This window comes from Pholcus phalangioides, unplaced genomic scaffold (genome assembly GCF_987345545.1).
Source record: "Pholcus phalangioides strain wild (caught in Gottingen) unplaced genomic scaffold, Ppha-v1.0 ptg000001l_1, whole genome shotgun sequence".
NCBI classification, from domain to species: Eukaryota; Metazoa; Arthropoda; class Arachnida; order Araneae; family Pholcidae; genus Pholcus; species Pholcus phalangioides.
Genome location: NW_028301594.1, coordinates 6,253,159 through 6,325,247, shown reverse-complemented (window position 1 = coordinate 6,325,247; position 72,089 = coordinate 6,253,159). Strand labels below are relative to the sequence as shown.

General features: G+C 36.3%; 2 protein-coding genes across 3 annotated transcripts; both read right to left on the bottom strand.

Moving 5' to 3' along the window:
- Window positions 1-27,503: 27,503 nt before the first annotated feature.
- LOC149089759 (cathepsin L-like peptidase) lies at window positions 27,504-33,507 on the bottom strand. Its single transcript, XM_089244542.1, has 9 exons — window positions 33,297-33,507; window positions 32,752-32,844; window positions 31,906-32,055; window positions 31,558-31,710; window positions 30,869-30,992; window positions 30,129-30,229; window positions 29,500-29,660; window positions 29,238-29,348; window positions 27,504-27,708 (listed from the first exon to the last, which is right to left on the bottom strand). Exons 2-9 carry the CDS (start codon window positions 32,842-32,844, stop codon window positions 27,609-27,611), a joined length of 993 nt encoding a protein of 330 aa, XP_089100668.1. The 5' UTR covers window positions 33,297-33,507; the 3' UTR covers window positions 27,504-27,608.
- A 5,264-nt stretch (window positions 33,508-38,771) lies between these two features.
- Window positions 38,772-50,408, bottom strand: LOC149089758 (cathepsin L-like peptidase). Of its 2 annotated transcripts, none has more exons than XM_089244654.1 (9): window positions 50,337-50,408; window positions 49,778-49,870; window positions 48,941-49,090; window positions 48,611-48,763; window positions 41,966-42,089; window positions 41,448-41,545; window positions 40,820-40,980; window positions 40,556-40,666; window positions 38,772-38,970 (listed from the first exon to the last, which is right to left on the bottom strand). In XM_089244654.1, the coding sequence occupies exons 2-9, from the start codon at window positions 49,868-49,870 to the stop codon at window positions 38,871-38,873; spliced, it is 990 nt and encodes a 329-aa protein (XP_089100780.1). In that variant the 5' UTR covers window positions 50,337-50,408; the 3' UTR covers window positions 38,772-38,870. The 2 variants fall into 2 exon arrangements, with proteins under 2 accessions (XP_089100780.1, XP_089100862.1); XM_089244736.1 differs by lacking the exon at window positions 50,337-50,408 and adding an exon at window positions 50,074-50,101.
- Window positions 50,409-72,089: the final 21,681 nt, after the last annotated feature.

The following is a 72,089-nucleotide window of genomic DNA, read 5'->3' as shown; positions in this document are numbered from 1 at the left end:
TTGGACCGCCGCTGGAGGTTGAGCAACCCTGCTCTGAACTATGATATAAGTATTAAGAGCAAATCACACCTTTTCATGTTAATTAGTTGATTTGTTATTAATTTTTAAAATGCGTCCATGGCTTACTTCTCTTCCACCCTGTAAATCTGTTACTGCTATAACCTGAAACCGGCGAGTATGCGAAGTGTTTCGCGAACTTGAATTTTGTTGTAAATTGACCTGGACAATGTCCAAATTTCGGGCTATGGCCAGCCAGTTCGAAGCTTCTCAGATCCCTGTCGTAGTGGTCGGAGATCCCAAAGTTCGATAACAAAAGACGTGACTCGGGGTCATCGCTATGTTGGCATCTCAAGCGTATGCCCCAACATGTGGGACACTAGGACTTTAAGCACTGATCGCCAAGTTTATTTACTAATTTTTTTTGTCGTATTTTTTCGGCCAAAGTTCGAATTGCATAAAGGATTCTGACTTTGCCACCTTTGACAAGCCATTTCACAAAGTGTAGTTTGACCTTTGAAGACCGGCTACACCCCGCTTCCCATCTCAGAGAGACATATCGAATCGTCCCCGAAGGATAGGTGTATACGGATAGTTATATTATAAACAACAAAACATTGTCGCCTCAGACGAAGGCAACAAAAGTAAAATACATATAAAAACAATCGTCAATCTGAAATTATATAACAGATAATTAAAATCGCAACAACAAACGCCATTGAGCAATCAAAATTATAAACAAGATTATACGATGATAGCATATAGTCCTTCCCATAAAGAAATTTAGAATCGCAACTGGATCAGCTTCGCGAAATGGCCGGACATCGCTGGTTAAAGCTGGACGTGCTGATGTTATAGTCCGTTAGGAGCCAAATCCGTTTTTTTTTTAATCGCCAACGTGTGATACATGTCTATAACATATGGCAGTTATATCGGATTAGCTCCATGTGACGAGAGAGAAAAAAAGAAAAATTTGAGAGAATAAGCGATACAAATAATTATATAAACTTATAGTAATTTTTCTGCCGAATTTTGGAGAAAAAAGTGATTACCGCATCGGGACTGCGGTTTGATGGGTTGCCATATATAATGTGGGCGTAATTATCACGAGAAAATACGCCAAATGGCGATGACCCAGAATCATGCCAATCCTTTACTGAATTTGGCCAGGAATCACCGGCCACTTCGCGAACTATCCGGCCCCGTCATGAATTGACCAATTTCAGGCTTTGCCAGTAACATATAACCCACATCGGTCATTCATATCAAAATATGCAAATATTTTTGTTGTTTTTCAACGTATAATTCGTGTGGAAATTACGATGAAAATATCGATCACAATTATTTTAAACGACCATAACAAAATCAATTACCTCCCACAAAAAAATAAATAAATATGATGACGTTTTTTCTTTCGAAATAATAATTTTCATTTACAATCATTAGACGCAAATGATCTTCAAGAGCGTTGAGTTAACCTTCCATTAGTTGCGACGGAATGCAATAGAATTCGAATAAAAATCGCCAAATATGATTTCACAAACACTTCCTCATTTTTGGAATTTAAGAGGGATGAAGACTATTATTAGGTACACTTAAAATGAAACGGATTTCTCATATCGGTGATGAGACAACGCCATATGTCTTTTTAAAGGCTTAAAGCTCGATATTTTGTACATTTAAACAAAAGAAACTAAGCTGAATAGAGAGGAAACCTTTTTAAACACCGCTTCCGTATGTTTGTTTGTTTTGCCGTTCAAAAGAACGAACCATTTGATTTTTCGCTATCGATTTCCGATATAACGTTAATTTCTTTCCTTTTTTTTTGATCGAGAGAAAAAAAGGCGATTCTTATTGGTTTTAGGAGAAGAGGGAAGGCAGTGAGAGGAGATGGAGAGAGGTTTTTTACTTTGAAAAATTCTTTAGAAGTGATCAACTTTAAACGCGTGATCGATATTATACGTTGAAGGAAAAAAGATGTGTTGCTACGAAGTATATACTTTGAACTCGTCTCGTGAGAAAATACTTTGTCTTGCTGCTTGGTGAGAATCATCTAGAATAGATGGATCAGGAAAGGCATTCAATTTCGGGAATAATGTTTTAAAACACCTAGGAAATACAGGGTGTCCCTCAAATTCGTAAATAGTTAATTATTTATAAAAATTGAAATATGTATTGGAATATATAGGGTGATTATAATTGAAGTTCCCATACTCTGAGTAGTTTTCCTCAAAAACTAATCATTCCAATACAGCCAAATTTTCGGGATATTTTAATGAGACCGTAGGAGAGAGATTTATGCAATAAAACATACTTTAATTTTTGACCTCCAGGTGAAAAGTCTGCGCTTATTTATTGTATTTCCGTTTTTCACTTCATCCATATAGCGTATATACCAAGTTCCAATGGAATACATCCATCAAATCAGGCGCTACATAGGTCTGAGCAGTGTCAGAATATTCAAACTGCTCAGACCGATATACGCCCGTCAGAATCATTATTTTGACATCATCTCTCCCTCCCCATTTATTAACTGGATATAATTCCGAAATGCTAGGTAATGTCACAGCGGAGTTTCATTTTTTAGGTGATAATTTCTCATGTTTTATTTAATTTTTAGCATCAACAGTGTTACAGAGCAACAATTTTAGAACCAAGAAATATATATGATAAAATTTTGAATGCGTAGTTTTTTACGCCAAATCACCATATTGTGCCGAAAGTGTCATTTTGGAAAATCACTTTGTTATTTTCTAACGATACATTTGTATATCTCCGGAGGTTATATTATTTCAGAACTTAAGTTCGTAAATCATGACATGTGCAGGTTTTGATGCTTTTCAATCGTATTCATTGTAATTTCAAGCTGTGTAAAATTCTATTTATCATGTAGGTTTGTCCATAATATTCGATAGGTTAAATTTATGGGTAGGTATGCTACATTCACTGCGCAAGTGTGAGTATCAGATAAGCATTAAGGAAAAGAATTTATATCTGCAAAATGTGTCTTTTAATTCCCTTGAAACATTTTTAATTTCTGATTTATTATTTTAATTCAGTTAAAGTGTACGAAATGTATTTTCTGGACGAAGTATATCCATTTTTTTTATTCCATTTTCAACTAAAAGTTTGCTTGGTTGAATAACTTTTTTTAAATCAATAAGTTTTCGAGAAAATGCCTGTTAATTTGTTGGGATATGTACGTTGAGGACTGCATTGTCGTTGACCTGCCTGCTGGAAACATGGACAAGAGGTTGACTTTTTGAAAAACATTAAGTTTTTAATGTTTTCCGTTTGAGATATACCACTGCACACTAAACCACACGTGCAACTCGTCCATATTCCTCTGCGAAACATCTAACGAACTTTTGAGATATACCAGGAATAATTTTTTTTTTCTTTCAATAATGTGTGTGTGTGTGTGTGTTTTGGTTCAAACTATATATTAAAATTTTCTGCTTTCAAAATTTATCATGTTGGCCTCAGCAAACATCGGTAAAGCTTAGCATCGTCATATTACCCTCATTTACCTTACACAAAATTACTTTGCTCACGAGTTGTTTGTGTCACGGTAAATGTGATAAATTCGGTTATAAAACATAACAACCGGTAATTATGCATAATAGCCGACGAAAACGACCGGTTATTATGCGCAATAACCGATAAAATATCCGGTTATTGTGCACAATAACCGATTTTTCATCATTTACCGTAATATATATATACAGTGAATTAAAACACCCTGTATACTTCTCCCGTTGATTTCCAAATATGTTTTTCTCTAAATTAAGTTCTTTAACGATATTTCCATTTTAGAAAACAGTAAGCATCAATACATAAGAATTCCCTACAAATGTACTGTATATATCCGAAGATGTACTCAAATTTTACGAGACGCTTATCTCACACCTTCATTTCATGCTTCAGTTGCGGACATGCATTATTCGTCGTGAAATGTTCATTTTATTGATTTTCGTCACTTTTCAAAGTTTTCTCTTGGTACATGGCGTCTCTTAAAACGCATAACTCATCAATATACGACGTGTCTTCGGATAGTACGAAAGGAATGAAAACTCTATGATCGATTTTAATCTAAGGCCAGGAAGACACTAAAAATTAAAAAGAAAATATTTTCTGAAACTTCAAAAAATGCAATCAATTAGCGCATTTACATTTCAGCGAATGTAATCAATAAATAGGTTTTTGGTGGTTGTTTTTTTTTCAAGTTGTTTGAAAGATCTTTTACTAAACTTTTATAGTGTAATATCTCGGCTTAAAACCAAAATGAAATACAGTCGAATCCCGTTTTAACGAATACCGTTGTAGCGAAAATCTCGTTTTAATGAATACTTTTCTAATTCCCCCAAATAAATTACATAGGAACTATGCTAGGTAACCAGGAATTCCTTTATAACGAAATTTCGTTTTAACGAAGTGATTTCTCCGGTCTCTTGGCGTTCGTTATAACGGGATTCGACTGTATGATAAGCAAGGAACAGTGAAATTGCTGTGATGGTTTCTGTTCTGAAGATTTATATAAATGTGATATATAAAAATTCTCAAGAGTGACCCCAAATAAAAAAAAGAAAAAACTATTGGTCTAATATAAAATTAAAAAAATATATTCCGCAATAGCTTATAATCCCCATGTGAAGTTCCATTTAACAATAGGAAATCTTGCGACATGGAAAGGGTGTTTGTTACGTTTTTGTACAAAAAATTCGATTTCTCTACTCTCACATGTTCACCATCCATAAAATGTTTAAAAAATATTTCTCACACACAAATCAATTTGTTATACTAACGGCCGTATTCACCAAAAATTACAGTTTAAACTGCAATTGCAGGCGAAAGGATTGAGGATCGAAACGGATTGTTTAAATTGAGGATTTTAACCAGTCCGTGTCGATCGCTAATCCCTTCAACCTCTGATTGCAGTTTAAACTCTGTCATTAAATACGGTCATAAATTATTTAATTTTAATTATTCTTTACAAATTAATTTCTTATTAATAATTTTTATTTCTATTTCATTTTATCAAAAAAAAAGAAGAGAGAAAAAGTTGCAGATAATACAGAGTGAGACATCCCGATGTAATTTTAACGCATAATCCGCGGATTACGCTCACAAAAAATATGGTACCATAGGAAATTCATCCCGTAATATCTGAAGAAGCATTTACAGAGATATCGAATAATAGAAATTCCTGCTTTTTGCGATTTTTATGAGACAAGAATGAAAATAATAATAATAATGATATTGGCTAGGATCAAATCTAAATATAAAAATCAAAAAATTCAATCACCGATGATTGAGATAATTCATCCTTCAAAAGTCTCGGAAAGAATTCCTTTTCATATATTAAATGAATTCGCGAGTTCTGCTAATTGACTTGATAGAAAGTTATCTAAAAATTTCAAGTTACACAAAAGTTGATGCACCATCACTACTGATTTCAATTAATGTTCGCACTGGAACTTACTTTTACTGATCATTTTATACATTTTACTTCTAATTTAGAATCAACCACATACACGCAAATAGAATTTTAATTTCTTTCTGGCAATCAGTGCCGTCTTAACGCGTGAGGCCCACCAAGAGAAGATGCGCCTCACAAAAATAATTTATAGTTGAAATTTTTGAGGAGTAGGCATGTAAATTTGCCTGCTAGGGCCTCAGAAAAATTACTTGGCCTATGGACTCATGGTGCTCTTATTGACCAGCACCTCCTAGAGATAGAAGCACTGTTTACCATAAACGTCATTCAGACTACCTAGCAAGTTTGCCACATCTTGAAACACAGCATCCTATTTCGTTTCTTCTTATTTTGGCGTAGAATCTTCTTGATTGGCTCAAAAATACCGCATAGTGATTGGATGTGGGGCATAGAAATCGCTAATTCTGAGCCCGATCATTTCTTTTCCTCACAACGATGATACTGCCACGAGTAGGGAATTTTTTTCCCCTGAATATTCTGAGGGAAAATGGACTACTTACTGACGTCACAAGCACAGTGTGGAGATCTTCTATCTCTAGGAGGTGCTGCTTAAGACGACCCTGTGGGTACTCGTCCTCTCAGGTGTCAAACACCTCGTGTACATCCTAATTTCGTAATAGTTACTTACCAACAATATTCACATTTTGGTAAAGGCAGTTTTCATTTTATATCGGTATATCTATAATTAATATTTACACTTTCTACACTGACACAGCAATCTTAACATTACTTAATCTAAGAATGAATCGCATTTGCTGTTATATTTATTTATTCATTCAAACTAAAGAACGGGTATTTGTTCAACTTTTGTATCACCGTATAAATAAGCTGAACAAAATATAAAACGAGAGAAGTAGAGTATATCCGGAAACTTATCAAACGCTTCAACGAATTCGAATTCAACCCACGAGTCGGTACGTTACTGATACGGTATGAACTGTACTCGTAAATATACCGTATGTATAGAAAAGATCCGATGGAGATGAATCCTTTGAGAGTAATTTGGAGGAATCCAATAAGAAAGGAATAGAAATATTTTTGCAACCATCTAGTAGAATATTTATTGAAGAAATTCCCCTACACTAGCTATTGGTAAATCATGATATCGTGAAATATTAACCTGAGCTGATGCGAGTCCAATTGCTCGTTTCGTGTTGAAATACTTGAAAAAAATACTTATATATTCCATAAAATAATAATACATCCCTTGTTATAATTGATTTTTTTAGTAAAATGGAGCTAAATTTATTCCACTGATTTTGAAGGTAGAGGTTACCGCACCAAATCTGACGTGTATGTTGTTTCATGTCCAGCTCAGGACTAGGTAACGTTGAATCTTTTTTTCGGCATTGATGAGAAGTCGACCCTGTGGGCGCAAAGTAGCCCCGAGTTACGGTACACTTGTTTCTGGCCCGCAAGGGGTAGCCGCATCGCATGTTTGGCCCACACACACTGGAAAGGTGCACCCTGGGCTACTACTAAATCAAACGTGCAACTCGTAACTATTCTTCTAAGAAATATGTAATGATTTGGTGGGGGTCGGAATTTGCCGTGTATGTGTTGATAATTAACGTGACGTTTGTTTCTGAGTAATCTCTGTTATGTATCCAATAGGTTCGCCACTTGGCTTCCGAATTCGGAAACAAATGACTCTTCAGATTATTTTGCCTGTTGTGTTATGCGTGAATTTTAAATGCAGTAGGCTTGATTGCTCTATGTGAGGAGAGGTTTTTTTTTCTTTTTTTTTAACGGAAGATCTGCTCGCACATGCGTCCAACGCGCCACCCAGAACACTGACGTGTCGCCTGATTGTAAGCTATCAATGAAAATTATGTCTGTTCTTTATTCAGCTACGTAATTATCAAACAAATTTAACTTGAAAATAAATTGAAGTTTTAAAAATAAAGAAATATTTATTTAAAAAAGTATTTTTCACGTAAGAATCCTCGATGCTGACACCATCGAAGTCTTTGATAATTTTCATATTGACATGTACATGTAAGTCTAACTGACATGTACATTGTACATGTCAGTTAGACTTACAGTTTGAAATGTAGATGACGCATAAACACATAACTACAAAATATCTAGCTTAAAGCTTTTTTTTTCTGTAATGGAAAAATCCTCTATCAGTTGGTGAAAGAACCATACAGCTCCAAGCAATAGCTATAGAGTATAAAAGAAGAAGTATTGTTCCCTAGGGTCTCATACGGTTCAAAAAACAAGACAACTCCTGGAACTGTCTTGTTTCTACACCATTGTTTCAACGTTTGGTCTATTGGTGACAGCGCTTTTCGTGTTGCATCAGGTAGCCGTTGGTGTCCGGTGATGTTCATGATGATGCTTTCTGAAAGCATTTTTAAGTGAATCAATGAACAGTGTAAAAGTAACTGTTGTTTTTATGCGATTTTTTGGTAAATAGCTTTTTAAAAAATGGAAAAAAAATCATAAATATTTTAAAATCTTTCTCTGGATTTTTTTGTGTAAACTTATTACAAGTTTCTTTTTTAAACATACAGTTTTAATGTGTTAACAAAGAGTTTTTAGGTGTGTACCAAGATTTATTGGTAAGCCTCTGGCAACAAACTTCCAGTGTTGGGTGGAAAAAACAAGACAGCTCCATTCTTTCTTTCTCAATATTAAAAACAAACAAACAAAACAAAAAACAAGGCAAGATTGTGAGGAGGTAAAACCGGTCTGCGATATAGAGGAAGGTATCGTTAATTTTCTACCAGAAAACTTCAGTTTCTAAAAAAGTTTTAGAAAACATTAAGCAGTATTTTTTAAAGTGTTTTTTGTCTGCCCTTAAAAATTTAGAAAACTGGAGCTGTCTGGTTCTTTCACCCACGTCTTCACATGCTCTTGTTTTGCTAGAGAAACGGACAACCGACGTGAAATTTCTGGTACATTATTCGTTCGAATTTCCTCATCGAAATGTTTACGAGGAGCAATGCGTGTGGTGCAGTGATGACTAATCCCACACGGTGAATATAAAGATGTCTCCAAACATTTTTGGTAAGATGCTGAAATTAGTCTTAGGCCGAGATTACACCATAAAAGTTTACAAAAAACAACATATTTTACCAAACTTGAAAAAAAAAAAACCTTTTCAAGTTTTGTAAAAAAATTTTTTATCAAACTTTCATACGCAACACGTTGCCCCAAGACAACAGCCTTCCACTTCAGAGAGCCAGCAAAAATCTAAGAATACCTTGGCTGGAGCGCATCCTGAAGCGGAACGATTCAAAAAGTAAAATACGTAGACTGGTCCGCTTCTCGGAGCAACATCCTTAAGACATCAGAACCATTGCCCCGGAACCAGAACCTAATAGAGAGCGACTCATGAATGTTAGGTGATATACTAGAATAAAACGCCAAGTGTGCACCCAGATAGCGTCCTCGTACGTCTGTTTAGAGTAGGAGGAGCGCGATTGGAACATCCTTAATGCAGACTGATTCAGTTACCAATAGGAGGCGGTAAATGAAACCAGATTCATCACAATCTACTCAATGGAAATCCCTAGAAAGAAGCTGTTCAAATTATATGAGAGAACTATCGAGATTTATTCCCACACACACAATTATGAAGAATAATGTGATTTAGCTACTGCGCTATCATCATTTTTGCGATCATCTATTTCTACAATGTTTTGCATTCATGAACTATACACCTGCGCATGCATATATATTTCGTTCAAGCTGCAATAAATGGTTAGGTTTCCCGAGGCTCCAGGGCGCATGAAAAAATGAAATACACTGTCCATAAAAAATATTTATACACGGTTGTCTTATCTAAGTATGAGGATAGCTTCTCGATTTAAATCCTACTATGATATTGTCATTCTTTTTATACTAATTTACTGTTTTAAGTGAGAGATTTCTCGTTATAGTGTCTGTGGTACACGCAGTTTGTATTATTATTATTATTATTATTATTTTTTTTTTTTTTTTTTTTTTTTGTGATTCTTGATTCTTGTGTTAATCAGTGATAAACGAATATGAATTCTAGTGCTACTGCAACGTGCGAGCACAATTCTCGCAGTAATTTGTCTTTGGTGAATACTTTATCCTTTGGGGGATTAACAGTGCCGTCGGAGACATGGAGAAGGACGGTTGATAGCTTCGAGAAAGAGTTTTTAAATTTCTCCATGGTGAGCACGATATATTTAACCACAGAAAAGATGTTCTTAAGGAGCTGAAAGAATGACTTACGAAAGACTTCCCTGATATATGCCCACAAGCAATCCTCATTTGATCTAGCATAAAGACTTCTATCGGAACTGAAAGTTTGAATCGGAATAAAAAAATGTTATTCGGTAAAAGATAAAAAGTAATAAGTGGATAAAATCCGGGAAATATAATTGGTAACTGATTTTAATGCATCTTGATAATTTCTCTCTCTCTCTCGTTATCAAAATAATAATAATAACTTCAAACATTTTATATATATTCCGATTTTTTTATTAAATATTTTCGTCCTATATTTTTGTACAGTTGTATTAATGGTAATGATGTTAAAGGATTCTAAAAAAAGTTGCACCTAATTCAAATGAAAACAAAAACACAATAAAGAATTATTAGAAAGTTCAAAATATATTCGAAATTATAATATATTATAATAAATATGTCTTGAGTTGGCTTTCAATCAACCTAATAAAAGTTAACGTACGTGATTCAAGGCACGGACATCCCGATGCTCTCCCCTCCCCTGCGTAAGCTTCTTATTGAGAGTCAAAATTGTATAAAGACCATCTTGTACAATTATATTCACGTCTGGTGTAGCAAAAATGAACACTCGGGTAATCAAATTACAAACCTTTTTATATTTATGGAAATAGTAATAACCACACATGGAATACGTGGTACAGACTCCAGCGCCTCATGAGACATACAGTCTACATTATGTGGCCCTGGTCACTACCAAACATTTTGACACTCGATTTAAATCTGTTGTAAATTTATTTCAATGACGATAGATCTTTATCATGTTACTCCTGTACGGAATAAGTTTAGAATTTTTGCTCTTACAATGCGTAAGAGCTCTAAATATATTCAATCTCTTTTCGTAATGATCAATTCCAGTTCCGTACTAAATTGTTTTGACATCTTAAAGCGAATATTCACCATGTGACGGCGAAATAAAATGTTTAACTTTCACCTCCAAGAAGTGACAAATCTTATTAGACTCCAATGTGGTGTTAGTTAACGTTCAACAACTAATTCACGGGATATCAATGATCTAAATATCGACTTCTAAACATTTTCAAGAAACCAAAGATTAAAAATAACTTGTTATAGCTAAATTATAGTGCTATCAATCACTGCTGAGGCTGCAAGCTGAGTAATTAAATTGAGATTAGTGTCATAAAAACAGCCATCCTATTCAATTATCATGCATCATCTTCTCTAGTGTACGTATCCATGTGGGATCTAATTCGATTAATGACTCGTTAACACGAACTAATGAAGTTAAACTTGACACACATCGATAAGGGAATATAGGTTGAAAAAAACGGGACAAAACGGGCCCTTGTGAGATAATAAGATTCTTTGTGAAGGTTGTGTAAGCGCAATTAATTCGGCTTAGGAATATATCGATTTCCTAGATTAGATGCATCCGTGGTATGTTTGCGAACGTACTCCGAAAACACTCATAAATTCAACATCCGCGGAGATGATGATGACGGCAAACATATACTGACCATCGGGCTAAATTGGTTTAGTTGAAATTAGTTTATTGACCGGGCACTTTAACGTGTTTCTCATTACCCCTGCCTCTTGACTGGATTCGAAAACGTATGGATGCACGATGAATGGCATTTGCGAATTGCGATCAGACATGAAATCGGGATCGATTCGTGGCTTAAAATTAGTTGTTGAATATTTCGAAGAAATCCATTTGATAAATATGGATATTAATTATGAGGAAAGCAGCAAACAAGAAATCCATGAAATTGCAATTTCAGATGTACCGTAAACACGGGGTTACTTTGGCCCACTTTTATAAAACTTTATATTCAATCTAATGCTAGAAAATGACAATGAAAAATATTGAGACTCAAGGTAGATTTTAGATAATTCAAGCCTTTGTCTAAAACACAGTGATATAAAAAAATTCACTTTCTATATAATTTTATTTTATTTTGAGCGGAAGTGTAGCCCATACGTTAGAGTAACTTTGTCCCACATCAAATATCCCTTTTTTAAAATACTGTAAAGCATGGTGCAACCTGGATAACGTAAAGTCTACCACTACTTAACCGTACATGCACCTTGTACACATTCTCTACGGAATTTTAAATAAAAATAATTGCGCAAATTCTACCACGAGTCATCTGCCTCTTTTGAGGTAACGGAAGTAAGGTGCTTTGCATCAGTCCGGGGTTATGAGCGGTTCTGTCTGTTTATCTACCACAAGTCATTATACCGCTTAATCTTTGTTCCGTGAAGCATAATAACCTTGATGGTCTTTGCACCAGGAAAAACAAACTCCAATATCCGAAGGTATATACATATACACCTCGGAATAGGTGATAGCTCATATCGCTGCAAATCTGTCGGGAAAAATATATGATATTTGCGTTTTGGTGACGTTCCCTTATGTTCATTCTCTAAAATCGTCCACCACCGCATTTGCTATTACGATTCGACTGCACATTCTATAATCAAAAAATTCTTTTTTTTAGGAGTTATATCACCTCTAAAAGTTTGTTCCATGAATTTAGAATCACCCTGTGTTACATGCAAGAAACTCGAATGAACCCATTCCATCATCTATCGAATATAAAGCTGTTAATTCTTTTTTTTTAATTAGCGAGTGGTTTTCGATTAATGTAACGCATGAAAAAAAAATGATATGATATTAGTTAATACTTCCAAAGCTATAATATTAGTATCCTGGATGAGGGTAGGATGGGGGCCACGAGATATAGTCCAAAGGAAGCCATAGGCTAAAACAGGTTTAGAAGCACTGCAGCACTATTAATTACATGGGATACGGAAAGACATCTTCGAACTGGGACTTTTGCTGCTATCTATCAAATAAAACTGTTATAATTTTTGATTGAAATTGATGATTGGTTTTCGATCAATGTATTTTGGAAATAATATATATCAGTCAGTATTTTATAACTAATAATAATAGTTAAATTTTTCTTCTAAATTTTAATAATTGATATTTGTGAATGGTAAAATAAGATGAGTATAACGTCCTTTTAAATTAATAGAAATCGAAGAAAAATTAGACGTGACGGGTAGAGGTTTCTCCTTACCTTCTATGGCCACAACCAATGTGATCAAACCTACATCATAATCGAAAGTATGGAAGAGTATATAGACAGAGACACCAAAAATAGTGACAACTCACAAAATAAAGTTTTAGTCCATCCAACAGTGGCAACTCATTCCTCTGCTCAAAATATTGAACAATTCTCGAATCTATTAGAACCATTCTTGAGGGAACTGGGTCTATCCAGGGATAAAATTCAATTCCTACTGCAATTTTTGATCATTATAGTCTCACACTCCAACAATTAGCACGCCAAGACTTGCCAGCAGCAAACCGCTGCGTGTTTTGGCATGGAATGCCAGAAGTCTGAGAAGTGACCTTAGAGAGTTTGGGCAGGCACTCTACGACATGGAAATTGATGTAGCCCTCTTATGCGAAACATGAATGATGCCTTCACACACCACTAACATATTTAACTACATCTGCCTCAGAAAAGATAGACTTAACCAAAGAGGGGGAGTTGGAGTAGCAGGCTTCATCAAAATCGATATGCCATTTAAAGAACTTGATAAACCCCTCTGACTCCATGGAAAAAACTGGCTGTTACCATCTTTATTAACAGGCATCCAATATTTCTATGTGCAATATACAAGTCACCTAGAAATAGACTTGACCTGAATCTACTTAACTTTCTGATCAACACCACCAATCAAATTCTACTGGATGGGGACTGGTCCAATAGTCCTGCCTTCTGCAGTGACAGATAAAATTCCTGTGGTAAAATTCTGGAAAGATGGTGTAGAAACAAATGCCTAAAAATTCACTCCAGCTCCACACCAACGCAGTACACCGGATGTACTGGACTATGGTTTATCTAAAAACTTTCTGAATAACGTTGATTTAGAATCGTTCATCGGTCCAATCACATAATCCAATCATATTCGCTACTAATCTAACAAGGTTTCAAGATGTTGCTGGGCTGCAAGCCTTGCCAAATCTAACATGTAAAAAGAAGTAATAGAAAAATAAGTATTATCCGAGATTGTACTAATTGGTACAATGCACGATCAGTCACGTGCATTTAACCACAATGTTACTCCATGCAATAGAGTTGATCAATAAATTTGAGAGCAAGATAAAAGTACAAAAATATTATAATATATATACATAGATTATACAGCTTAGTAATTCAGACTCTAACGTACTGACTATGGCACGTGCATTACGTTTTGAGGCCTGAGAAATTTTAGTCTTTGACGAGGGTTGTAGTCGACCAGCTCTCTCAGATGCACGTATTCTGAGTTCCTCATTCTTTCAAAGTGATCCTCTGAGATTTGTTGGATGTAGCTGAGGATGGTTGGAATATTCAGGTCATATATCAATATTATTACTTTTAAAATATAAACTACTGTAATATCATATCATATTGTCTTTTTCCATGCAATACATCGGTCAAAAACCAGTTCCTTATTTCAACTGAAAAATTGTAACAGTTTTATTTGGTGGTGGTTCCATGTTCCAGTTCGTTAATGTTTCTCTACATGTAATACTGTATAATGCTGTGTAATTGTTTTCGATATTTTATAGATAAATTTTATTTTTACCCGTTTATTGATTATGGAAAATAGTAACTACCAAATACACTATTTTCTTATGATGAATAAATAAGTTTACAAGATATAGACGTTTATATTCTGGGAATACTTCCATGTATACTGTTTTCTGCTGCGCAGAAAAAATCCCTCATATTGTATGAAACAGGGTGTTATTTTCTCATTCCGCACAAGATATCGAAATTCTGTTAGTAGGGAAACAGTTCTGTGTAGGTGAAATAAGAGACAACGTAGAACGATACGATGAAACTCTCCGCGAACTGTACGAAATACAGATGACTGGATACCAAGTGAAGATAATTGGAAAGAAATGTCACATTCCTCTGTATATGCGGACAGATCCCAGTAGATATTCAGCTTGCTTACGAGGTTAAAATCGTTGATCTACGACTTAACGAAGATATTCAACCAGAAGAAAAGTTCTCGCAAATAGATATCATAGAAAACAAAATCACGGGATGGACAGATCACCAGGCAGAAGATATTGTACCAGTACAAATACTTCTCCAGAATATTCCGGAAACCCGTGGAAGAATAATATACACTGATGGGTCCAAAACAACGTAGGGAGTGGGAGCAGCTTGCAGCATATTCAGCGACAACGACGAGAGAGATAACTGGATCTCAAAACTTCACGATCGGAATGCAGTACTCCAAGCTGAAATGCTGGCCATCGAGAAAGCTGTAGAAGTGGCAACAATATTTTTTGATAGTACCATAATAAAAACAGACAGCCTGTCCTCTTTGAAAGCTCTCAAAGACCCACTCACAACAGATCCAATGGCCCGTGAAGTCCGTAAGCTACTTATTCAAAACAGCAAAATACATCTGTGCTGGATTGAATGGATTGAATATCATAACAAACATACAGGAAATCCACCATTAAACTACAGAGGACAGGAATTTTCTTTCCCAAGAAAAGTACCAGCGCCACCTACCGGCTGTTTTTTAGTTATTTTTTTGCCGTCAAAAGAATTCTCGTGACCTAGCGATGCTAACCCTGCAAACCGTTTTTATTTCAGTTGTTTTTTCGGTTTTTATTCATTTTTAAAGTTTCGACGAACTTTTTGCCCGCCCTGTATTTACTTGCACTTATTTATCCACTCGCGCTCTGCCTTCAATATTATTTCGATGTGTAAAGATTTTCGAGAGTGAAAACACCGTCGTAATAAATTTGCGATAAAAAAAAATGCCGTTCCTGCAGTTATGCCTAGCCCCAGTCTTGTGCGTCAGATAGTAGGTGCTGCCATCTATCTGTCAAACTACCAGTCCTTGCATCTAGTTTCGAAATAAATGTCTTTTTTTGCCGTTTTCGGTCCGCAACTCGCATTCGCACCTCGAAATCAGTTATTATCAGTACTGCTTCAAAGTTGAACGAGTAGGAGTATTAACCATGGGTAGTATTTCAGAATGGAAAAACGGTCTATCCCATATACTAGTAGAGATAGAAAACTTTCATTTTCACTTCCAGAAAATGATCTTCTCCTTTTTCCTCGTGGAAGAAAGTCTTCGGCAAACAATTTACCCTCAAATTCCGAGATTGCAATCTCACAGCAAAAGGGGGGTCTCGATAGATTTCTCTTCTTTAGAGCTTAAAAGAGTTTGCGATATTCAATATCGCTCTTTTCCTCTCTTTCCAAAGGGCTCTTTTCACTAAAATGAATAACAAGAGTAGAGGGAGAGATATATATCGGTAGAAATTTATATATATATATCCCGGAAAATTCAATGTAAATTCTGAAATAGGATGCAAATTCGAACTCCGATATCCACATCCGATTCGCCCTCCATCGAACAATGAGATTCCGTCATAGAAATATAAAGAAAATATCCAATATTACAGCATAGAAACAGACGTATATTAAATTATATTTACTGAACGTTTCAAGATATTTAATGTATCAACTGTTTCAAAAAATTTGGGGAGCATTGGCATTATTGTTTTCCTATCAAGGGGAAAACGCACAAAACGAACTGGAAATTTAAATTTTTCAAATTGGACAAGGTACGAAATAGAGCAACAAATTAAGGTAATACTAGTGCAGACTTGCCAACTCTCTCCGGATTAGGTAGGTGAGGGGGTAGGGGGTCCAGATGTTTTTTCCGCCTGCTCTGCGGAATTATTGGATATTTCTCCCGATTTTAGCGAAGAATTTGATTTTTCTCTCGATTTTAGCGGAAAAATTACGAGCGTACGTCATTTTCGGCATACGGTTTGGGGGGATAAAATGCGTTCAGATCCAGGGAGGGGCGATTTATTGTTTATGCTCCTTAGATCGTCCCGTATTTTACGGGACAGACCGATTTATCCATTGTTATTCGCGGTGCGTATGAAGGGCTCTCGATCCACCCCCCTCCAGCTCCTAGATCCGTGCCTATTCTAGGTGTCATAAAAATTGAAAACAAAATACATACCGTTGATGGAATCTTATGGTCTTGGTTCATATATTTCATATCAAAGTTGTTGCTTTTTCAAGAAGAAATGCATACGTCTTGCATTTTTATATTCTGCTAGAGGCGGTATTCACACCGACATGTTTCAAAGAATAGTCACAATTGTTTGATAAGAGATCGACACGGATTGGTTAAATTCAGGTTTTTAACCAATCTATATTGATCTCTTATCCAAAAATTGTGACTACAGTTTAAACCACGTCGGCCCTGAGAGGCGTACGCGGACCTACCTCGGGGGAGGGGAAGCACTTTTCTTCGTGGAGGGGACGACTCACGTTTCACTCAATATATTTTTTCCAAATTTCGTTCACAATTTTTTACTCTTTTTTTTTTTATCTAGTCTATGGGAGGTTAGGGAGGGGAGGGGGGTGGCTCCCACCTTTGGATTTCGCGATTCCTAAAGTTGGCGCGTCTGCTAGTAAATATTATGTTACGGTAAATGTGATAAATCAGTTATTATGCACACTTACCCATCGTCTTGGTAAGTTTGATGAATATTTACCACTTTTCAAGAGTAGCATTATGACTTTACAACTTATAAGTTTATAAGGCCGGGATTGCACTATAAACGTTTCATAAAAGTACTTTTATAAACTTGAAAAATGCTACCAATAAGATTATTGGTTACATTCTAGAAAATGCAACCGATGATCTTACTGGCAGAATTTTTCAAATTTTACAAAAGGAACACTGTGTTCCTTTGTTCTGAACGGGACTGCGCAACAGTCTTCTAACTCAGCAGCAGCTCGTAAACGAAATTTAGCCTCCAGATGGCGGCAGAGTACGAAACAACGAACCTTTCAGTTAATTAAACTAAGTACAGACGGATCCCGCATATAATGACAACAAGTTTTACGATCGTACTCCGATATAATGATACAATTTTAAACTTTTGAAATAGTAAGAAATTAATCAGATACAGTCAAATTATATGCTCGAATCTGAAGCTACGATACGATTAGTGTGACCATATTTTATTGAAAAAAAGTGCAGTGCTGGAAATTGCAAATCGGAATCACAAACACGGGTCCAGCTAATTCTCACCTAAAAGGTTGTCAGTGAAATGGCTACTTATTGCTTATGGATATTCCTTGGCGGTACATACGATGCTATAGCAAATCTGCGATGAGTTAAAGTGTGGTTCACAAAAAAAGAAGTTGAACGTGGCACATTGGGGTGATGGATATTTATATTTATCAATAACCATATGCAAACAATCATCGTCTCCAATTTAAGTTGAGATTGTAGATAAAAATAAGCATGAAAACTTGAGAAAAACTTGACATTGTCATAAGAAACAAAAGGAATTGAAGGAGAAATTGCGGGAATTCCCGTATTAGTGCTTTTTTCTCCCCGCTTAGGTGCATTTCTCGATCAGGCGTTGCATATGCGTAGGGCTTTGACACCATGTCTGGCCGCTGATGCTTGGGTTCATTTGACCTCGAGAAGTGTCAAGTGATTATTAAGTAAATGCATAAATCGTTCGATGTATCATTTTCTTCAAATTAGGTAAGAAATACAGCGGAACCCGCTTACGACGTCCCAAATTAGAAAGTTCCCCGCTTACAACGACTTTTTTCCGTGGTTCCTACTTTCACGAGTGCACGTAAGTAAGTGAGTGAGTCAGTGATTGAATGAGCCGGTGACCAAGTGAGTGAGCGATTCAGCAAGTCTCTGATGAACGTTTCCGATTAAGTGAGCGATTGACCGTATAAGAGATTCACTTACTCATTCACTTGCTCACACACTAACTGTCTTTGCTCATCCACTCACTCACTCTGTCACTTTGTCGATGAATTGTCTGTCAGTGAATTTTCCCAGCGGTAAATTTTCCTTTCGATAAATTGCATGACGTTGAATAGCTGTCGGTGAGTTTTCTGGCGGAGAATTTTATTGTTGGCGATAAATTTTCCGCACACCCGGTTGTTCCGCACAGAACTTCACCTGACAGTTCTTAGCTTGAAGTGAAAAAGTTTCTATCAACGTGCGATAGCCTCTACTTATACAGCCTCTGTACTGATAGCCTCTACCTACAGAACAGCGACCAGATAGCCTCTACTTATAATCCTATGTACATTTTCGTTGAACTGAAATAAATGTGTCACATAAAGGCAAAACTTTTGACTCACCTGATTCGAAGTGGCTCAAGTATTCAAAAGATCTCTATTGATACTCCATAATCGATTAAGTTATATCGGTAACTTATAATTTTTGCTTCAGAACACTTTTAGTGATAGATGGCGATTCCAGTTCATGTGGATGCCGTCAAAATTGATCGAAAAACGATCAGTCATTAGGGTAGGAAAGAACACCGATATATGATCTCAGCAAGTGGGGAAGAATCAATCGGTACTCGAGGCGGTCAATGCTGATTGCGGCTCCGTTTTCCGAAGGTTTATTATCAGTTTGGCCGATGTGTATGTCTCTTTTTCCTAATGGCGTCTGTTCTTATCCGATCGGCAAAGTGTGAGAGAATCAATAATCGATATCCTTGTTCTCGGGGTGCCTTTTTGGCTCTAATACATTTTCTAGTAATTAGAATTTCGGAGAGAGACGTTTAGAAGACTTTTAGAGCATTGGAAGCATCGCAAGATCTTGAGGAAAGAGGCGTTGGTAGGTTTTCTTTATCGGCAGTATATACAGCGTGCGGTTAAAAATGTAGAGCCATTCAGAATTGGAGCCGCTAGGGGTGAGCGACAGGTGCGGTCATACTGGGTCCCCACGTTTATGGGGAGCCTCGCAGTCGTGGCAATTCTTTACCCACCTTCATTTCCCGCAATTGGGAATTTTAGCAATAATTGGCAATATTACTCACCTTTGACATCGTGTTTGCCAATGACTGGCAGTTTTTTAGTGACATTAGCAACTATTGGCCATTTAATTTGTGTACCTTTGTCATACTTATTCACTGTAATTTACTGTAATTTCCTGTATATTTCGCGAGGAAATACGGGCAGGCTATTTATAAAAGCATATTTTTAGGTTTTATGGCACATTTTTACTGGGATTTTCAGAAATTTAGCGAATTGTTTAAGACACATATGAGAAAAAATGTCATTATATATATATATATATATAAACAATTATTATTTAATTTGTCACTTCAATCTGTCAGATTGATGGGGTATTAATGAAAACAAATAACACAGGAACCCAGACATACATATGTGCACTTAGGCGTTCGAAACACACAATTTTAGGCATCCGCGATCATTCGTTAAAGGTTCTATAGAGAATGTTAGAATTTCAATGCGTTTGTGTAATGAACTCTCAAATTTCAAATGTAGTTGATCAACGAGTACTCATCTACAGCAGAAACTGTAAATCTATGGTAGTTACCGTAAATCTACAGCAGAATCTACAAATCTACAGTAGAAACTGTGCATCTACGTCTTATACATCTACAGAAAAAAATCGTGACACATGCGTGACCATATAATTAAGTGCTACTTCCACATACAATGGTTAATGCAGCCCATTCTTCATCGAAGCAATACTGCGCCATATACCGTCAGTAGGCACTATCACAATGTCTATATCATACTAGTCCAATTACAACCAGAGCTTTCTTAACAGCACCATTGGCCTGAAGGCAAAGTTATGTTCTGAAGGCCTCCACTCAGTTCGGAGCCCCTGTGCCTACCAATCCCCATATTCACTCACGAAAATCATAGTACCAAATCTCATTAGCACAGTGGAGAAAACTAAATCTACAGAATAATCTTAAAATTTACAGTGGAAACTATAAATCTACAGAATAATCTTAAAATTTACAGTGGAAACTATAAATCTACAGAATAATCTTCAAATTTACAGTGGGAACTTAAAATCTACAGAATAATCTTAAAATTTACAGTGGAAACTATAAATCTACAGAATAATCTTAAAATTTACAGTGGAAACTATAAATCTACAGAATAATCTTCAAATTTACAGTGGGAACTTAAAATCTACAGAATAATCTTAAAATTTACAGTGGAAACTATAAATCTACAGAATAATCTTAAAATTTACAGTGGAAACTATAAATCTACAGAATAATCTTCAAATTTACAGTGGGAACTTAAAATCTACAGAATAATCTTAAAATTTACAGTGGAAACTATAAATCTACAGAATAATCTTAAAATTTACAGTGGAAACTATAAATCTACAGAATAATCTTCAAATTTACAGTGGGAACTTAAAATCTACAGAATAATCTTAAAATTTACAGTGGAAACTATAAATCTACAGAATAATCTTAAAATTTACAGTGGAAACTATAAATCTACAGAATAATCTTCAAATTTACAGTGGGAACTTAAAATCTACAGAATAATCTTCAAATTTACAGTGGAAACTATAAATCTACAGAATAATCTTAAAATTTACAGTGGAAACTATAAATCTACAGAATAATCTTCAAATTTACAGTGGGAACTTAAAATCTACAGAATAATCTTAAAATCTACAGAATAATCTTAAAATTTACAGTGGAAACTATAAATCTACAGAATAATCTTAAAATTTACAGTGGGAACTTAAAATCTACAGAATAATCTTCAAATTTACAGTGGAAACTATAAATCTACAGAATAATCTTCAAATTTGCAGTGGGAGCTTAAAATCTACAGAATAATCTTCAAATTTACAGTGGAAACTATAAATCTACAGAATAATCTCGAAATTTACAGTGGAAGCTATAAATCTACAGAATAATCTTCAAATTTACAGTAGAAACTATAAATCTACAGCATAACCAACTGTGAAATTGAAGAAACTGTAAATATACCGCAGAAATTTCATATCTATGGTAGGAACTGCCTACCTATCCTCCCATAAACCCGAGACAAGGCTAGACCAAAGCATTAAGACAATCTAACCATCACAAATGCTATCCGGGTTTTCAAGAAAATCTACAAAATCGGCTGGATTTGAGTTCCCTATACGAATATTCTACAAATATTGCGATTAGATTTCTATGACAGCGTCACTATTTACGCGAAATTCTGAAATGAACAAAAAAAGCAGTTGCTTAATTTCCACAGCCATGCCGAATGCGTAACTTTTAATGACTCTATCTGTTTTTTTTAGATAAGAATTCAGTCCGAGACATATTTTCGTCGAGGAATCAATTACCTAGATTGCATCTGATGACAAAGAGCTCCTCTGATAGCGAGCTAGTCCCTAATCAATAAAAGCCGATTCAGTAATTATAAAGATTGCTCGCGATAAGCTCTTTTCAGAGCACTCAATACGAAAGTTCAGGGCTGTATTACGATGAAAATCCAATTTAGGAGGAAGTCACTAATACCTGCGAGTTTTATGGAAGTTGCTTTTACGATGGGGCGGGGACTGGCTGGATACTTATACGGGGATTCCCAACAAGTTATACGACGACATTTACGGGTGGAGCGAGTCCAGTTTATCAGTGTGAAACATGTCGAGGTCTTTTAAGACACCCTTTGTCCGTGCGTGTTATGAAAAACGCTGTTGTTCGTGAATAAACAACTCTTTTAAGGAAAAATTTAGACCGAAATTTTCTAGATATAATTAGTTTCAGAAAAGACTCCCTAATTTTGGAATGGCATAACTTGGAAACAGTGATAGGTGGAAAGATGGAACATGTGATGCGCTGGCCTGTAAATACACCGATTTGCAAAGTTAACTATAATTTCGACTAACAGACGGCGCCACAGAAGTTTAATTCAAGACTTCTTTCTGTTAGGCTATTAGAAGGTCATGCTGTAAGCATATAATCTCAACCCATGGCCCTCGGAGTAAACAGATGTGGCTCGCGACTTCAAAACATAATTTTGTGAAAACGAACCTAGCGGCACATTTGAAGACCACTTAAGGCAGGGGTTTTCAAACTGTCAGACAGCTCGAGGCCAGATTGAAACTTCCCACGAAGAACGCGGATCACCAATTGAGGTATTTATAATTGTAAGTTGGTATTCCCCCCACCCCCAGATTTTTACTAAGGGTCCTCACATAATTTATACTCTTATCTTAATAGAATAGGGCACCGATCTGAAGATGGGCAAAAATAATTGGACTTATTTTTTTCGGAAATTATTTATTTTGTTAATTATCGGTTTTGATTAGTTCTGCAATAATTTTTTTCAGCAATTCTTGTTGGGATAATATCATTTTCCCCCTTTTACTGTGTGTATGTATTCATGTTCTTTCCCCATATACGCAACGTTTCCCTCTTTTGGGGACTTTCTTTTTTTCCCTCCACTTGACCGCTGCTGTAGTATAGTTATTCTCTTTGCTTGTATAAAATGTCGTTCGTCTGACTAGACGTGTGTTTCGTTTCTCTCTCGTCGTCGTCTCTTTCCCTTTCTACACTCTGCCCGCCCACAGGTTATGGGCCCAGAGCATCACCCAGAGACGTATCTTTCGAGACGGTAGCGTTTTCAATTTTTTTTTTCGCGCGCCGATACCCAGTAGTGGTATCTCGTTAGAAGTTTAGTTTCCATTCGTTTTATCGTGTGCATCAGGAACCTTCGCAACGATAATGGCCAGCATCAAGGACAATATTGTCAAGCTGAATAATCACAACTATTCGAACTGGAAATATAAGGTTAAACTTCTGCTAATGAAAGAGAAACTTTTCAAGAAAGTCATCGAGAACGACAGGCCGGATCCAGGTGAAGCGAATCGAAGGACCCTCGATCTATGGGAGGAAGCCGACAGCCAAGCACAAGCGCACATTGGACTAACTGTCGAGGATGATCAGCTCATTCACATCCGTGATAGTAAATCCGCGAAGGACATGTGGATCGCCCTGAAGGAGTATCACGAGAAGAGCACCCTCACCAACAAGGTTCACCTGATGAGGACAATCTGTTCCCTGAAACTAGAAGAAGGCGGAAATGTTCCCGAGCACGTCGTCCGCATGCAAGAACTTTTTTCTGAAGCTGAGGGACCTCGGCGAGGAATCCTTATCGGATAAATGGAGTACCGCCATGCTACTCAGCAGCCTGCCAAGGAGCTTCGACCCGATGATCACCGCATTGGAAACACGTGCCGAAACCAAGTTGACGTTCGCTGTTGTCCAGCAAAAGGTCATCGCCGAATACGAAAGAAGGCAGCAACACGCGGATCCAGGCAGTATCCTCACCGAAAGAATGATGAAACTCGGATCAAGCCACATCGAGAGGAAAAACTCCATAAAGTGCTATTTTTGCAAGAAGCCCGGCCACGTCAAGAACAGATGCAGAAAATACGCAGAGTGGAAAAGGAATCATCCGGAGAAAACGTCCAGGAGCTCAAGTGAAAATAAAGTGAGCGCCGCTCAGCAAAAGGATACCTTGCTGTCACTAGGCATACTGTCGGAAAACTGGATTGTGGATTCTGGTGCCACGCGCCACGTGAGTAACGATATCAATTTTTTCACGTCGTTAGATAACTCGTATAAAGATAATATTGAAGTCGCAAACGGCGAAACAGTTCATGTGCTAGGCATAGGTTCCGGGAATATGTTATTGAAAAATTTAGACGGTTCGGTGACAAAAGTGTTGCTTTCGAATGTGTTGTATGCTCCCGATGTCGTCAGTAATCTAATATCCGTTCGTCAGCTAACTTTGCATGATGCTTCCGTGAACTTTCATAGTGATTATTGTGAAATTCATAAAGATGGAAAGCAGATCGGTATCGCTGACTCTGTCGGAAATCTGTACAAATTACGGGTTTGTCAGTTACATAAAGTAAATACAGTGACTGGACATAAAGAAAATTGCGTACATACATGGCATCGACAAATGGGTCATAGAGATAGAAGATGCATGCTGAAGGACTTGTTCATGATTTGAAACTCATTGACTGTGGTATCAACATGTCCTGCGATACGTGCATGAAAGGGAAACTTTCGAGACTACCATTTCCCAAGAAATCCACGAGTGAGTCGAGCGCACCGCTAGATCTAATTCATACCGATGTGTGCGGCCCGATGCAAACGATCACACCAAGTGGAAAGCGGTATGTTGTCACGTTCATCGACGATTATTCGAGGTACACTCAAGTACATTTGTTGGCACAAAAATCGGACGTATCCGATGCTCTAAAACTGTACCTGAATCTTGTTGAAAATGAATTCGGTCGAAAAGTAAAGGTGATTCGATCCGATCGAGGAGGTGAATACCTAAACCGAAACTTGAGGAAATTCTTAGCTGATAAAGGTGTGCAAACACAGCTAACTGCGGCTTATTCTCCACAGCAGAATGGGGTAGCAGAAAGGAGGAACAGGACTTTGGTCGAGATGGCACGTTGTATGCTGATCGATGCAGGCTTACCGAAGAACTTTTGGGGTGAAGCTGTGATGACTGCCAACTACATTTTGAATCGTGTTCTAACTCGAGTAAAGGACAAAACTCCTTACGAACTGTGGACGAACAGGAAGCCTACCATCAAGAACCTACAAGTTTTTGGATCGAAGTGTTTCGTTCATGTACCAACAGAGAGGCGTCAAAAGCTCGATAACACAGGAGTACAAATGATTTTCCTTGGGTACGACGAGGAGTCCAAAGCCTATCGCTGCTACAACCAATCATCGAAAAAGGTCGTAATCAGTCGAGATGTCAGGTTCTGTGTAGAACATCAAGTAAGCGACAACTTTGACGCGAGTAAAGATGTTCGTGAAACCGAACTTACTGGCTCCGTGGAAATAAAAACTCAGGAGGAGCGATCCAGAAACCCATCAGAGGACGATCCCAGAGGTGACGGATCCCGAATTCGTGTTTCACAAAGGTCAACTAAAGGCATCCCGCCCAAGAGATTCGAAGTGATGAGAGCAGGTGACAACCATCGCATGGGAAATTTCTCCGAGAAATTGACGGATGAAGACAGCGATGATGAGGAACTTCCAACCTGCAGTCGTATTCCTGACAGAAGGCACTTCAACGACGGCTTCATTGTGCATCAAGCCAGTTTGTGTGGTTGTGAAGATCCTGAAACATATACACTCTAAAGTCAACCTATCAGACGGATTTACAAAAAGCACTTGATATTGTGAAATTAAGAAATGTTATGTTTATTTACGGGCTCAAATGAAGTGGGGGTGTTGGGATATCATTTTCCCCCCTTTTACTGTGTGTATGTATTCATGTTCTTTCCTCATATACGCAACGTTTCCCTCTTTTGGGGACTTTCTTTTTTTTTTTTTCCCTCCACTTGACCGCTGCTGTAGTATAGTTATTCTCTTTGCTTGTATAAAATGTCGTTCGTCTGACTAGACGTGTGTTTCGTTTCTCTCTCGTCGTCGTCTCTTTCCCTTTCTACACTCTGCCCGCCCACAATTCTGGGAAATTTTCCGATTGATAATTCTTGTGGGATTTAGTATTTTCTTCTCAATGTATTGTGAAATAATTTCTTTCAATAATTGTGAAATTATTATTTTATTAATTATGAAGTTATTGTTTTATTAATTCTGAAACAATGTCTCAGAAATTACGAAATTATTTCTCTCATTTATCTGTAAGTTATTTTTCGCATTGATTCCGAAATTCTTTGTTTCAAAAATGCTGAATTTTTATCAATTCTAGAATTATTTCTTTCAATTATTCCGAAATTATTTCTTTTATTAATTTTTAAATTAATCTTCTTTCAATTTATTCAACCATTTTCTTAAAATGATCGGCGAGCAACGACAAAAAGCTCCGAGGGCCATGCTTTGAAGAGAATTAATGATCTGCGGTGCAGTTCTGCATCTCTTGAGTCACCCGCGGCACATTTCCAGAGCACATGAGCTGTCCGTAGTACAGTTCCTACATCATTCGAGTGCCCGGTGGCACATTTACAGACCACTCGAGTGAAGTGTGACACACTTCCGCATCGCTTAAGTTACCCGCGGCACAGTTCCACATAACTTGAGTTACCCGCAGCACAGTTGCTGCACAGTGGACTGCGGCACATTCCAAGTACACATCCATTGCAGTTGTCCCATCGCAAGGAAGTGGCTTCACTCTTCGCTTTTGTCATACCACTGCAGAGAAAGGCAAACATTTCGAATTTATCGTGATGTGATTTGACCAATGTTTGCAAAGGGGAGTATCACCCAAATACATAAAGAACGCGCCATCCAATAGTGTCAAAACTGTAACTAATTTCATCAAAACGGTGTACTGTATTTTAAATTCCGGGTCTGCCCATCAAACGACCTACCTGTTAGAATTTCTATCTATATCTCGCAATTTCTGTCTATAACTGATCTGGAAATGTGCCATGGACCACTTTAATTGAAGTGGGAATGGGCCGTGTCCCGCTTAAGTGATCTGGAAGAGGGCGTCTCTCGAATGATTCAGGTCACTTGAGTGATCTGAAAATATGCTGCGGACCACTTTATTCAAGTGAGCAATTTTTTCAATGATCTGGAAATGTGCCGCTTAGTTAATTTTTTACAGAATAAAGTTTACAGAATAAAGTGAGGTCACGGGCCACATAAAAATACTCCGAAGGCCACATTTGTCACGCGGGCCATGGGTTGAGCCTTTATTATCTGAGGCAACTGGAATACTAGGCAGAATCATCGTCCTCCATTTCAGCGCAGCAAAACCAGTTTTTTTCTTGAAAGTGACGTCTAGTCGTTAAAAAAACGACATGAGGAACAGCGATTGGTTGTAGCAATAATACTGACAACACGCTTTACTCAGAGATGGTGGATAAGTCAGCCTGGGTTTTTAAGAAATCCTATATCTATGTCCACACACAAGTAAAATCCATTCAAAAATAAATGAATAAAAATAATTTATTAGTTCTTAAAAGAGTTTGAATATTATTCGAGCATCGATCAGTCCGAGAGTAAATACATAAATGAGTATGCAGTGTATAGCAATTACACGAGTGGATAGCTGGCTGTGGTGGCGATACCACACTGGTTGTTCTTGTTCCTGGACATCTTGATGTAACCATTCAGACCCCAGGCTGCACCCCAACTGCAGAAATAAAGCGAATATTTTAATCGAATTATTTCATACGTATAATCATCAAAGTATAGGGTAATTATGATCAAAGTTCTCGTAGCCTGTGTGTGTGAATAGTTTTTCTCAAAAACTACTCATCAAAGCATAGCTAAATTTTCAGGATATCATGATGAGACCATGAGGCAGATTTATGCAATAAAAAATAGTTGAATACCTGACCACCCGGTGAAAAGTAGTGCTTTTTTTTTTATTGCATGTCCTTTTTTCCCATGGTCCATAAAACGTATATACCAAGTTTCATTGCAATGCGTCCGTTTTGGCGGACGCAATAGGGATCTGAGTAGTTTCAGTATACTGACACTGCTCAGACCAAAAGTAGCGATACTGAAACTACCCACATCCCTGTTGCGTCCGTTCTGGTGGACTAATTCCGTTGAAATATGGTATATACGCTTTATGGACCATGTAGAAAGAAAAAAAATTCAATTAAAGAAATATCACTTTTTGCACCTGTTGGCAAAAATTGAACTGTTTTTTATTGCATAAATCTCTGTCCCATGTAAATGGTGCTGACATGCAATATAAATGATGAAGTAGATCACGGTGTCGGCATCGAGTGAAGGCTGTTCGGACATCCATCCATTGCAATAAGTCGTCTGTGTAATATATTAGAGTAAGCGTCATCTATAGCCCAATTTTTAAACTATATTTTTCTTATAATTAATGGAAAAAATTAGGTTTATTTCTGATCATGCAGTTTCTGGGTAAAGTAAAATTTTGTGTAATAATTTGTTTTTCTTCCGCAACTGACTTTTAAAGTTTTAATCAACATTAGACACATAATGTATTTATTTGAAAGATAAAAGTATTGAAATTACAGTGTATGTGTAATTTGAGAACCAATGGTATAGTAACATGTTTCGGAAGACCTAATTGGTTTCATCAAATAAATCAAGTTAGTTTACAAACTTCGAATGGAAAATTTTGATCGAGTCGATTACTAATTTAAAGTTTTTAATCGCGATTATTACATTTGATTTTATCGGAAAGGCTATGATTCATTTCTATGTTATTTCTTAATATCCGTAGTTATTTGTATGCTGTATGAGATGTATTTGCATGATACACTGAAATCTCGATACCCTGCGGAACAATAAAGAATATCGTTGTTGAGGGATCATCATTATACCGGGAGACAGCAATTTAACATTAGCTATAGGCATTTCCAAACAAGACGTGAATAAATACTTTTGTAGAGGGATTAATCGTTATATTGATTCGTTGTAGCGAGGTTTCACTGATTTTTCATCTGGGCAAATAAACTCTCTCTCGATGAAATTTTCTCCAAAAATATCGAAGGAACAATTCAAAACATGCGTTTTAGGTGTTGGAAGATTGGCTACGTTTAGTGAAAGTTTCCGAACTGTCACCGTGGTACGTCACCAATAACTTCTCGTATGTTGACATTGGTTTTGACTGCCCAATACCTTTTCCTCCGTATCACATCCAAGAAGATAGTGAAGATAAAACTTTCAACATACCTGTTCTTCACCAACCAATAATCTTGACCATCTTCAGTACCATAACCAACGGCCAAAACACCATGATCGAGTTCGGTGCTGCTACAATCGCTCTCGTCGTATATTCCTCCTCTGCGAAATGACATATACGAAAAATTACCAATTTATTCCACTGTACAAATTTGTTTCTCAAACATTCAGTTTCTTTCTCTATAGTTGCCAGAATTCACTACGAGTCAGTCCATTCGAAAATTAAAAAATTTGATAAAATTGAAGAACTTACCCATAGGTCTGGAAACTGAAATGACTAGCATCAATTGCTACAGAAACTGGACCAACAGTGGCCACAGCTTTTTTCAGAGCATCTTCATCTCCAGTTGGAATATCTACATATCCGGTAACAGTGGCACCTACGTTAGCTTTCTTGAATTTGCAGGTATCGTCCTTTGAAAAGAAAGAAGATTGAGCAAATTATATAAGGCCTGCGGTATATTTGAAGCTTAAATTCAGATATTACAATACAATGCTAACTTCTGAAAAAAAAAACTTCTAATTCCTTTATTGTTGGAGAACTGTTCCATTTGTGGTTAATTAACCCTTTCTCTAACGTATCAGAAATTTCGAAACCACAAGTAAAATATAATGTATATATTTTTGTTAGGAAGTAAGCATTCTTCCTATATTCAGCAGGTGTAAAGTAAAAAAGTTAGGAAAACGTGTGTCCCATTGAGAAATCTGGTTTAGAAAATGCGTGGGCTTGTCACATTGCTAATATGAAAAGCTTCTAAGAAGGAGAGATAGCTCGTCGATGCCGCTTAGAGAGATAACATTCATCGGCATTCAGTAACATTTCAGGATGAAACCAAGGAACACATAGCACAATTGTAATATTCAATATTGCGTTCAAGTTACCTTAGCTTCGTATGGGTAGGAAGCTTCAGTGTCAATCCCGTGGTTGATTTTGATGTAACTGAAAGCGTTGTCCATGAGTCCACCTTCACATCCATTATTTCCTGTAACGATACGGAAGGAATATTCAATAACTAGAGAATGTAAATATTTGCTTTTTGCATCACGATGACTTTTTGTAATTTTAAAAGCGGCAAAAATCGGAGAAAAAAATTATTTTGAACCATCAAAATATTTTGAAAACACGGTGCCCTAAAATTCAATCGCCGAAATGAGAGGAGTGATAGTACACGTCAAAACACAAAGAACTTTGGGTTGTGGAAAATGTGTTTTTTTTCCCTCACTTCAGAAGTCGCCAAAATATGGTAACGTTTGCATCATGAGGAGCGACAGGAGAATTTCTTCCTTCCAATCGCAGGCAATTACGGGGGGAGGGGATGTACTGTTCCTAATTTTCCTCTAATGGTAAAATGCGTAAAATTGGAATTTTTTTTTCCTTCCCACTCCCGGAGTTTCTGGAGGACTTTTATTTTCTCCCTCCTATGTAGCCAGTGGCTTAATTTCTATACCAAAGCTGAATATAAAAGTCATTGGTGACCCTAGTTTCCAAACGGAAATTGTTAGCCCCATTTATCCGGACGTGTACTATCACTCCCATTTTGGTGGTAGATTTTTCGCACACACACACACACACTATAGGACATGAAAATAAATATCGTTATTTCAAATGATTAATTCCTCACCTTCTTTGGAAGAGCAATCGACCAGGTTCTGTTCACTCAAAGAGACTAGTTTGCCGGTCTTCTTTTTGTGCTGTCCCTCGAGAGAACCAGTCGTCGAGAAAGCCCAGCAAGACCCACATTGTTGCTACAAAGGAATGGATATATTGCACTTAATTATTGTACCATAATTTGATAATCAGAAACGTTAAATGTGAGATTCGGGTTAGTATGGTACAGTACATGTGATAAAACCGGTTATTATTCACAATTACTGAAAACTTTGGTAAGTTTGATAAATTTTACGGATTTACTACATTTACTGGTGATTATGTATTATCCACAGATCGTATTGGAAAATATGATATATGAATTTTCTTGAATTTATCGGATATTTCTTTTAAACTTCAGTCTAGAATGACGGATGCGATCAGTGATGATAATTATGTTATTATTAAGAAAGTTGATTAATGTGTAGAGAGCTTATTATAATTAAATTAATTAAATTATTATAGTTTTTATTAATATATTGATAATATTTTATCATGTGTATATATTGTTTATAATTTTTGTTAATTGCATTTTTAATTGGGTTGCTATATTTTTGAAATATATGACATCCATGTTTTTATGGGCATCTTCTTCTCAGCCACCTCGTTGGGCATTTTGCCTGTTGTGGCGTTGTATTTGTATTTGTAAATTTTCTTACTGACCTGGTTTTTGACCGGAGTAACCAGACCCTGTTTCCTCCAATCAACAGTGTCGGGAAGGACGATGTTAGATGGTGGCACGAAAACGCTTGAAGCATCTGAAGTCTTGAGTTCACGCCTGTAGCCGTTCCTGGTCGATTTCACTTCAGAGAGGCCCTGCAATATATTACAGAGTCAAATCACTTGTAATGATGAAATTATATGCAAATGAAGTTACAGAAAGTGGGAAAAAAAGTTTTTATTTGAATTTTCTTTATAATCGATTGCAATTTATATCTTTCAAAAATGGGCAGATTCATAGTAACTCCGGTAGTATTGGTTGAATTTCAAGTACGTACAGAGAGTACTCACCAGATCAGTGATGTCATTCAGTTTCAGTCTGAAGCTGTGCATGCCCAGATCGGCTTCCAAGTTGTGCTTGATGATACGCTGCACATTTTGTTCCCAGATCAGGCGCCTCGCTCTTTCTTCCAGGTATTTGTAGCTCTTCTGGAACGTTTTCTATACGATTCAAAGAAGAAAAAAATATTTGTGAAATATTTCAAAAATTGCATTTATGTATGTACGCGGGGCAAACAAAACTGTCGACAATTTTTTTTAAATTCCTAAAAAATGAATAAATTGTCATACGAACGAAAATTTATGTCAGAAAGCCATTTACTAAAATTCATTGATGATGAATTACCAGCAAATCACAAGTAGTAATTTTCTTTCGATTTTGGAAATTAATCTTATTTGGCATCAAGAAATAATTAGTTAAAAATTCGGACGATGGGTTTTCCATTAGGAGTTTGGACATTTAAAAATAACACCATTAAAAACATCTATCCATTAAAAAAAATTAATATTTTGTTCTGGGTTATGTTCGCGGATTTTTAGATGCGTCTATGTGGAAAATGTGGTTTTTCTGCGGTGAAAGACACATTGGACACTTTGATATTGTGAAAAACTGTCGTTTTATTTTCTTTCCCGAACAAAATCTTGGTTTAAGACAAGAACTTTGGTGCAAACCGAACATATGAGCGACAATCTGTGTGTAATCTACGTATTCAATTTTTAAGCATTTTCAAAACGTCTAGTGACTTTGAATCCCCCTCTACATGAGATGTTAAATTTAGGGCAACGAAAATTATTTATTTAGACGGAATTCTTAATTTTCAGAAGTTATGTATTATTTTTCAGAGAATGGTAACGTACCTTGTAGTTCTCCCAATGTTCATCCATATCTGGTCTGAATGGATAGGCCATGGCAGAAGCCACGACAAGCAGGAGGACAATATACTTCATCATCTGTGTATGGGAAAAAAAATCATGAAATATGTGTACATAGTACACATAACAAGCATTACACAGTAACAAACTTCACGTTAGATTCACAACACGTACAATACATTCCAACATGCACCAATTCGTTAGAAATTTCGCAGAGGAATCTGTACGAGGTGCATGTGTGGTTTAGTAGTAGTAGTAATTCAGATAGCAATTACCCGTCGAGCACTTGGTCAAAAGTAAGGGATACCAAGTACTAGGAACACAATAAGTTTTATCTCATATACTCAGGAAAACTTTTCTTTCGAATTCCTTAAGCCGTTTTCCTCTATCTCTTTAATATATTTTTACATACTTTTTTTCAAAACAGGTTCAACTTTTTGGACCACCGTGTATATATAACTTTTGCCTAGGAAAATTCTGAAAATATCAAACAATATGAAAAATTAGTATAGCCAAAACAGATGTCATACCTTTGTCGGATCAACTCGATTGATAACCAATGGATAGAGAGTAACGACACGGTAACTTATTATCGGATATGGCAAATGGAGTTGTATATATATCAAAATTCTCCGTTGTTATCTATTCATCTTGTCTTGTTACTGCTGGTTATTCTCACGTGCTTTTTTTCCCCTTCGAAATCTTTTGTTTACCTGTGTATCATCACTGAAAATGAAATTATCAGTACAGTGTCTCACATAACTGAAATCCCGTTTTAGAGATTATAAAGAAATTGTTAACGAAACCCTAGCATGATATTAATAAAAAAAATAAAAAAACGATATCTACAACCTAAACTGAATTATCACATGATTTCTCAATTATAGATACAATTATTCTTGCTTTTCCCTTTTAGATAAAATAAAACGAATTCTCAGGTGTGACACATACGTTCGATTATCTTCATTGAGTAATTTTTTCATGTCAACAAAAATATTAATGTGACAACGGAATGCACGTGAACACGAGATATGTATATCGGAAGATAACAATAGATCTCTTTTTCCTATTCGATGCAATTATTATCATGTTACGGAAATGAACTGGTAAATATTGAGAATCATTGAGTCTCATTGATGATCGCGTTATTAACAACCACGATTGTTTTCGAAAATTCTGATTTAAAATAGTTAATGGTGGAAAATTGCTCCCAAATGTTAATCGAAAGGGTCTCGTGCCTTTTAACATGGCCTAAAGAAACTAATGTCTGAAAACTATGCTTTAGTACAGTGGTGCGCAGTCCTCAATCCGCAGGCTGGATATTCCGTGTTTCTGTAACTCGCGGGCTAGAAACTTTTACGTGCAGAGTGACCATATGACTTGCGTTTTACGGTACATTTCCGTAATTCCAACTTTAAAAAAAAAATTTCCCGCGTTTTCTTTCTCTTATTTTCAATAAGGCTTACTTGTGAACTTTTGAAATCAAGAATTACGATTTTTTTCGTGAGTTAGTCATATAATTACCATAATATGTATTAATATCATGACTAATATTATAGTCATATAAGCATCTTTGTTAAACATATACGTTTTGTTTTGAGGAATCATCAATTTTCACCCGATGCGTCTTATGGAATGTCCCTACTTCCCGCCATTGGCGATTTTTCAACAATTTTAGCAATTATTTGTGACCTTTACTTGCCTTCGACAATTTTTCAGCTGTAATTAGGAACTTTACTTGACTTTGAAATTTTTTGGTTATAATTAACAACTTAACGCGCATTTGAAAACTTTTTTGGCGATAATTTGTTATTCCCCGCGGGAGTACCGATTTTCTATTTCCCGTATTTTTATGAAGGAAATATGGTCAGCCTAGGTACTTATTATGTAGTGTGTATTGACACTTTTCTAAGGGCAGGATAGAACTTCTTGCTGGGCCTCATCTGGCCCATCACTACTCTCTAGTACAGTGGTTCTTAACCTTTCTTTTCATCCTCACCCCCAGTAAAAAAAAATTTACCTTCCCACATTTCCTTGTGTAATTCGTTTTCTATTTCTTGTAAGATTTGGTGTGGTTTTTTTTTTGTAATTAATTACATTAATTATCTATCCTCGATCCGTAAAATGACTACAAATTGCCTGCGTGCAACTTAATCCTCAACATTCGCATAGGATTATATTAATTAATCAGTCATTAAAATGTTATCATCAGTCACAAAACTGTTTCCCAATTTTTAATAATTCAAAATCATAACGTATCTGTACCTCAGAACCATACTATAAAATCAGATTTAAAATTTAAAAATTATTTTAGCTGAAATATACAATATCATGGCCCTAAACTACAGAACGGTAGCTACAAGAATACAGTACTATTCCAAAACTGACGAAAATGGGCATACGGTCGTATTGTTTTGAGTTACAGATATATATAATTAGTCTTAGCTGCTACACCATTCCATTGTTCTAGAATCAACATCACTGCCGAATTCCTTGACCATGTTCAAATCTTGATTTACGGAGGAACGTGTTCATAATCATCCCTTAGAGAAACTATTTACCAAATTTTGCTTGTTATTCTTATTCTATCAAGGAAATATACTTTCGTTAACGTATTACACAATCTGAACTTTCCATAGGCTCACTCTTAAATGACGATAAAACATAATTCCGATTTTGAATGGTCACCCCTTGATCTATATGTAGAAAAAGAAACAAAACCTTATTGGTATTAAGGGGTTAACAGTCTGGATGCACTCCAGCTAAAGAATGGTAAAATGTGCATTAAATTATCAAACAAACAGTAGAGAAAAACAGAATTTTGAAACTTACTTGTTTTTAAAGATTTGCTGTTTAACATCTTCGTCGAGAGAAAGAAAGTCTGTGTGACTTCTTGTAGAATATCTCAAACCAAGTTTTTTCATGAAAAACCATGTTTTTTCCCCCTCAACTTCGAATTGTCCAAAACATTCGAAAAAATTCGAATTAAATAAGAAATTTTAACATTAAATTAGATAGAAAACACAAGGAGAGATCGTAAAAGATCGAATTATCAAAAATTCGAATTAATCAGGTTCAAATTAACCAAGGCCTACTGTAAGTTTGGCTCTTTTTTCAAAATTTATTCAAAAAAACCAAACTAAAAATTATCATTTTTCGAAATTCGAGAGGTAAAGATTTAATGAATTGTATTACATTTATTAATGTCAGCCTGATTATACATGTTTTTTTAGCTCTAGATAAATTTTTTCGACATTTATCCTGGGTTATGATCACAGGAGTACAAAATGCTTGTAACACGAGATACGAATGTACGCCGTACTGCACGATATTTTGGGTGGGAAATGAAACTTTTGCAATGTGAATTTCGAATGACATTTTTTTTTTTGGGGGGGGGGGGATAGCTAAATGTTTAAGTGTCAATACGTCGGTATGGTTCATATTTTTCATAAAGTCAATTCAATTGTTGCCATCTTTTCAATTTCCCTGCAAAATCAGTTAACATGTTACTACAGTATTTCTTTTTCCCATCTCGCACTCCCGGTTAAGAACCACTGCTCTGAAGACTCTTTTTGAACTTTGGATTGTTTTGCTAATACATAAATTTGTCAATAGTAAATCCCCATTAATTTCTGATGCACTGAGTTGAAACAGAACTTTATTACCTGTATTGCATTTTTGATGTTACAGCTGGGGTTTTTGCGTCATGACTCCCATGTGATGTTTTTTCCCCCATTCCACTTCGAATATATGTTGCTAGCTGCAGATTGTGTGACCTGCTTCTGTGAACTGTGATGACATTTGCCTGTTTCTGTGAACTGTGATGACATTTGCCTGCTTCTGTAAACTGTGATGACATTTGCCTGCTTCTGTGAACTGTGATGACATTTGCCTGCTTCTGTGAACTGTGATGACATTTGCCTGCTTATAGCCAGATCATGACTTTTCACCAATTTGACCAGTTCTTTTTACATACACTACACATTCATGCAAACACATATCTATCTACAAACATGTACACATTTTCTTCTTCACAGGCCTTCTTGGCCAGTTTTTATGCCGGCAGTTGGCCCTCGCGGGCTGGGAATCGGCTTAAAGTTCAATTCTGGTCTGGTCTGAAGAACCACTGCTCTGGTGGAAATATCACTAAAACATTATTTTCAACCGTTGATTTATTTCAATTTTGGTGCATATATTTTTGATTACATTCACATTGCATATACCATCTATCATTGCCCCATAAAGTCGTAAAAAATTCAAAAATTCTGAAAAACTGAAGGAATTGGTTACATTTCAATTCGGGTTGTGAAAAAGTTCTTCCGATAGAGTACGAAAAATAGTTCGAATTACTGTCGAAGGAGGGCGCTGCACGAATGTAAATCACTACAAATATGAAAATTAAGTCCTGCAAAATGTGGGTGTACGATGAACACAGCTCATTTCTGAATATTTCTGTTATTGGCGCTTACTTAAGGTTTTCATTGTGATGTTGATACTGGTGGATAAAGCACTATTTGTGAAATTGTTTTACCTCAGCCGGTTGAAGCTATACGAACGTTTTGGACACAGAATAGATTGAAGAAAGGCTCAGGCCCAATCAAGACAAACCTTTCAACTAATTTTTTTCTGTACCAAAAAAAAAAAAAATCCATTTGTGAGAATAACTTTCTCGCAAACCGCATTCAAATATACCAATTCATTCAGTTCCTATGAATTTTTATAGTATTTACAAAATTATGGGACGCACCAATTATGGTCGGAAAGAAAAGTCATCTGGTTTCCACCCTGTGTATATATATGATAGTCATGATTTCCGTAACATAATTTCTGTCATGAAAATAATTTTAATTGATTTCAAACACTTCAGGTAAGCGTTGTTGAAAATAAGGGATGAAAAAGGGGCATTTTATAAGAAATTTGGGACCAACAAAATTACAGAAATGTCCCGTATAATACGAGTGTAAAAAAGAGATATAGCCACACCAACCCTTCATACACAAGTTTTCGGCCCGCGAACTGCAAAACTGCCGCTTATCTGGCCCACGGACTGAAAAGCTTGTGCATCCCGATCTAACTGCATTCCGAAAAACATGCCAATCTGATTTTTATTCTTGTTTCCACAGAAGAGCATATAACAGAGCAATAAATTTTATGGTTATAAACGATAAAAATATCTTTGTATCTCAACGTATGGTGATATATTTACACAAAAAATGGTTGTCTCCCCGCTGTTCGCGGAGATGACATTTTCGCCCGTGTATAGTAACTGTATTTTTATCGTATCTTTCTCGCGAGAGGTATCTTTAGGAGATCCCTTGGCTTCTGTGTAGAGTTATTACGACCCCGATGCCGTTGTTTTACTCCTCGTATAGTCAGTGCTTTAACCCTTAGTCGACTGTGAGGAACAAAAAAATAAATAGAGGCGGCTGAAGGCAGCAAAAACAAATGGCTTGTTACGGCGTTGTTTTATGGTCGCTACCAAAACATAAAGTACCGTAAGATCTTGTTCACTTTGTCCAGAACACTCCTGAAATATTTTACTTTTGTTTGACTGGACAGAGATGAAGATCTTCGCCTGGGGAAAGTGATAAACCAGTATTTTGTACAACTCTATGAATGGATTGGGTTTCCCCTCGACCGAGTTAATTTTTTCAATGATTTAGAAATGTGCCACTTGATTCATTTTTTATAGAATAAAGATTGAGGTCACGGGCTACATAAGATTACTCCGAGGGCCACATTTGTCGCGCGGGCCATCGGTCGAGCATTTACGATCAAACGCAACTGGAATACTAGGCAGAATAGTACTACATTTCAGCGTAGCAAAACCAGTTTTTTCTGCAAAGTCACGTCCCCTTAAAAAAGCTACATAAGGAATAGCGATTGGTTGTAGTAATAATACTGACAGCACGCTTTGCACACAGATGGTGGATAAGTCGGCCTGGGTTTTTAAGAAATCCTATATCTATGTCCACACACAAGTTAAATCCATTCAAAAATAAATGAATAAAAATAATTTATTAGTTCTTAAAAGAGTTTGAATATTATTCGAGTATCGATCAGTCCGAGAGAAAATACATAAATGAGTAAGGAGTGTATAGCCATCACACGAGTGGATAGCTGGCTGCGCTGGCGATACCACACTGGTTGTTCTTGTTCCTGGACATCTTGATGTAACCATTGAGACCCCAGCTTGCACCCCAACTGCAGAAATAAAGTGAATATTTTAATCGAATTATTTCATACGTAATATCATCAATGTACAGGGTAATTATAATCAAAGTTCTCGTAGTCTGTGTGTGTGTGTTGTTTGAAGGGCCGTCTTAAGAGCATCATAAGCCCTCGGCCAAGTGATTTTTATGAGGCCTTAGCAGACAAATTCTTGAAAATTTCAACCAGATCTTACATTTTGAGGCCTTTTTTCCTCTTGAGCCCCCCGGGCCGTGCACGGGTGGGCCCATGCCTTAAGACGGCACTGGTTGTTTGTGTGTGTGTGAGAGAGAGAGGTTTTTCCCAAAAACCGATCATCAAAGCATAGCTAAATTTTCAGGATATCTTTATGAAACCACGAGACAGAAATTTATGCAATAAAAAACAGTTAAACTTCTGACCACCAGGTGAAAAGTGGTGCTTTTTTATTACATTTTGTTTTTTCCCATGGTCCATAAAACGTATTTACCAAGTTCCAATGGAATGCGTCCGCTAGACCGGAAGCAATAGGGATCTGAGTAGTTTCAGTATACTGACACTGCTCAGACCAAAGTATGGATACTGAAATTACTCAGATCCCTGTTGCGTCCGTTCTGGCGGACTCATTCCATTAAAACATGGTACATACGCTTTGTGGACCATGTAAAAAGAAAAAAAGCAATAAAAAAAACACCATTTTTGCACCTGTTGGCAAAAATTGAACTATTTTTTATTGCATAAATTTCTCTCCCATGAGATGAATGGCGTTGAAATGAAATATAAATGATGAAGTGGATCACGCTGTCGGCATCGAGTGAAGGCTGTTCGGACATCCATCCAGTTTATTGATGGCCTAATTTGCAATAAGTCTGTGTAAAATATTGTTGTTAGCGTCATCTATTGTTCACTTTTTAGATTATCATTCCTCATAATTAATGGGGAAAAAATCGATTTATTTCTGATCATGTGCAGTTTTCGGTAAAGTAAAATTTTGTATGATAGTTTGCTTTTTCTCCTGTAACTAGCTTTTAAAGTTTAAACGAACATTCGACACATAATGTATTTATTTAAAAGGTAAAAAGATTGAAATTTATAAAAAATTTATTCCATTTAGTTGCCTTCATTTTTATATTGTGATTTCGAAATTAGAATGCGAATTTCTAATTAATCCTTTAAGCGGCAGTGACGAGATATCTCGCTTCTATGGAAGCCTCTTATTTCAATAGTAGCAAGCCCAGATAATTTTTAGGAAGTGATTTCTCAAGGTAAACATTTTCCTTATTATTCTCTCGAAGAAATGTTCCCCAAAAATATTGAAGAAACAATTCAAAACATGCGTTTTAGGTGTTGGGAATTCGTTTTTTTTTTTTTTTTTTCCTGTTTTCAAACTCATGACATTTTCCGAATCAATTTCGGATTTTGTTTGTGGATACTTACAATATGAACGCGTGATTATTTGCAATTGGAAGGGGTAAAGATTGGCTACTTTTGGTGAAAGTTTACCAACTGTCACCATGGTACGTCACCAATAACTTCTCGTAGGTTGTCATTCCTCCGTATCACATCCAAGAAGATAGAGAATATAAAACTTTCAACATACCTGTTCTTCACCAACCAATAATCTCGGCCATATTCAGTACCATAACCAACGGCCAAAACAGCATGATCGAGTCTGGTGCTGCTACATTCGCTCTCGTCGTATATTCCATCTCTGCGAAATGACATATACGAGAAATTACTAATTTATTCCGTTGTACAAATTTGTTTCTCAAACATTCAGTTTCTTTGCCTATAGTTGTCAGAATTCACTACAAGTCAGTCCATTTAAAAATTAAAAAAGAGTTGATAAAATTGAAGGACTCACCCATAGTTCTGGAAACTCGAACGACTAGCATCAATGACTACAGAAACTGGACCAACAGTGGCCACGGCTTTCTTCAAGGCTTCTTCGTCTCCAACTGTAATATCTACATATCCGGTAACAGTGGCAGCTATGTTAGCTTTATCGAATCTGCAGGAACCGTCCTTTGAAAAGAAAGATGATTGAGCAAATTATATAAGGCCGGCGGTATATTTGAAGCTGAAATGCAGACATTATAATGCAGTGCTAACTTCTGGAAAAAAAACTTCTAATTCCTTTATTGTTGGAGAACTGTTCCATTTGTGGTTAATTAATCCTTTCTCTAACGTATCAGGAATTTCGAAACCACCAGTAACATATAATGTACATATATTTGTTAGGAAGTAAGCATTCTTTCGATTTTAGCAGGTGCAAAAAGTATAAAAGTTAAAAATAAATGTGTCCCATTGAGAAATCGGGTTTAGAAAATGCGTGGGCTTGTCACATTGCTAATATGAAAAGCTTCTAAGAAGGAGAGATAGCTCGTCGATGCCGCTTAGAGAGATAACATTCATCGACATTCAGTAACATTTCAGGATGAAACCAAACAACAGATAGAACAATTGTAATATTCAAATTGCGTTCAAGTTACCTTAGCTTCGTATGGATAGGAGGCTTCAGTGTTAATTCCGTTGCTTTTTATGTAACTGAAAGCTATGTCCGTGTTTCCACCATTACATCCATTATTTCCTGTAACGAAACGGAATGAATATTCAATAACTATAGAATTTAAATATTTGCTTTATATTGCATTACCATGGCTTTACGTAACCTTAAAAGCGACAAAAATCGTTAAAAAAAGTGTGTTCAGCCATCGAAATATTTTGAAAACAGAGTGCCCTAGAAATCTATTGCCGAAATGAGAGGAGTGATAGTACACGTCAAAAGACAAAGAACTTTGGTTGTGGCCAAGGTGCTTTATCCTCACTTCAGAAGTCATCAAAATATGGCAACCTTTTTTTCCAGCATGAGGAGCGACAGTTGAATTTCTTCCTTTCAATTGCAGGCAATTCACGTATGCTATCATTCCCGTTTTGGTGGTAGATTTCTTGCACACACACTATAAGACGTGAAAATAAATATCGTTATTTCAAAAGATTAATTCTTCACCTTCTTTGGAAGAGCAATCGACCAGGTTCTGTTCACTCAAAGAGACCAGTTTGCCGGTCTTCTTTTTGTGCTGTCCTTCGAGAGAACCAGTCACCGCGAAAGCCCAGCAAGACCCGCATTGTTGCTACAAAGGAATGGATACACAACACTTAATCATCGTACCGTAATTTGATAATCAGAAACGTTAAATGTGTGAGGTTCGTAAATGTGATAAAACCGGTTATTATGCATAATTACTGAAAACTTTGGTAAGTTTGATAAATTTTGCAAAATTTATAACATTTACCGGTGATTATGATCCCAGATCTTATTGGAAAAATGATAAATCGTCAATGAATTAATTGAATTTATCGGCATTTTGCTCGAACTTAAATCTAGGATGATAGGTTAGATCAGTGATGATAATTATGTTGATATTATTATGTTATTATCAAGAAAGTTGATTAATGTGTAGACAGCTTATAATACAATGCTAATAACAATTTATACACAATTTATACGTTTTTTATTCCTTATAATACTTATTTTGATTGAATTAAATTTTAATGCAATATAAGTATACCGTGCCCATCACGTACGGAAGAAACTGATGAGTGTGGTTGAATTTAAGTGATATTTCTCTCTCCGCGCATGATTTCTTCCATATTTATCATACTAACCAACTTCATTCGGTAATTAGGTATAATCACTGGCAAAAGTGATAAATGTAGGAAAATTTGACAAACTTAACTAATACGATTGGTAATTATGCGTAATTACCTGTTGTTTTGCATAATTACCGATTTATCGCATTTAACGTAACATATACAGGGTGGTGACTATCGACCGCCCAATAATTACACACGTGATTCCTTGTGAAAAACTAATACGGAAAAGTGTTTTCCGTTTTTTGATCTGACCAATAATCAATGAGTTATAACGCTTTAAAAATTGATGATGTTACTTAAAAATCCGGCCAAATTCACCAAACGTACACCAAATGTATAACTTGGCGCTTTTTTAAACTGCACAATGATATAACCCATAGTTTCTCAACCTTTTTTGTCCCATCGCCCCCTTCTTCAGAAATTTTTTTCTCCCGTTTACCCATAGGATCCTATGTTATACCCGTAGCTTCTACCGCCCCCCTGGAACTTCCTATCGCCCTCAAGGGGGCGTTAACGCCCACATTGGGGATCACTAATATAACATATATCATAACCCCTATACAATCGAGAAAGTAAACCAGTTTCTTTTCCATCTCTTTTGTTGTTTGCACACTTTTCAAATTTTTAAGTGGGTGTTAATTATTATGATTTCATAAGGCTGTAGATGTTTTCATCCATAAGATTAAAAAAAAAAGCTACTGCCACCCAGAAAATTCTGAAATTTAGCTCAAATGTGTTACTCGCCATGTTTAGTAAAATGAACATCGGATTTCGAAGTTAACCCTAGTATTTTTTGAAACAAATATTGAACATTTGCTCATATTTTTGAAAATTTATACATTTTTTCAAACTTTAAAATTCGTAAAATTCAAACGGATGATCAAACATCGAAGTTCGAGATTCATCTCACTGAAAATGCCATATAAATATTTCTGCAAAATTTCATAATTTTTGGTGTAGTATTAGAGCCAAAAAAACTGGTACAGGCATGCGTATGCAAATAAAGAGATATGGAACCAATCAGAGTACGGCGCTGCGGTCGGCAACGCCTATATAACACAACAAGTGTCTCGCATAGTTGTTAGATCGGTTACTGCTGTTACAATGGCAGGTTATCGAGATTCAAGTGAGTTTGAACATGGTGTTATAGTCGGCGCACGAGAGATAGGACATAGCATGTCCGAGGTAGCGATGAAATTTGGATTTTCACGTACGACCATTTCACGAGTGTATCGTGAATATCAGGAATCCGGTAAAAAATTAAATCTACGACATCGCTGCGGCCGGAAAAATATCATGCAAGAACGGGACTGACGAGAATCATTAAACGTGACAGACGTGCGACCCTTCCGCAAATTGCTGCAGATTTCAATGCTGTGCCATCAACAAGTGTCAGCGTGCGAACCATTCAACGAAACATCATCGATGGGCTTTCGGAGCCGAAGGCCCACTCGTGTGCCCTTGATGACTGCACGACACAAAGCTTTGCGCCTCGCCTGGGCCCGACAACACCGACATTGGACTGTTGAGGACTGGAAACATGTTGCCTGGTCTGTCGAGTCTCGGTTCCAATTGCTTCGAGCTGATGGACGTGGACGGGTATGGAGACAACCTCATGAATCCATGGACCCTACATGTCAACAGGGGACTGTTCAAGCTGGTGGAGGCTCTGTGATGGTATGGGGCGTGTGCAGTTGGCGTGATATGGGACCCCTGATACGTCTACATACGACTTTGACAGGTACGTAAGCATCCTGTCTGATCACCTGCACCCATTCATGTCCATTGTGCATTCCGACGGACTTGGACAATTTCAGCAGGACAATGCGACACCCCACACGTCCAGAATTGCTACAAAGTGGCTCCAGGAACATTCTTCTGACTTTAGACACTTCCGCTGGCCACCTAAATCCCCAGACATGAACATTATTGAACATATCTGGGATGCCTTGCAACGTGCTGTTCAGAAGAGATCTCCACCCCCTCTTACTCCTACGGATTTATGGACAGCCCTGCAGGATTCATGGTGTCAATTACCTCCAGCACTACTTCAGACATTAGTCGAGTCCATGCCACGTCGTGTTGCGGCACTTCTGCGGGCTCGCGGGGGCCCTACACGATATTAGGCAGGTTTACCAGTTTTTTTGGCTCTTCAGTGTATATACGTTTCTTTCAAATCTTAAACGGGTGACCTCAAAAACTGCAATTTGTGAAAATCGTGTTCAAAGCGTTTTTTCTTGTTCACATTTACCCTATAATTCATTAATTTTCATATAGTTTTATTTTGGAAAAAAAATTAACCCGATTGGCAAGAACTGTTTTGCATCTGATTTTCGTGATTAAATGAAATATTTTTTTAAAGTCATGTTAGAAAATTCGACTTCAGGGGTCATAACACCCTTTAAATGAATAAATCATCTCCAACAATTTTGAGGTGAGATTTTTCTTTACAAATACAAATACAACGCCACAACAGGCAAATTGCCCAACGAGGTGGCTGACTTAAGAACATCATGGATCCCCGAGGCATTTTTTGGAGGCCCTACCTACTACTACTACACCTCTTTCTACTACCTACATACTCACAGCTTTTGACTGAAATTCTGCAACACAATTAACTAAGTAACAAAACATATATATGAATGAATGAAATCGATCACAGTTACAAATTGTCACGTGATTACAGTTTAAAATGCTTATGGCATCTCATTTATGTTATGAATGTGCGTATGAAACAGTAGGCTCTACTCCAAACCATATTTGAAGCAATAGGCAGTAAAGACATGATGATAAAAAATTCTCAAATTTCGAAAATTGTGAACCAGGAGTGGGGGTAATCATAATTTTTCGGAAAAAAATTAAGAAACGAAATACGCATATAAAGGCAACGGGGCGGCGAAATCCTGAAGTCCATATCTGTTAAGAGGGGTCCAAGGGCAATTGCCCCCTTTCATGACATGACAAGCACAATTATTTTCAATTGGTCATTTGTTTTGGCGCAGTTTGACGTTGTTTGACCCGCAGTTTGGTTCTTGCGCTACAAAAATCAAAGTCCAATCGAATAAATACGCCCCTGAATAAACCTTCATTTTAAAAAAATGACCAAGTTCTGCGCGAATCATGTAGTCTGGAATACAAATTTCAAAGTAGTCCAAATCTTTCACGTGAAAAGATAAAATAAAAATTTATTAATATTTCATCGCGATAAAAAGTCAATTGCAGTCAAAAGGAAATGAAAAATCGTCATTGCAACATTCATGAATGAATGAACGCCAGGGGCTCTGCCACCGGACTTATCCCGTTGCCGAGATCTCATCCAACCCAGCTTCGTGACAGAGTCTGGAACAAAGTGAGTGCACCTAACAGTCTGAGTGTGTAACTAGTATTGTGCTTGATATTTCAGTGCTGCCATCTATACTTGAAATTGTGAGTGAAGTGTAGTGATTGAATATTTGTTAGGTTGTAGGCTTTTTGCTCTCTGTGGCGAGACTTTTTAACGGGGAGATCGGTTCGTATTCGCGCCTTGAAGTTGGAAACCACAGAAAACCAACTTCAGCCGACCACCACTGTGGCGCCGGTGGGGTTCGAACCCGGATCTTCGCGATGCGAGTCCGTCACTATGGCCACTCGACCACCACAGCGGCATTGCAACATGCAGAAATCGGTAAGAAAATGTGACTCGATGAATAATCAATAGAAAATATCCGAGAGAGAGAGAAACCACTAATTATTCTGAATATGCCAATTCATAAAATGACTAGTTTGATTGACAGTTTCTGATCGAAGCTTGTTATTATTTTAGTGTTTTCACAAGTCACCTTCGTCAAGCTGCCATTTTTGCAATCTTCTTTGAAGTTTATTACACGTGACTGTGTGTGTTTCGATGAGATTTTAAAATAACTCAAAAAATATTGTCCTGTTTCATTGATCAATATATAGATAGATAGAACCGCTCACAGCCCCGGACTGATGCAAAGCACCTTACTTCCGTTACCTCAAAAGAGGCAGAGTTGTGTCGGAAAAGTTAGCAAAGATTTATAGTGGTGGCTCCCCTTGCCCCGTGCTCGCAAGTTTCGAATTACTCGCGTCGTTCTCCCCATGAAGACAGCCATCAACTCAATGCAACATATAAGCCATTTGACAAAAATGGGTGACTGAATCCAATGTTTAGGGAGAAAAATTGCGAGAGATTTGCGAAAAGTGGGAGGGATTTGAGAATGGTCTAAATACACAATGCATACAAATTACATGTATACAGCACCTCGACTGTGACGGGAAGCGAAGAAACAAAGCCTCCGTCTACAGCGCTGAACAGTGTGTTCTGCTCGCCCTTCCCCTTACAGAACATGCAATATATACACACACAGAATACACACAGAGCCCGCATTGCGACGGGAACAATCAATCAGAGCCTCCGTTGACAGTGCTGGACATTCACATTTGAATTACATGCATACATTATTTTCTTTACAAAAATTTCCCTTTTCTATACTATTGGGAATGCACATAAACATTACTATGAAGGTAGTATTGGGTACAAATACAGGGTGATCAGCGAATAAGCCCTTATTTCAAAATTAAATATCTCTACAACAAAGATCAATGGAATTATGCGGTAAACGGTACGTTTATTAGCAAAACTGTAAGAATGTTGTACAGAAATTTCGAAAATTTAGTTTTTTTTTAAATTTTTTAAAATTCAAAAAAAAAAGAAAATTGGAGATTTTGGGGTTCCGAAAATCTTTATTTGTGTGAAGGGAAACCACTGCATTCGCCTAAAGTTACTGCATGAGCTGCGGTATGCGCCAGAGGCATTATCGGCCCCCTTCTTCGTGCGACAATTTTGGAACAATTTGTCAGCACACATGGCGCATACCGCAGCCCATGCAGTAACTTTAGGCGAATGCAGTGGTTTCCCTTCACACAAATGAGGATTTTCGGAACCCCAAAATCTCCAGTTTTGTTGTTTTTTTTTAATTTTAAAAAATTTAAAAAAAACTAAATTTTCGAAATTTCTGTACAACATTCTTACAGTTTTGCTAATAAACGTACTGTTTACCGCATAATTCTATTGATCTTTGTTGTAGAGATATTTAATTTTGAAATAAGGGCTTATTCGCTGATCACCCTGTATCACCATGAGCTCATACAAATATTCAAGGTTACAAAAATACTATCATACTATGAAAGTGCGGCGGGAACAATCAAACACAGCCCCCGTTCACAGTGCTGGGTGGCAGCGATCATATTTGAATTACCCACATATATTTTTACATAATATTTACATAATATATTTACATAATATTTACATAATATTTACATAATATTTACATAATATATTTATATAATATATGCTATTTACATAATATAAATTTCCCTTTTTATATAATTGTTGATATGATCAATATGTAATCTGATGAAAACGACAGCGTATAAAAACGATCGCGTAATAAACAGAACGCACTGTATGCACCTTCCCCAAAAAATGTTGACTTGATAGTGAAAGAGAACAAATTACTACATTTTGGCAAAAAATATTGATTTGGTTAAAATAAAATCAAGTAGATCTCATTTGGCTAACACTTTAGAAATCTGGTGATAAATTTGCCAATATAGTGGAATAAACTAATACGTAATTACACGTAACAATAAGGTTATACTATCACACTGCGATAAAAGTAAAAGCGCCAATCGTGAAAGAAGGCCGAATTTGGCTTCTAATGGGATTGAATATTTCAGTTCATTTTTTAGAAGTGCATTTTCTCCGCTGCTGGCGCGGAGAAATGCACTTTGGTTCGGTGTTTGGCATATAACTGACCGTTAGGAAAATGACACGTCACACAATTTTAAAAGCTTATAACTCACTTGATATTCGTCCGATCGAAAAACGGAAAACACTTTTCCATATTACTTTTTCACAAGGAATCGCGTGTGTAATTATTGGGCGGTCGATATTTACCCTCTTGTATAATAACTTTTTTTAAATTTTCTTACTGACCTGGTTTTTGACCGGAGTGACCAGGCCCTGATTCCTCCAATCAACAGTGTCGGGAAGGACGATGTTAGATTGTGACACGAAAACGCTTGACGCATTTGAAGTTTTGAGTTCACGCCTGTAACCGTTCCTGCTCGACTTCACTTCAGAGAGGCCCTGCAATATATTACAAAGTATACATCACTTGTAATGATGAAATTATATGCAAATACAGGAAGTGGAAAAGTTTTCATTGAAATTTCTTTAGAATCGATTGCAATTTATATTTAATGGGCGCATTCATCGTAACTCCGGTAGTATTGGTTGAATTTAAAGTACGCACAGAGTACTCACCAGATCAGTGATGTCATTCACTTTTAGCCTGAAGCTGTGCATGCCCAGATTGGCTTCCAAGTTGTGCTTGATGATATGGAGCACATTTTTTTCCCAGATCAGGCGCCTCACTATTTCTTCCAAGTAGTTGTAGCTTTTCTGGAACGTTTTCTATACGATTCACAAAAAAAAAGTTCTGAGAAATGAATTTCAAAAATTTCATTTCTGCATGTATACGAGGCAAACAAAAAGTCGGCCATTTTTTTTCTAATTACTAAATAATGAATAAATTGTCATATACGAACGAAAATTTATGTCAGAAATTCATTTACTAAAATTAATTGACGTTGAATAATCAGCAAAAATTACTAGTAATTTTTCTTTCGTTTATGGAAATAAATTTTCTTTTGGAAAATAGAGATTTTTTCCATTAGAAGTGTGAGAATTAAAAAAAATCACCATCAAAAACATCTATCCATAAAAACTTCAATGGTTTGTTCTAGTTTATGTTCGCGGATTTTTAGATGCGTTCATGTGAAAAATGTGGTTTTTCTGCGGTAAAAGACACATTTGCCACTTGATATTGTGAAAAACTGTCGGTTTGTTTTCTTTGCAGGACGAAATCCATGATTAAGACAAGAACTTTGGTGCAAACCGAACATTTGTTCGACAATCTGTGTGTAATCTACGTATCTACGTATTCCATTTTTAAACATTTTCAAAATGTCTAGTGACTTTGAATCCCCCTCTACATGAGTGTACATGTACATATTAAATTAAGGGCAACGAAAATTACTATTTAGACGGGGATTATGAATTTTCAGAAATTATATTATTTTTCCGAAAATGGTAACTTACTTTGTATATCTCCCAATGTCCATCCAAGTCGGGTCTGAATGTATAGGACATGGCAGAAGCCACGAAAAGCAGGAGGAAAATATACTTCATCATCTGTGTATGGGAAAAAAAATCATGAAATATGTGTAGGCTACATAGTACACATAACAAGCATTACACAATAACAAACTTCACGTTAGGTTCATAACAAGTAGAAGCACATTCCAACGTGCACCAATTCATTAGAAATTTCGCAGAGGAATCTGGACGAGGTGCATGTGGGGTTTAGTAGTAGTAGTAATTCAGATAACAATTACCCGTCGAGCATTTGATCAGAATTAAGGGATACCAAGCACCAGGAATACAATAAGTTTTATCTCATACAAAACTCAGGAAAACTTTTATTTTTAATTCCTTAATACATTTTCCCCTATCTCTTTAATCGTTTTTTTTAATATACTTTTTTCGAAACAGGTTCAGCCTTTTGGACCGCTGTGTACATAAATTTTTTTTCTCTTGGGAACTTCTGAATAAATCAAACAATATGCAAAATTAGTATATCCAAAAACAGATGTCATACCTTTGTCGGATCAACTCGATTGATAACCTATGGATAGAGAGTAACGACACGGTAACTTGTTATCGGATATGGCACAAATGGAGTTGTATATATATCAAAATTTTCCCATTGTTATCTATTCATCTTGTCTTGTTACTGCTGGTTATCCTCACGTGCTCCCCCCCCCCTCTCGTAATTTATTTATTTATTTTTATTTATTTATTTAAAATATAAAGCTGCAGGTTTAAAACCCAATTACAGCTGGCAGGAAAATTAAAAATTAGCACAGAATAGGGAAAACGACATGATGAAGTACACAAAAGACAAATAAAAAGTAACGAAAATTCTATAAAAAGATATGTACAACACAATCACAGCAAAAATCTTCAGTAGTCGATAACAGACGAATGAAAAATATCCAGATGTTGAGGAAGCTCATTATAAAATTCGGAAAATCTGTTTTTAGCACACTAATTGCCAATATTAGTATTGGATTATTTGACGGCAAATAAGCAATTAGATCTTCTATTGTGGCACTTAATATTAAAACAGATTTCGTTAATTATGCAATCAATTTGGTTATTCAACAGTTTCTTGAAAAAAATAACGAGCAAGTAATCTCTGCGTTTTTATGAACTAATAACATTGAAACTGTTTCGTAGATGCGTGGCAGATCTTTCGTTTAGCTGCGTATCATCACTGAAAATGAAATTATCAGTGTCTCACATAACTGAAATCATGTTTTAGACATTATAAAGAAACTGTTAACGAAACCCTAGCATGATATTAGCAAAAAAACGTTATCTACTACCTAAACTGAATTATTACATGATTTCTCAATTATAGATACAATTATTCTTGCTTTTCCCTTTTAGATAAAATACAACGAATTCTCAGGTGTGACAGATACGTTCGATTATCTTCATTGAGTAATTTTCATGTCAACAAAAATATTAATGTTTCAACGCGGAATGCGCGTGAACACGAGGTATGTATATCGGACGATAACAATAGATCTCTTTTTCTATTCGATGGAAATATTATCATGTTGCGGAAATGAACTGGTGAATATTGAGAATCATTGAGTGTCACATTGATGATTGCGTTATTAACAACCACGATCGTTTTCGAAAATTCTGATTTAAAATCGTTAATGGTGGAAAATTGCTCCCAAATGTTAATTGAAAGGGTCTCGCTCCTTTTAATATGGCCTGAAAAAAACGAGAGAGAGAGAGAGAATGTCTGAAAACTATTCTTTAAAGTCTTCAATCCGCGGGCCAGATATGCCGTGTTTCTGTAGCTCGCGGATTTAACGTGCAGAGTGACCATATGACTTGCATTTTACGGTACATTTCCGTAATTTTAGACGTCCCAACTTCAAAATAAATTTCCCGCGTTTTCTTTCTCTTATTTTCAATAAGGCTTACTTGTGAACTTTTGAAATCAAGAATTACGATTTTTTTCGTGAGTTAGTCATATAATTACCATAATATGTATTAATATCATAACTAATATTATAGTCATATAAGCATCTTTGTTAAACATATACGTTTTGTTTTGAGGAATCATCAATTTTCACCCGATGCGTCTTATGGAAGGTCCCTACTTCCCGCCATTGGCGATTTTTCAACAATTTTAGCAATTATTTGTGACCTTTACTTGCCTTCGACAATTTTTCAGCTGTAATTAGGAACTTTACTTGACTTTGAAATTTTTTGGTTATAATTAACAACTTAACGCGCATTTGAAAACTTTTTTGGCGATAATTTGTTATTCCCCGCGGGAGTACCGATTTTCTATTTCCCGTATTTTTATGAAGGAAATATGGTCAGCCTAGGTACTTATTATGTAGTGTGTATTGACACTTTTCTAAGGGCAGGATAGAACTTCTTGCTGGGCCTCATCTGGCCCATCACTACTCTCTAGTACAGTGGTTCTTAACCTTTCTTTTCATCCTCACCCCCAGTAAAAAACATTTACCTTCCCACATTTCCTTGTGTAATTCGTTTTCTATTTCTTGTAAGATTTGGTGTGGTTTTTTTTTTGTAATTAATTGCATTAGTTATCTATCCTCGACCCGTCAAATGATTACAAAGTGCCTGCGTGCAACTTAATGCTCAACATTCGCATAGGATTATACTAATTATCAGTCATTAAAACGTTATCATCAGTTACAAAACTGTTTACCAATTTTTAATAATTCAAAATCATACGTATCTTTGTACCTGAGAACCATACTATAAAACAATATTTAAAATTTAAAAATTATTTTAGCTGAAATACAATACTACGGCCCTAAACTATAGAACGAAAGCTACAAGAATACAGTACTATTCCAAAACTGACGAAAATGGGCATACGATCGTATTGTTTTGAGTTACAGATATCTATAATTAGTCTTAGCTGCTACACCATTCCATTGTTCTAGAATCAACATCACTGCCGAATTCCTTGACCATGTTCAAATCTTGATTTACGGAGGAAAGTGTTCATAATCATCCCTTAGAGAAACTATTTACCAAATTTTGCTTGTTATTCTTATTCTATCAAGGAAATATACTTTCGTTAACGTATTACACAATCTGAACTTTCCATAGGCTCACTCTTAAATGACGATAAAAATAATTCAGATTTTGAATGGTACACCCCTTGATCTATATGTAGAAAAAGAAACAAAACTTAATTGGTATTAAGGGGTTAACAGTCTGGATGCACTCCAGCTAAAGAATGGTAAAATGTGCATTAAATTATCAAACAAACAGTAGAGAAAAACAGAATTTTGAAACTTACTTGTTTTTAAAGATTTGCTGTTTAACAACTTGGTCGCGAGAAAGAAAGTCTGTGTGACTTTGAGACTTTGAAAAAAAAGTCAGTTCGATTATTGCCATCATTTGAATTTTACCGCAAAATCAGTTCACACGCACACACAATATGTTACTATTTCTTAAGGCTGAAACACACTACACTGACGTGATGTGTTTTCACGTCGTGTCAGATACGTCGTAAATTCTGTGACGTGAGTATTTCATGTCATATAATTTCAACGTCACAGAATTTCAAGGAATCAGAATTCACAAGAGACATGATAATCCCGTCACGTCAGTGTAGTGTGTGTTCGGCTTTATTCCCGTCTCGCACCCGCCAAAAATGCTTTACCGCACCTCCGGTTAAGAACTACTGCTCTGGTGGAAAGGAATATTATGAAAAAAAATTATTCAACAATCAATTTATTTCAAATTTGGTGCATATATTTTTGATTGCATTAACATGACATATACCATCTATTATTGTCCCATAAAGTCGTAAACAATTTAAAAATGGAAAGAATTGGCACATTTGAAGGCGGTTTCTCAAAAAGTTGTTCCAATAGTTACAATGGTACAAAAAATATTTCAAATCCTTGTCGACAGAGAGCGTTGCACGGAAGCAAATTGCTGGAAATATGAAAATCAGGTCGATAGAGCGCTTCTCTATATAAAAAAATTTTAACTGATTTTTTTCTGTAGAAAAAAAAGTCCCCTTTGTGAGAATAACTTTTTCGAAACCTGCATTCAAGTACAATCGAATCCCTTTTTAACGAATACTGTTATAGCGAAAACATATCGTTTTAATAAACGCGAACACTTTTCTAATCCCACAGAGAAGTTTACGTAGGGACATTTTTAAATTACCCGAAATTCCTTTACTATGAAATTTCATTTTAAAGAAGCGATTTCTACGGTCTCTTGGAGTTCGTTATAACGAGATTCGACTGTATATCAATTCCTTCAGTTTTTATGAATTTTTACAGTATTTACGAAATTATGGGACATACCCTGTCGGAAAGAAAAGTCATCTGGTTTCCACCTTGTGTATATATATGATATAAAAATTCTCGCCACAGAGAGCAACAGGCCTACAACGTAACAAATATTCAATCATTACACTTCACTCACAATTTGAAGTATAGATGGCAGCACTGAAATATCAGGCAAAACACTAGCTACACACACACAGACTGTTAGGTGCACTCACTTTGTTCCAGACTCTGCCACGAAGCTGGGCTGGAAGAGAGATCTCGGCAACGGGATAAGTCCGGTGGCAGAGCCCCTGGCGTTCATTCATTCATTGTGACATATATGATAGCCATGACTTCCATAACATAATTCTGTGGTGTTTGGTCCGAACATGATATACGGTCAACATGATATATGGTCGCTACCAAAAAAATGGCTTTTTGATCTAAAAGTAAGTCGTGCTAATTATAGCTAATTACAAGTGAGATAAATGCACAAATACATGCGCAAATATGGCTAAACAATATGGTGATGTATGATATTTCCATATAAAAGTTTCCGGCCCCCGAGCTGCAAAATTTCCGCTTATCTGGCCCGCGGACTGAAAAGATTGAGCGTCCCTGATGTAACTACATTCCCAAACATACACATCACATACCAATCTGATTCTCTTATTCTTATATTCCAATCCAGCACCAGAAGCATATAATAGAGCAATAAATTTTATGGTTATAAACGATAAAAATATCTTTGTATCTCAACGTATGGTGATATATTAACACAAAAAATGGTTGTCTCCCCGCTGTACGCGGAGATGACATTTTCGCCCGTGTATAGTAACTGTATTTTTATCGTATCTCGAGAGAGGTATCTTTAGGAGATCCCTTGGCTTCAGTGTAGAGTTATTACGACCCCGATGCCGTTGTTTTACTCCTCGTATAGTCAGTGCTTTAACCCTTAGTCGACTGTGAGGAACAAAAAAATAAACAGAGACGGCTGAAGGCAGCAAAAACAAATGGCTTGTTACGACGTTGTTTTATGGTCGCTACCAAAACATAAAGTACCGTAAGATCTTGTTCACTTTGTCCAGAACACTCCTGAAATATTTTACTTTTGTTTGACTGGACAGAGATCAAGATCTTCGCCTGGGGAAAGTGATAAACCAGTATTTTGTACAACTCTATGAATGGATTGGGTTTTCCCTCGACCGAGGTTAGCTTTATCCGAAGAATTTTTCTCGAGAGAAAATCAAGATTTATCGAGTTGCATCAACGGACAAACGCCTTATGTTGTTTGAAGCAGCTCTTTTCCCGGTAAACATTACTTATTTACAAGATTTATCTCAATTATTGAATTTTTCACATCCGAGGAAACATTCTAACGAATCTGAGGTGTCCTAACGATGAAAACGCTTGAAACAATTATTTATTGTTTGAATTTTATTTAGCATCTATGCAATCACCTGATAGAACACGCGAAGTGTTCAATCGGACCAAGCATTTATGCGAATAATTTTTTTTTCTAGTCTAGTCCCTTCCTAAACTAATATGTTTTCGTAATCTGCCTTGGAATACTCATCTTATACACCAATTTCTAATACTGCGTCATTCTATGGTGTCACGTGCGTCCGATTCTATAATACAGTATGTGCGTCCAGTTTATTTCTTAGCATTCTCGTTCAATAATTAAATTAGAATAACTTATCTACAGTTTGATATGTTTTACTCCAATACGATATTCGTAAATATAGTTATATAGTTGCTGATGTTTCAAAAAATCTTTATTTTCTCACTCTGAAATCAGAATTTCCGATAATTTGCACTAACGATAACTCGAATTTTTTTGTCAGCCGCTGCACATTCGACTGACTTACAGAGATTTGACTGTCTTCCTACCTTCATTGTTGTTACTTTTTGTGTGTATACGTGTAATAATAATCCTATATTTGTGTAATAGTTTATATATTTTTCATTTCAATTACTTGTATTAAAAAGTACTAATATTGCATAGTTTTTCCAGTAATACATATATGTTTTCATTCTTTGTAATTTTACGTTTCAAGATAAAAAAGGCCCATATTATACCTTAAATCACATTTTTGCTGCCACTTCTAAAATTCCATATTTTATTATTACAGTAAGAAAGAAAGGTAATTTAAATTTTATATGATAAGTGTCATACACTACAGAGATACTAAAAATTAATTTAGGGAAATTTCACTGTAAAAACTATCTGAGAAAAAATTATTCGAAAATTAATGTGTTCCACGTTATAATAATCTTAATAATAATGTTAAATTTATTTGAACTTCACTAAATACTATCCATTAATGTAGTGTTTGTGACACTCACTCAATTGACATCCCTCTGTTTATCATAGAAATTAGTTTCGAATCCCCCCGCGTGTTCGAATAACTAAGACACAAAGTCTAGAATTCACTAGGAGTATAATTACCAAAATTATCAACATACATTAAATACGCATGCAGTAAACAGGCAAACACACAAATTTATATTCTCAAACGACGAGTTTATATCGAGTTATGCATTCGATCCAGTGGCTTGACAAATCCTAGTTGGATGAGTACAAGGTGAATTCAGAATCAGACCAGTCTCATTTATCAGAATATCAAGATATATTTCATGCTTTGCGATAAATGTACAGACAGTTTACGAATCTCGTATTCCTAGATAGACACACGAAATTTTTCGCAATGCCACAAAATTCAGTGACAGGTATCTCGATTCCAAGGAAAAGAACGGATTCATTGGAATAGACTAATGAAGGAGCTCAGTTTGGGGGTCGAGACCTCCAACAACTCAAACATCCTTGAGTGTACGTGGATTTGTCCGACCCATCTCAGAATCCCGTGGCTAGAAGTGGATTAGTATGAGACATCTCATGTCCCCTGATAATCAAGTTTGGGTCGTGACCCATAAGTTAAGGACCTCCTTGGGCTAATAAATTACGTGCTAACAAATACAACTACCACAACAGGCAAGTTGCCCAATGAGGTAGCTGAAAAAAAAGATGCCCATAAAAGATATAGATGTTAAATTTGACCAAAACACAGCAACCCAATATTAAAGCACATATCACGAAAGCACCAGTAGGGTTATTCCATTTTTAGCCGTACAATAAATACTGTACTGTTATTACTTGGGGAATAAATTAATCCCTTTACGATCAGGGACGTAACATTGTGTTCAAATGCCAGTGGGTTAAATTAAATCCAGCTCTGACTGTTTCTTCAATCTCTTTTTTCTTCATGGCGAAGATTTATTGTAACCCCATGAAATCCCCCCCCCCCCGTTCTCCTAAGCTTCCTCCTCGTTCTCCATCTCCATGGATTTCCCCTCCCCCTAATATTAGATATCTTTCTCAGAACTAATCCTTCTAGCACATACTGTACATAGAAGTGAGAAAGAGAACACGTAGGTGAAGGCGAAAAAGCAAGGTATTGTACACATCTCCTATGTCTCAAATTTCTTATCTGATTATCAACTGTCCCTAGTGTTCCTCTCCACCCTTATTTCTCTTATCTGATTATATACTCTGTCCGCCCACCATTTTATTTATTTTTTTTATTTATTTCTTCCCCTTTCTTCCTTTTTCAACGTGCGAACAAGGCTACCATATTTATCGCCTATAGGTCTAATATAGATCATTCAAGTTTATCGCCAACAGCTTGTACGCGAATGGGGGTTAAAACGCTTTTACAAAGATAGTTTATGGCATATTTGATATGTGTCTGTGTGATGTAGCATCTACATCATATGTAAAATTTGGCACGCGTATAAACATTTATTTACTATCTATATTTTATATGGTGATAGTTATGTATGTAGTGTATGTAAATTCATTCCAGTAATCATTTTTTAAAATGACCTTCACTAGTCTCGGAAGATTTTATCCATATTTGTGACCAATTTATGCGAGGCTGGCTCAGTGTGTTCTGAGTGTATGCGTGGGCCCCAAAGTATTTATGTTTTGGCAGTTATGCTTGTTCTGTCATACTGATGCCGCCATCTACCTCCCATATTTTAAAATGAAAACGGAAGGGACTTGAATTTCCATGTTATGTAAGTATCACTCTACCGCTCAACTGCTCACTCACTTGTCAACTCAACATCACACTCAGCCACTCAATCACTTACTTAATCATTCATACTGTCACTAACTCGTTCAATATCGCTCACTCACTATTTCATTCAGCCATGCACCGATTCACTTATACGGTCACTCATGCGGCCACTGATTCACATTCTAGATAATTTGTTTGCTGATTCACTAATTCATTCGGTCACTCACCCACTCACTCGATCATTCATAGATATATAGATAGATAGAACCGTTTACAACCCCGGACTGATGCAAAGCAACTTACTTCCGTTACCTCAAAAGAGGCAGGTTTGTGTCGGAAAAATTAGCAAAGATTATTAGTAGTGGCCCCCCTTGCCCGGTGCTCGCAAGTATTAAATCACTCGCGTCGTTCTCCCTATGAAGACAAATATTAAGTCGATGTAACGTAAAAGCCATTTGAGTAAATATGGACAGTTGAACCCAATGACAAGGGACAAAAATTACACGATCGCTCAGTGGGACATAAGAGCAGCGGACCACAGATTAGGATTTCAAAAGAAATGAGGAGAAGTCTTATATTTTCTTTCTTCCAAACCAAACACGATTCCGGTGTATTACCATAGGCAATTTACTACCGATACTTTACTACCACTCTGAGTGTGTATCTAGTGTTGTATCTGATTTTTTAGTGCTGCCATATATATTTGAAATTTTGAGTGAAGTGTAGTGATTGAATATTTGTACTGTTGTAGGCCTATTGCTCTCTGTGGCGAGAATTTTTCACGGGGAGATCGGCTTGCATTCACGCCTCGAAGTCGGGAACACGGCAAACCAACTTCAGCCGGCCACCGTCAAATCAAACACGATTTCGCGATGCGAGTCCGTCACTATGACCACTCGACTACCACAACGTCAAAAATATCTTCAAGCATTCATACTGTTCCCCAATCGCTTACTCACTCGGCCACTCATACGGTCACTGGCTCGATAAAATGCTCAATCACTCCCTCTCTCGGTCATTCACCCATTCACTGGCTCACACTCACTTCATACGGTGGTCACTCACTCAATCATTCGCTCACCCACTCACTGGTGACGAACTATTTTCGGTAATTTTTTCCGGTGGTGATTTTTCAGTCGGGGAATTTTTCTTTCCCTAGCGGTGAATTTTCTGTAAAGCGGTAAATGTAGGCGTCAAACGTACATAGTAAAACAAAACACATATAATAATAATTCATCAAGGCAGATAAATTAAGAAAAACACCGATTAAAACTTGTAGAAAACAAGCAATAAATAAAAATAAGAAAAGTAGCGTTGGAAACAGATTCTCTGGAACCAATTTCGAAGGTGTGTTCCAATTTCTCACAGAGAGAAAGTATAATAAATAAGTACAACACTATGTATGACGTATATATCCGAGAGTTCTTTGGGAGAAAGAAATCAACGAATTGCTTTGGTCTCAGAACAAAGATCCAGTATAAATCCTGCTGTTCTTAAATCTCTTTTACAATGACACTGAACATAAATCTTTCTACGGAAACCTAAGAAATACTTTATGTTCAAAAAGTAGAAAAGAGTTTCTAGTGCTAAAAACTTTTTACAAACTCTTTCAGTGTCCGAGGTTATTTCCCATTTTTTCCACCGTTAAAAATTATGTGTGAAGAAAGTTTTGAAAACAATAAAAACCACCACCATTGTATGTTTGTAATATACAGGGTGAATCTAACCTATGCTGCCAAACGCAAAGGGGGGGGGGGGTAATAGAAGAGACCAAGTGTATCATGTATATCATGAAACATCCCACCAAATCTGTCCTATCCCAAACCGTTTTCGAAATATTGTGGACAATAGATTATGGAAAAAACCAGAATTTGTGAAGTTTTTAAAACACCTACACGCAAACTAAGCACACATTTGGAAAAAAGCAGAGACAATGCTATGAGGTGACAACAATTTCATCGAAATATCTAGTTTTAATGGCGAGCTACAAGCGCTGAAAGATTGGCAAAGTTCAAAATCGAACTATCGCCAAAATGTTTATACATATAATCGCCAATTCTGCAAACCCTTCTGGCTATCCGTTAAATTTGCCAAAAACTTGTTCATATTCCACAACTTCCGAAAGAGCTTATAATAAACCATATTAGTTTTCTGGTTCAGGAGAAATTTAGTGTTTCGCTTGCAATATACACCATTGAAATCAGCGTTTGTCGAAGTAGCTATTCGACGAAAATTCTGAATCGGCGATTACAGATTTTGGTGACGATTTGATTTTACACTAAAATCCTATATTATAAACCTACCTCTATCTACAGAATATCTGTATTTAATGGTGAGGTAGAAGCGCTGAGATCGGTGAAGTGAAAAATCGAATTGATTTTTCAATTCACCAATTCAAGAAACACACCGGCACCGGGACATGATGACTTCAGTCATTATGTCCGGTGCCTGACTGAAGTCATCATGTCCCGGCGGAGACGTGATGACTTTTCTTTCCGAGTTCACCTCGGCAAAATATCCGGAAAATAACTGTTTCCTTGATATCTCGGGCTGAGAAAATGACATCTATCTCACTCTGGAATCAAAGTTTGTTCAAAATTTTCGCACGTTATGCGAATTTGTTCGTTAACCGAAGTTGCACTGTGCTATATAGACTGTATTGCTAAGCGAAGATTAAAAAGCTGAAACACATTATGTGAAATCACGTCACATGAATGTAGTGTGTTTCGGCCTTTAGATGGATATTAGAAAAAAAAAAACCGTGCCTCTGCCTGGGAATCGAAACTCTATCTTCTCGTGGCCCGGTCGAGCGCTCCACCACCAAGGGGCCATTCAAGTGTATTACGTAAGCAAATTTTTAACCATTTTTGACCCCCTCCCCCCCTTGTCAGCAAAAGTCAGCAAATCGGAAACCCCTCTCCCACCCCCCATCGATGATGACGTAATGCTTGAACGGCCCCCAAGCTATGGAGGACTGGCATTTTTTTTTACCTCTTGAAGCGTATGAGCAGCCTCCTAATTCAGCAAATAGCTCTGTATAAATATCATTCAGATGATGACATACAATAGAAACGATATCACTTTCCGCTGTTCGTACAACTTATGTAGACTACTTTATATGAACATCGGAAAGTGATATCGTTTCTTTCAAAGGCTGAATGTATATTACAAGCAATTACACTATAAATATTAAAAGCATTAAACAAGAAAAACACACATAATAAGTGATAAATGTATGTACAAGCAATTACATTGCACACTTTTTACAGGACATGATATGAAGATAGGATTAAAATCAATACAAACTGTGTATTTAACCCTTAATTACTAACCATTTTAGCTACTAAATCCACGTTAAATTAGTTACTGTCTTAATGTATTTTCCCAATTAAAAATGTGCCAACAGCACAAATTTACATTCGTTTTTGTGTCGATTTTTTTTCCCAATCCGTTTCTATTGAGCGGTACAGTAGTGTTCCCAACCTTTTTGACGGTGTGCACCCTCATCTGGTACTGATTAATGATTCGCGAAACAATGTGCAGTGCCCACAGGTCAATTTCGACGGCTCTGTCCCATAAAATCAAAAATGTGCTGTTTTCTTTTCTAATTTTATTATCATAAGAAAATTGGAAAACAACAATGTCAAAGCACAAAATGTGCCATTCATGCAATGGTAGTGAATGGAAAAATGGCCTCACGAAAACCCCTTACAAAGTACTCATGGACCCCAGGTTTAGAAACACTGCCATAGAGGGTTAAAATGAGCAGTAAACAAATTTAGTCCTTATACACATTTTTTTTGACACTCTGTACATATGTAAAGTGTACGGCAAAACGAAAAAATTTCCATCAGCAAAATCATAATTTTGGCTATTATTAGAACGCTATCTCAATGGAGATCGACCGACCTGATCGGAGAAAAAATATAGTTATCTCTCTCTCTCTCTCTCTCTCTCTCTCTTTAGATATTCATTTTTGAATAAATTAGCGATTGATTTATCCAAGGGGGAAAATATTTGGTGCGTAATTACTTTATGCTCAAATTATCCGAAACTACCAATAAAACGGTGTCATGTTTTCCGGTTTGTTCCCGTGATTAACGATCGGCTCGATCCCGGAATAAATGAGAATGCACCGGAAAATATACCCGTGTTTTAAATGGAAAAAGGAAATTATGATTCTGTTTTCATCTATTTTTGTAAATGCATATCCATGTCCGCCAAGGACATTATAAGTTATAATTAATCGTACTCATCGTAATTGTGTATAAATTATTTTACTCATATTTATTTTCGTCCTACAGTGGCCATTTTATACTTCTTCTTTTTCTTCAAACTGAGGACAACACAGGTCTATCGCCATAAGCAATTTACTACCTAGTGAGTTGTGCCGGAAGTGTAAGCGTGTGTACCTCTGAGTGTGTCTGAGTGCGTATCTAGTATTGTGTATGATTTTGGAGTGCTGCCATCTATATCTCAGAAGTGAAGTGAGTGATGTGTAGTGACCGAATATTTGTACTGTTTGTAGGACTGTTGCTCTCTGTGGCGAGACTTTTTAACGGGGAGATCGGCTCGCATTTGGCCATTTTATACTAGGGAACAACCTCCGAGTAGTCAAAGAGTTCCATTAGAAAAGTATCAATACACATAACACGATGAATATTTCGCCGTTGGCTGTATTTCCTAGACAAAAACAAGGGAAATCAAGAAAGTAGGGGACATCGCGAATTATCACCGACAAAAAGTTATTATAAATGCTTGTGTTTTCGCTGAAAAATCGCCAAATCCACTGGAAATCACAGGAAATGGGGCGCTGCTGTGATTCGCAGTGGATACACGTTTGATTTGACAAACATTTTAGATGAATATGTCCTTTCAAAAACGGACTACTACTACAACTACTTGACCGTAAATGAACCTCGTACACATTCCTCTGCGGAATTTGTAACGAATCGGTACCTGCCGGAATGTATGTGCGTGCCACCTAAAACGTACATATGTTGTCAGAGTTATATGAATGTTTTCATGTTTTACTGTTGCCGCAATCTGAACGCTTAAATTTCCATGCTATGCAAGTATCATTCTACAGGTCTGTCAGCTCTCTGTGGAAAGACTTTTTTGAAATTTGAGACTGGTTTGCATTCCCACCTTGAAGTTGGAAAATCACAGAACGGAAAAGAGCGGACCAACACGAACAGGCTCTGTCACGAGATATAAGCTCATTGCCCTGGAAAACTTGTTCGTGCCGGAGAAAACCCTGAATTAGAAAAGGAACAAAAATAGATAAAAAAATAGTAATTGCTGTCCTTATGGGATCTAAATGTTCCCTAGTCATGTATGTGAATTCATGTATAATTACAAATATGTGCGAGGTCAGAGATATAACGAAGATTAATCAGGTTATGCAATGCGTCCGTGCTCTTATTTTAGGGTACCTAGAGGACCCTTATGCAATACGCATTCAAATACGAGATTCAAAGTAGCATATACTAGTATAAATATATACACAAAAGTGCGAGACTGCACAAAACAAATAAGTAAAAATAAAAAATAAATCGGGGTCCTGGGGTGAGACCTAAAGGACGTAATGTCACGTACATTCAGATACAATTTCAAAAACTTCGCGCTATGTTAAGCATAACGAAAATTAAGAGTTGGAAAACCGCAGAAAACCAAATTCAACCAACCAACACTGTGCCGCCAACGGGATTCGAACCTGGATCATCACGATGCATACACGGCCGCATATCAGTCATTTATGATACGACTGAATGTACCCGTTATGTCGATTCATATTCAGGCCGGGGTTAAGTATCTCGTATATAAAGGACTGAATGAACGCGAGAACTCTGCCGCCAGACTTTACCCATTGCCGAGATCTCTTCAACCCCAGCTTCGTGATTATTTATAGAGGTCTATAATTAATTATGATCATTAGTCACAATAATAACAATATAATTCATAAGTTTTAAAAATAATGAACAATTAGGTTTCAGAAAGGAATTAAAATTCAAGTAAGTTTCGTTGAAAATACGGGACATTCTTATGATGGGAATGTTTCGTAAAATATAGGTCATATGGTCACGCTATATATAACAGTTTCTGGCCTTCGAGTAGTAGTAATATCGCATACATAGCCTATAACATACAATTTGAAATTAACGTCCATTTATCCTTAATGTCACATTTCGTTAAACTTTCCATTGAGAATAATTGGGGGAAAAAAGGTGGCAACATCAATGTATCAAAATTATCGCACTCTTTATTATTTATCTGGGAAAAAATATCCCATTTTTTGTATATATATTAATATTTTTCTAATTTTTTTAAAATTATTTTAATATATTATTTTATGGTAAGAAAAAAAGAAATCTCTGGACGGATTTTTTCGCAGATTTCGGTTGTTTTCCGAGGATTAACCTGTCAAAAGAATAATTTTCGTAAAAATTCCTGTCAAAATCTTGATACATTAGTTCAAAAATTCATATTGAGATGAAAATAAGTCTTTCGTTTAAAATCCAATTAGATTATTATTTTCTATATGCTAAGTAAAAGGTAAACCCTGTAATAAAATTGGCCAGTATAAATTGTATTTGAAGGTATCGGTAAGAGCTATTTTCGATGATTCTGATCTGTTATTGGTAGTTTCTTTCGTTTAATAAGTTCATTTACGGTGTAAATATTATCATAAATTTGTGGATGCATTTAAAGCTTTTTTTTTCTTTTTTTTAACTTGTGAAATACATTGCTATTAATTTGGTTGATATACAGGGTGCGTAGCAAATAGGGGGTATGACATTTCACTGGCGAACTGTTGATGCTAGTGGTATACTTCCGATTAGAAAAAGGTTCCAAATCAAGTGTAATACTCAGATATGTCCAAGGCCGTAGCGAGAGGGAGGAACTGAAAAAGGAAAAAAGATGGCTAAATCTATTGTTCAACCACTTTGGTTCCTTCCCCCCCCCCCCTCACGGAAATGCAAGTGGTCCCCATCCGAACGAAATTTCTGGCTACGGCCTGCATGCGGACACTTTTCTTTTGAGAATTTGACGACTTTGAAAATTTAGTTAAAGGACATTCAAGCTTTACATCAGCACATTTTTTAGTTATTTTTCCTAAGGCAGTAGCGGGGGAGTTCTTGGGGGGGGTCTGGTCCCGCTTCCGAAACGAAAGTGTTCCCCCCTCCGAACGAAATCTCTGGCTACGGGCCTGGATATGTCATTCATCATTTCATGGTGCAAGGGGTTATACAGTTTTATTGAAATAAAAAATAATTTTTATACAGTTCCCGTCTGCTCAAAAACGCAATTAGAAAGTTTGTGCCCTGTTTCCCCCGATGACAACAAAAATAAATAAAATGTTACTTTGTTTTAAAAAGGAAAGGGTCCATAGGTGCCATTAAATGCCGGTAAATTATAAAAAAAATTAAGTACTGTATATTCATCCCGCCCAGAAACACATAAAACAAATGTGGAGATAGACTTGAAAGTCTGGGGGGGGGGGCACGATGATGATTGCTGGGAGGGACAGGTTGATGACAGGGTTCATATGTACAAATATATATTGGATCATTAGGCTCCACCTTTGAATTGTGGGGGGGGGGGGACAACAAAAGGGTTCTCTTCCACATGCAGAGATTTTTTTTATATATTTTTTCAAATTTCTTCCGTTTTTCGAATTCGAATGTCTGAGTAAATAATGCACTTAGGAAAGTGGAATTTTTTATTGTTGGCTTCGGGAGAGACAGGGCAACAACTTTATGATTGGGTTTTTGAGCACACGGGGACTGTATAAGAAGTTTTTTTTTTTTTTTTTTTTTATAAAACTTAACAACCCCTTGTAACATGAATGACATATCTGAGTATTAAACGTTATTTGGATACTTTTTCTAAGCGCGATTATACCTCTAAAATAAATTGTTTGCCGGTAAAATTTCATACCCTCTGTTTGTTATGCACCTTGTATATTTAATGAAGAATGTGTTTTTACCTAAAAGATATATTTGACAGATACGCGACCCCCTTTCTACGACTTCAGTAATTCTCACCAAGATATGTTTGTGTGTCTTCGATTATTTTAGTCCTACCGAATATTATCTATGCATCTCGACTAGGAGGCGCGAATGGATACATTATAACGGGCCGGTATCATAGAGCTCGGTGCACAATCTCTGACCCACCGGCCAAATGCTGCCCGCTGAGGGATTCCATCCGGTCCGCGAAAGATAGTAAAGTATTTATGTACACTCAACACGGTATATCAATAGGGTGACCATATTGCTTTGATGAAAGTACTTTAAATCGAGACATATATATATATATATACTGTATATCGTCAATTAGTGACAAATAAAGTTGTCAAAATCAAGTGAAAATTCCATTAATGTCTAAAAAACTCTAAGTCGAATGTGCGTGTTTTCTTTAAAACTAATGAATGAAATCTCGATATAATGATACTCCGTGGACTGAAGAAAATCCTAAAAAAATCTTCAATAGGGATTATCGTTGTATCGGGGGGCAGGCCATCACCATAGTGCACCACCAGATTTATACTGTTCTTGATATACTTTCCACATCCAAGTTGTTAGTCACACCGTTAGAATTTATTTCCCACCAAAGAAATTATAATTAATACATTAATTACTAAAATGCTGTTAGATCTTTTGCCCCTGCGTAAATGTTTACTTCGCATTACACTTTTGAATACTACACCCCGCAAAGCGTTCCCTAAGTAACGTATGGATTTCTTCGTGGTGAAATGAATAAATATTCCTGTGCAACTGCATAGTTCAACATCTTTTAATTTTTATTTATTATTTTTGCTTTAAGCGTAGAGTGCCGACTGTACTTTAAAGCACCACTTTAATAAATTCGCTGCATATCAACTAATTTTTAGGAAAAGAAATACTTTTTTGATTTCTAGGGCTTAGAACTGAAACGACTTATCAAAAAAATTACATGATAATTATTTCATCTTTTTCATAATGTGGTACAGAAAAATGTAAACTAACAGCGTGTTAATATAATGTTGGAGTGAATGCAAGTTTGGAATACTGCGGCAAGACTTGGAAATTAGAAATTAAGTTCAGAGCGAGACGTTCCTGTGTAAAAATAATTATTTGGATTTAATACGATTTTCAATTGAAGTTCATTTTTCTGAATTAATCGCTCAGCTCCATTGTTTTAAAAATAACACATTTCCATTTGAATAATTTCACGAAAGAATAGAAATAAATTTTCTAATCTTATCGCGATCTCAAGCTAATGAATCAACGTTCGCGAAACAATATGCCTTTTTTTTTTCTGTATTAGAAGTTTTATCGCACGGAGGAAATATCCTGAAAGATCTTGTGATACTTTTCCTACGCCTTGAAACAAATGATAATAATATCGATCACGTTGTTTCACAAAAATAAAGATATTAAGCAATATGCATCATTTGTCATCCTCCCCCAGTATTTGTAACACCTCCTTTTAAGAGAAAATGAACGAATGTTCAATCAATCAGAGCAGGGCGTAAGGCTTCATCGTCGAAAGCATAACAATCTGTTCTTGAAGCTGAATTGTTATTTATTATTGCTCATGTGTAATTTAAAATAGTTGCACAACAAAAATATCACAATAATATATTTTTGTTATGAAGTACGCTTCTCCTATATATTAGAGTTCAAATATTATCCGAAAGATAAGCTTTTTGTTCTTGTTTATACGAGGAAAATAGATACGCGCCAAAGAGACATTAATAATAATATTTCGAAACAGCATTTCTTTCAACTTGTGCAGCATGCACAGGGGATGTTTGTCATTCGAAAAATTATATTTCGACGCTGTCAAAATCGCGGTACAAAATGCTACAAAAACATGCCGAATTATACCACATTTTTGTGGGGTACATGGAAACAATTTTTATTGAATGCATTGCCAATATCCTTTTGTTATTACACACCATGATATAGGGCACGAGGGAGTTTTAAAGGACGTTATCTATATATTTGCAGTAAGGAATCAATTATGTCATTGGAATAAATGCAGCATGGCCATATGCAATTTCTGCCATAAAAAGCGAAAACCTAGCTATAAAAATAGTTATTGGGGTTATAAATGTTTCCATGATCAATAAAAGTGAAATCGCATAAAGTTATTACAATTTGCCCAAGTTAGGAAAAAAACGGTGAAACAATAATTATTTTACGATTTTTTTAATGAACAATATTTTTTTAATTAAACAAATATAGTTAAAATTCCTTGTTGTATGAGAAAATTGGTTCTCTTAACTACGGTTTCATGACCCCCTTGAGGGTTCTTGGAGACGTTTCAGGAAGTCCGTGAACTTCCATGAAAAAAACAATTAACTTATTATCGAAAAACTTTGCCTCGTTTTAATTCACAGAAATATTTTTAACATGTTTTTAAAACAAATACATAATATTTTCTTTTTACTGGTTTACGCGTTTCGGCTCTGATGGCTCTCCATTGCAGAACCGAAACACGTAAACCATTTAAAAGAAAAAAAACGTTAATTATTTTCTGTGAATTACTGTTATTTTTCCAAAATTATGTGCTGAATATTATGCGAGGAAGGGTTTTTCCATAGCCTTCATCTTATTGTCAAAAGGGTTTGTGGAGCCCAGAATACAAGAACCCAAGTTTGAGTAGACATTTCCACGCAGAAAATTTCTGAGAGAATTTTGTTAATCGATGTACTATTTGTATTTCAAGTTTGTAAATGCACGAGGGTAAGAGTATTCGAACTTATGAACAACATTGGCAGTTGTTAAATGAAATATAAGAGATTTACGACTTACTGTGCGACCAAATCGGTTAGTAAGTCGTCAACTTAAATATATGAAATATCCTATCGAGATTCTGATTAGTGAATATTAATACCACTAAATAATAATAACAATACAATGATAATATGAAAAAAACGAACCCTTAAGAATAATACAGATTATAATCAATTACAAGGAGTTTTCTAAAAAAATTAGTTTTAAAATCCTGAGATTATTGCCAATAAATACAAAACATGAATTTTATCAGCTAACACGATGAATTAAAAGTCATATTCATATTTCAATGCAGGAGACTTTCGATTCCACTCGTTTGTATAAAATCAAATTATAATTCACAAAATCATTTTATGCATCCGAAAAAGTATATCGTTGCATATTCTTTTCTTGAATTTATTTGCTGGAAAGAGCGCTATAGTAAGCCTATATCCGGCTCATAACGCAACACCAGATACCACGCGAGAAATATTTGGCCCTATTTCATGATACGTTCTCTTATTAGATTTTATATAGAGGACCTCCCGATAATGTATACAAACTTTTGGTGCCGTCAAGTTCGTCAATGGTGTTCGACTGCATTTTTGTTTTATTTCTACTTAAATACCTTTTTTCAATGCTAGTGAGTGGCCTGTTTTTTGGTTCAAACCTGGTTTTGGTTCGAACAACCCATTTTTCATTTAATAGTTGAATGGTATTACTATCCCGTATGCAACTAGGGTCGCCGATTTGGGAATTCTCATTGACGAACGACTTGTTTTTCTGAACATTGTTCAGCGGTGGTAAAAAATCGAATAGAATGCTCGGTTTCATTCTTAAAAAAAAAGGTCTCTTAAAGTTTTCCAAGAGTCATTCTTAGGCTTAGTTCGTCCTGGACTGAAGTATGCCGTTGTCTTGATCCTTTTCTTTTTGGAGACTATACCTACAGAGAGACATAGGCTTGGTTGAGGGAATGCAGAGAAGAGCAACGCTTGCTATTGTTGATATACAAAACTTGAGCTATGAAGAGGGACTTTATTTCTCGAATATGCTAACATTTGAGGAACGCAGGTGTTGGAGGGTATGATCGAAGTGTTTAAAAATTCCAACAGGATGTATAGTGAGTAATTAATATACAGTCAATCAACTACTTCGACAAGGGGGCACCAGTATCGTTTAGTAAGGGGCAATTTCCTTTTTCTGTTATCGCAGGAGGTTTTTCTTTATAATAGTTGTTAATAAATAGAATAGCTTTCTTCTCCGGGCGTCGAGAATTCTAACACACTTGAAACGTTTAAAAAGAAATACGGTAAATATATTGCGATAAATCGAGAAACTATCCATACTTGGAGAGAGCAGCCGTTATCTTTTTTATGGGCAGTGTATTATATATTATTAATTATTTTCGAGATACATGCTTTTTTATTGGCTTGCTGTACTTTAGTTATATTTTACGTCCATATTTTATAAGGGAATATTTTTTTCAGCTACCTCGTTGTGCAATTTGTGGAGTTTGTGTTTGTATATATTTGTATGGTTACCTATTGTCAACCCTAGAAATTCAGCACACTTTTTCCGGAGGTTCGCTATAACCGATCGTATAAGAAATCATATCTATTGAACTGACCAAGCATTTCTGTAGTCATAACGGCGTGCCGTACAAATTTTTGTTACATTTTTGGGGATTCGAATTGTTTTTTATTTACAATAGCACTATAAATGTTATAATGACCATTTCAACTTGTTCACCGCCGAAATATTCTGATTCACAACGCCCGACGTAAACCGAAAATTTTTGGGAGAATAAGTGATTCTTTTTCAAAATTAATGATTAAGCAAATATAAATGCCACAATAAGCATAATACCTAACGAACAGGCTGAAGAAAGATTCCCATCAAAAAATGTGTTTGTCAAATATGCATAATGTTTACAGAAATCCTAAATAGGACAAATAATCACGGAAAAACAAATACATACGAGAATAAAACTAATATTTAACTAAAACGCTTTTGTTTAATTAAAATACACTGCTCAAAAAAAAAATATGGTTGTCTTATCTAAGTCTGGATAGCTTCTTGATTCATCCCATTATAAACATAGTATTTCTTTTTAAACGTATCAATTGTAGTAGAATTCAAGACACACGGGATAAGCTCTACTTCCATGAATTTGATAATATTAATTTGACGTATTTATCGTATGCAGATAGGAACTTGACACACTTAATACGGGATCCGAAAATTTCGCCTCTGGTACGATTCGCATCCGAAAATTTTGCGATGTAAAATTGACTGCATGAATGAGGAAGGACCGTACAAATGACTGAATGAATGACTATGTGAGTGACCGTACAAATGACTGAATGAATGACTATGTGAGTGACCGTACAAATGACTGAATGAATGACTATGTGAGTGACCGTATTTGTGTGAGTGTGGAATTGTCTTTATGAGTGAGTGTGACCGTATGAATGACCAATGGGGTGACCACACGTATGCTCAAGTGAGTGACCGTATTGTGCCCAAGTGAGAGACCGACTGATTGACCACGTGAGTGACCAAGTGAGTGACAGAGTGATTGGCCAATGAGTAACTAAGTAATTGACGGTATGAGTAACCAAGTGATTTGATTACTCATACGGTCACTGACTTGATGGCTCATATGATCGCTTACTTGGTCACTCCTAAGGTCATTCATGCGGTCAGGGCAGGTAAAGGTCAGGGGCAAATGTCCAACTTACTTGATCATTCATACGGTCTTTCACTTGGTCACTCATACCATGATTCATACGTTCACTCATACGACTATTCATTCGGTCAGGACAGACAATATGTCAAGGGGTGAATTTTCAACTCACTTTCACTCATAGGGTCATTCAATTGGTCACTCACATGGTCAGATAGTAAATAGTCAGTTTTCTTGATCATCCAATCGGGTCACCCAAGGGTCACTCACACGGTCAGGGCAGGCAAAGTGTCAGGTTCGTAAATGTCCAACTTACTTGATGATGAATACGGTCACTCATTTGGTCACTCATAAAATCATTCACGTGTTGACTGACGAAATGTCGGGATGGGGGGGTAAATATCCAACTCACTTGATCACTGATAGAGTCACTCAATTTTTCACTCACATGGTCACCGACTT

Bases quoted from the DNA above. Each gene is read 5' to 3' on its own strand.
- LOC149089759 (XM_089244542.1), bottom strand. From the start codon at position 32,844: ATGATGAAGTATATTGTCCTCCTGCTTGTCGTGGCTTCTGCCATGGCC. The intron at 32,056-32,751 runs GTACGTTACCAT...TGAATCGTATAG, and splicing joins AACATTGGGAGAACTACAAG to AAAACGTTCCAGAAGAGCTA. The intron at 27,709-29,237 runs GTATGTTGAAAG...TTATTTCTGCAG, and splicing joins TATTGGTTGGTGAAGAACAG to TTGGGGTGCAGCCTGGGGTC.
- LOC149089758 (XM_089244654.1), bottom strand. From the start codon at position 49,870: ATGATGAAGTATATTTTCCTCCTGCTTTTCGTGGCTTCTGCCATGTCC. The intron at 42,090-48,610 runs GTCAGTAAGAAA...ATTCCTTTGTAG, and splicing joins TCACTCCGGTCAAAAACCAG to CAACAATGCGGGTCTTGCTG. The intron at 40,667-40,819 runs GTGAGTCCTTCA...GTCATTTCGCAG, and splicing joins TCGAGTTTCCAGAACTATGG to AGATGGAATATACGACGAGA.